This window comes from Scyliorhinus torazame, chromosome 14 (genome assembly GCF_047496885.1).
Source record: "Scyliorhinus torazame isolate Kashiwa2021f chromosome 14, sScyTor2.1, whole genome shotgun sequence".
In the NCBI taxonomy this organism is placed as follows: domain Eukaryota; kingdom Metazoa; phylum Chordata; class Chondrichthyes; order Carcharhiniformes; family Scyliorhinidae; genus Scyliorhinus; species Scyliorhinus torazame.
Genome location: NC_092720.1, coordinates 102620040 through 102692128, shown reverse-complemented (window position 1 = coordinate 102692128; position 72089 = coordinate 102620040). Strand labels below are relative to the sequence as shown.

General features: G+C 50.2%; 1 protein-coding gene across 1 annotated transcript; it reads right to left on the bottom strand.

Annotated features, from left to right (window-relative positions):
- Positions 1–35248: 35248 nt before the first annotated feature.
- On the bottom strand, positions 35249–69991 carry LOC140389042 (protein phosphatase EYA4-like). The gene is made up of 5 exons (XM_072473203.1): positions 69848–69991; positions 65703–65762; positions 65508–65613; positions 44208–44810; positions 35249–35334 (listed from the first exon to the last, which is right to left on the bottom strand). Exons 1-5 carry the CDS (start codon positions 69989–69991, stop codon positions 35249–35251), a joined length of 999 nt encoding a protein of 332 aa, XP_072329304.1.
- Between the last annotated feature and the right edge of the window lie 2098 nt (positions 69992–72089).

The window sequence follows — 72089 nt, the reverse complement described above, 5'->3', positions numbered from 1 at the left end:
TCTGTGGACACCCTACCTTCCCCAAACACCCACCACCCACCCCATGCTACCCACAACGCCAAACCCGCAATCTCTGAAATCAGTGAGAATTTCAACTTTCCCACTCCCACATCACAACTAGAATCCCATAAGAATTCATGGTGGGGATTGTGGGGGAGGAGGCTTGGTAGCAAGGGCCAGGGAAAGGCTGGCTCTTAGCAATGATTCCAAACCAATGATAGGTCTCTTGATCAGGCACTGAGTACCTTTGAACAAGGGAAAGCCCCGACACCCGCTGGTCACCACTGGGTTAATACCAGCCCTTAAGGGGGCATTAATTGCTCAATTAAGGCCCTCAGATGGCAGCGGGGTTGGAAGGCCACCCACTGGCTGGGAGAAGGTGAGAAGGCCTGATTAAATGACCCACCATTCTGTGGTGTTGGGCGTTGTTGACACACAGGTGAGCCAACACAGTTGTATATGGTACAACGCTATTTTATTTAAACTTTCTATGTACAGTTTTGTCTTGATACTCTGCACGTGGGGATTCCCTGTTTGTGATGTTAAAACAGGTCGTGTCCGTGTCCTTGTCCCCAGACCTACTGTCCACCAGGTGTCGTGTTCGTGCTTTTATATGGTTCCTGTCTTTGTGTGTGATTGGTTGTGGTGTTGTGTGTTCTGATTTGTCTGTTGGTGTGTCCATCATGATGTGTGTGTTTGAATATCATGACATCCCCCCTTTTTACAAAGATATGTGCCTACGTGGTAATAAATATAATCGTGCCGTGAGTGCATCTAAGAGTGTGTGTGTATTGTGTACAGCATGTGCATATGACGTAACTATTTACATGGGGCGATGTCGGGTGCATCACATGAACAAGGTTGTACCATAACAGAACATGAATGCGAACGAGAAAAAAAATTTGAACAGTGGTCCAGTCAGACGATATCTGGAACGATAAACAACAACAGGTTATAATACAGAAGTGTGTAACTTTTTGAACATATGAACGGTGTTATAAGTCCAGTCTAATGGGCTTGCGACGAGTTCGGGTTGACCGCCTCAAGGGTGGGTCAAGAACCACCGGCTTATGTGCAAGCGTGGCCATGGGTGGCGATGGAGAGGGCGTGATCTGCGGCAGCTCCACGAAGTCATCCTCGGAAGACTGTTGAGGATCTGGCGTGTGTGTACTGTGTGGCTGCGAGCGTGGAAGTCGGCGAAGGGCGCGCCGATTGCGGCGACGCACTGAACCATCCGGCATGCGAATCAGGAACGAGCGGGGAGCCACACGTCGGAGGACTTCGGCCGGTGCTGACCAGCCACCATACGGTTGATGGACGCGTACTTTGTCTCCGGAGGAAAGGGGGGGCAGGTCCGTCGCTCGTGTGTCGTACTGACCTTTCTGGCGATCACGCTGCATTTGCATGTTATGAAGAACCGTCTCATGGTCCGTTGTTGATGCCAGGATGGATGGTATCGTCATCCTGAGGGAGCGACCCATTAGGAGCTGCGCTGGCGAGAGACCCACGGAAAGCGGGGCCGATCGATAGGCCAGCAAGGCGAGGTTAAAGTCCGATCCGGCAGCAGCCGCCTTGCACAGGAGCCGCTTGGCAATGTGGACACCCTTCTCTGCCTTCCCATTCGACTGTGGATGTAGAGGGCTGGATGTCACATGAGTGAAACCATATGCTGCGGCAAAGGACGACCATTCACGGCTGGCGAAACAGGGTCCATTGTCTGACATGATAGTCCTTGGAATGCCATGGCGAGCAAATGTTTCCTTGCAGGCCCCAATGACTGCAGACAACGTCAGATCATGTGGAGGCATGACTTCCGGGTAGTTTGAGAAGTAATCTATAATAATGATTGTAGCGCACAATGACTTACGAGAGAGACGAGTAGTGATGAAGTCGATGAGGTTTTATTAAGCAAGACTTGCCCCCAGCAGTTCCGCAACAGAATGAAGCGGCGGGGAGAAGCTCGGGGTCTTATACTCCGCCTTCAGGGCGGAGCTAGAGGTCAACAGCCAACCAGGACCCGGGATCTGTCAGCCAATAGCATCACGGCTTCACAGTCCCACATGACCCCTAATACATACCACCACATTCACCCCTTGTTAAAAGGGAACCCGGCGGGGTGGTGGTTCGCATGGTGGTAGGGGTTTACAAGGCTGGTCCTGGGAGGAAAATTTTGGGCATGTTACTACAGTTTTAGCCCTACACTGGGCTATGTACAAAGTTTGTGAAACTATTTACAATATTAGTAAGAAAAAAAAATTTTTTTTTTTTTTTTGTTACAATCCAACAACATTCTTGGTGTCACGCCGATGCCATGAGTCGAGCGGGCAGTCTGGTCTTCCTCGTCGATCGCCTCAGCCCCGGTGGTGGTGCAGGTGCTTGTTTAGGCGTTGTCGTCTCCGGGAGCGTTTCGGTGTTTGTTCCTGTTTCACTCCTGGGCGGGCACGGGAGGAGGACCGATCCTCCCGGGAAGGGGGCGTTCGCGGGGTGCGCCGGTGGTAGGGAGGGGATGATCGGTGTCGGGGGTCTGTGTGTGTTGCCGGCGGGCGCCATGTCCCGCAGGGAGACTGTGTCCTGTCGGCCGTCGGGGTACGCCACGTAGGCGTACTGCGGGTTCGCGTGGAGAAGGTGAACCCTCTCGACCAACGGGTCCGATTTGTGCGCCCGCACATGTTTCCGGAGCAAGATGGGTCCTGGTGCCGCCAGCCAGGTCGGCAGCGACGTTCCGGAGGAGGACTTCCTGGGGAAGACAAGGAGGCGCTCATGAGGCGTTTGGTTAGTGGTGGTACACAGCAGCGACCGGATGGAGTGGAGAGCGTCCGGGAGGACCTCCTGCCACCGGGAAACTGGGAGATCCCTGGACCGTAGGGCCAGTAGGACGGTCTTCCAGACCGTGCCGTTCTCCCTCTCTACTTGCCCGTTCCCCCGGGGGTTGTAGCTGGTCGTCTTGCTCGAGGCTATGCCCTTGCTGAGCAGGAACTGGCGCAGCTCGTCACTCATGAAGGAGGACCCCCTGTCGCTATGGATATATGCGGGGCAACCGAACAGTGTGAATATGGTGCCAAGGGCTTTAATGACTGTGGCCGCTGTCATGTCGGGGCAGGGGATGGCGAAGGGGAAACGGGAGTACTCGTCCACCACGTTCAGGAAGTATGCGTTGCGGTCGGTGGAGGGGAGGGGCCCTTTGAAATCCAGACTGAGGCGTTCAAAGGGGCGGGAAGCCTTGATCAGGTGCGCTCTATCCGGCCTGAAAAAGTGCGGTTTGCACTTCGCGCAGATGTGGCAGTTCCTGGTGACTGTACGGACCTCCTCGACAGAGTAGGGGAGGTTGCGGGACTTTATGAAATGGTAGAACCGAGTGTCCCCCGGGTGGCAGAGGTCCTCGTGGAGGGCTTGGAGACGGTCTATTTGTGCGTTGGCACATGTGCCGCGGGATAGGGCATCGGACGGCTCGTTCAGCTTTCCGGGACGGTACAAGATCTCGTAGTTGAAGGTGGAGAGCTCGATCCTCCACCTTAAGATCTTGTCATTTTTAATTTTGCCCCGCTGTGCATTATCGAACATGAAGGCTACCGACCGTTGGTCGGTGAGGAGAGTGAATCTCCTGCCGGCCAGGTAATGCCTCCAATGTCGCACAGCTTCCACTATGGCTTGGGCTTCCTTTTCCACTGAGGAGTGGTGGATTTCTGAGGCGTGGAGGGTTCGGGAGAAAAAGGCCATGGGTCTGTCCGCTTGGTTAAGGGTGGCCACCAGAGCTACGTCGGATGCGTCGCTCTCGACCTGGAAGGGGAAGGACTCGTCGATGGCGCGCATCGTGGCCTTTGCGATATCCGCTTTGATGCGGCTGAAGGCCTGGCGAGCCTCTGTCGACAGGGGGAAGGTAGTGGTCTGTATTAGCGAGCGGGCCTTGTCTGCATACTGGGGGACCCACTGGGCGTAATATGAAAAGAACCCCAGGCAACGTTTCAGGGCTTTGGAGCAGTGGGGGAGGGGAAATTCCATAAGGGGGCGCATGCGTTCGGGGTCGGGGCCTCTTATCCCATTGCGCACTACGTATCCCAGGATGGCCAACCGGTTTGTGCTAAAAACGCACTTTTCCTCGTTGCATGTGAGGTTCAAGGCGTTAGCGGTCTGGAGGAACTTTTGGAGGTTGGCGTCGTGGTCCTGCTGATCGTGGCCGCAGATGGTTACGTTGTCGAGATACGGGAACGTGGCCTGCAACCCGTGCTGGTTAACCATTCGGTCCATCTCCCGTTGGAAGACCGAGACCCCGTTTGTGACACCAAATGGGACCCTTAGGAAGTGGTATAGACGCCCGTCTGCCTCGAAGGCTGTGTACTTGCGGTCACCTGGACGGATGGGGAGCTGGTGGTAGGCGGACTTGAGGTCCACGGTGGAGAAAACCTTATACCGGGCAATCCGATTTACCATGTCGGATATGCGGGGGAGAGGGTACGCATCTAGCTGTGTGTACCTGTTGATGGTCTGGCTATAGTCTATGACCATCCTTTGCTTCTCCCCGGTCTTTACTACTACCACCTGGGCTCTCCAGGGACTATTGCTGGCCTGGATTATGCCTTCCTTCAGCAACCGCTGGACTTCAGACCGAATAAATATCCGGTCCTGGGCGCTGTACCATCTGCTCCTAGTGGCGACGGGTTTGCAATCCGGGGTGAGGTGTGCAAACAAGGACGGCGGTTCAACCTTGAGAGTTGCGAGGCCGCAGATGGTGAGTGGGGGTATTGGGCCGCCGAATTGAAATGTTAGGCTCTGCAGGTTACACTGGAAATCTAATCCCAGTAATGTGGGCGCACAGAGTTGGGGAAGGACGTAGAGCCTGTAGTTTTTAAACTCCCTCCCTTGCACCATTAGGTTCGCGATGTAGAACCCTTTGATCTCTACGGAGTGGGATCCTGCAGCTAGGGAAATCTTTTGCGTACTTGGATGGATGGTCAGAAAACAGCGTCTTACCGTGTCTGGGTGAATGAAACTTTCGGTGCTCCCAGAGTCGATCAAGCATGGTGTCTCGTGTCCGTTGATCAGCACCGTTGTTGTTGTCGTCGTCTGGAGCGTCCGGGGCCGTGTTTGATCCAGAGTCACCGAAGCCAGTCGTGGTCGTAGTGTCGCGGCATCTTCTTCGGACCCCGTGGAGCCGTTGATGCTGGGGTCCTTTGTTGTCATCCAAGGTGGCGGCGTCCATGAATCGCACGTGGCCGGGGGTGGACAAAATGGCCGCCCCCATGGATCGCACGTGGTCGGGGGTGGACAAAACGGCCGCCCCATGAATCGCACGTGGCTGGGGGGTCACAAGATGGCGGCGCCCATCCTCCCCTCGTGGTGCTCGGGACCCAAAATGGCAGCGCCCGCGGGTCGCACATGGGGCTCTGGGGGGGTTGGGGAGCGTTTGGGCTATGCTGGGCTCGTTCTTCTCCGGGGATTGCGGCGACCCCCCAGGACCGGTACACAGCCGCGTAATGGCCCTTCTTGCCGCAGCTTTTACAAATAGCTGCGCGGGCCGGGCAGCGCTGCCGGGGGTGTTTCGCTTGCCCGCAGAAATAGCAGCGGGCCCCCCCGGGATGGTCTGGCGCTTTAACCGTGCAAGCCTGTGAGGGAGGGGGGGGGTTTGTCGCGACGGGGGTCCACGGAGCCCAAGGGGCTGCCACGCGGTCGGGGCCGTAGGCGCGGGCGTTTTGCGAGGCCACATCTAGGGAAGCTGCAATGGCCCGTGCCTCTGAGAGGCCTAGCGACTCTCTTTCTAAAAGTCTTTGGCGGATTTGGGGAGAGTTCATACCTGCCACAAACGCATCGCGAATTAGCATGTCCGTGTGTTCGATCGCGTTCACCGGCGGGCAGCTGCAGCCCCGTCCCAAAATTAGCAGCGCGGCGTAGAAGTCTTCTAGCGATTCTCCGGGACTGTGCCGTCTCGTTGCGAGTTGGTAGCGCGCGTAGACCTGGTTCACGGGGCGAACGTAGATGCTCTTCAGTAATGCGAGCGCCGTCGGGAAATCCTCTGCGTCTTCTATGAGAGGGTAAATTTCCGGGCTTACCCTCGAATGCAGGACCTGCATTTTCTGGTCTTCTGTGATCCGGCCGGGGGCCGTTCGGAGGTAGCCCTCAAAACATGCTTGCCAGTGTTTAAATACTGCTGCCGAGTTCGCTGCGTGGGGGCTGGTCCGCAGGCATTCCGGGGCGATCCGGAGCTCCATAGTCCTTTAAGCTCGCTTAATAAATTGCCACCCTTCCGCCATGTGGCGCATCACTCGCTGTAGAAGGGGGTCAGTCGCCGTCTCTGCGCGTATGTGGGCCAGACATGGGTCATCAGCTGGCAGATTTGCTGCTGTCAGAGTCACGTGTGCCTCAATTTGACGCACGAACCCCTCCGCATTGGCGGTGTGCTCACTGCTCGGGAGAGCGTGTCCGCCACGATGAGATCCTTCCCTGGAGTGTAGATCAGTTCGAAATCATACCTCCTGAGTTTAAGTAAGATGCGCTGGAGGCGAGGGGTCATGTCGTTCAGGTCTTTGTTAATGGTGTTGACCAGGGGGCGGTGGTCAGTTTCAACCGTAAATCGTGGAAGACCATACACATAGTCGTGGAACTTGTCCAGTCCAGTTAACAAGCCCAGGCATTCTTTTTCTATTTGCGCGTAGCGCTGTTCGGTAGGGGTCATGGCTCGTGAGGCATATGCAACTGGGGCCCATGACGACGTGCTGTCTTTTTGCAGGAGTACCGCTCCAATACCAGATTGGCTGGCATCCGTTGAGATCTTTGTAGGGCGAGCCGTGTCAAAGAACGCCAACACTGGTGCCGTGACCAGTTTGTGCTTGAGCTCCTCCCATTCCAGCTGATGCGATTGTTGCCAGTGGAATTCTGTTGATTTTTTTACGAGATGGCGCATATTCGTTGTATGAGAAGCCAGGTTGGGAATGAACTTCCCAAGGAAGTTGACCATGCCCACGAATCTTAGGACAGCCTTCTTGTCAGCCGGCCGTGGCATGGCTGTGATGGCGCTAACTTTGTCTGCATCGGGACGGACCCCTGATCGTGAGATGTGGTCCCCGAGGAATTTCAGCTCAGTCTGGCCGAAGGCACACTTGGCGCGGTTGAGACGCAGGCCATTTTGTCGTATGCGGGTGAAGACGCGTCGTAGACGATGCATGTGTTCCTGCGGAGTGGTGGACCAAATGATGATATCGTCCACATATACACGTACCCCTTTGATGCCTTCCATCATCTGCTCCATAATGCGGTGGAAAACTTCAGATGCTGAAATGATGCCGAATGGCATCCGGTTGTAGCAGAATCTGCCAAAAGGGGTGTTGAACGTGCATAGCCTTCGGCTGGCCGGGTCCAATTGGATCTGCCAAAATCCTTTGGATGCATCCAATTTGGTAAATATTTTGGCTTGGGCCATCTCGCTGGTGAGTTCCTCTCGTTTCGGGATGGAATAGTGTTCCCGCATGATGTTGTTATTCAGATCTTTAGGATCTATACATATGCGGAGCTCGCCAGAGGGCTTCTTTACACAGACCATGGAGCTGACCCATGGCGTGGGCTCCATGACCCTGGATAGGACCCCTTGGTCCTGAAGATCCTGCAGCTGCAACTTGAGGCGGTCTTTGAGTGGCGCAGGAACCCTGCGAGGTGTGTGAACGACAGGGATGGCGTCCGGTTTGAGTCGAATCTTGTACGTGTATGGCAATGTCCCCATGCCTTCAAAAACCTCCTGGTTGTGAGCAAGGAGGGAATGGAGATTTGCGTGGAACTCAGCATCCGGGAAGTCGGATATCTCATCTGGAGAGAGAGACATAATGCGCTGTACCAGGTGAAGGACCTTACACGCCTGTGCGCCCAGTAACGAGTCTTTTGATGAGCCGACAACTTCGAAGGGGAGTGTGGCCGTGTGCGTCTTGTGAGTTATCTGTAGCTGGCAAGATCCTATGGACGGGATGACGTTCCTGTTATAATCAACCATCTTGAGCCGGGATGGCATGATGGGTGGTTTGACCTTCATGGCCTGGAATTCAGAATATGCAATCAGGTTGGCGGATGCGCCGGTGTCCAGACGGAAGGTGACGCGCGATCGGTTGACCGTCAGGGTGGCACACCACGCATCGGCTGGATTGATGGCATTGACCTTGTTAACATCGATGACGGAAACGCGGAAGGCATCCTGGTCATCTGCATCACTTAACTGGAAGTCTTGATGCGTGGGCTGGACGGTCCTGACTTGTCTGCGAGATTGTCGGGGATGTGCAGGATCCATGGGTTGAGCCGCACGACAGTGGGCAGCATAATGGCCCATCTTGCCACATCTGAGGCACTGTCGGTTTTTAGCAGGAGATTGCCCTTTTAAGTGTACAGCTCCACAATTGCCGCACGTCATGACGTCACGGCGTTCGTTGCGCCACTGCGCATGCGCAGTGCGATCTTGCGGTGGGCGCGCCTGCGCAGTGCGTCCCTCGATGTGGCCGTTATTTTTGGCGCGCACCAGCGTGGGAGACCACGAAAAGCGCGGGAAGCGGCCGCTCTCGTCGGGGCCGCGGGTCGGGAAGTAATCGACGGCCTGGATGCGTTCGGCGTCGTGGGCGGCCTGGCTTGCCGATTCGACGGCAGGGGACCCCCTCCGTGCCAATTCGGACGCCTGAAATCGGGCAAAACGACTGGTTGCATTCTCGTGGAGGACACAGGCTTCCACAGCAGACGCTAAGGTGAGGCCTTTTATTTTAAGAAGCTGCTGGCATAGGCCACTGGAGGCAACGCCAAAAACAATCTGGTCCCTGATCATGGACTCTGTGGTGCTGCCGTAACCGCAGGACTGCGCTAGAATTCGGAGGTGCGTCAAAAAAGGTTGAAAAAGCTCCTCCTTACCTTGCAGGCGTTGCTGAAAGTGGTATCTTTCAAAACTTTCATTCACTTCAACATTAAAGTGCTGGTCCAGTTTGAGGATGACCGTGTCATACTTGGATTTGTTTTCCCCTTCTTCGAACACCAGTGAGTTGAAGACGTCGAGGGCGTGCTGCCTTGCGTAGAAGAGGAGCAGTGCAATCTTCGTTTCATCCGAGGCACTCTGTTTCTCGTTGGCTCGGATGTACAGGTCAAATCGCTGCCTGAAGAGCTTCCAATTGGTACCAAGGTTCCCCGCGACTTGCAACGGCTGCGGTTTGTCGGTGCGGTCCATGTCCAGAATGGCAGGTTAGTTGGCAGGTATCGATCCACTCCTGTACCATGTGGTGTTGGGCGTTCTGACACACAGATGAGCCAACACAGTTGTATATGGTACAACGCTATTTTATTTAAACTTTCTATGTACAGTTTTGTCTTGATACTCTGCACGTGGGGATTCCCTGTTTGTGATGTTAAAACAGGTCGTGTCCGTGTCCTTGTCCCCAGACCTACTGTCCACCAGGTGTCGTGTTCGTGCTTTTATATGGTTCCTGTCTTTGTGTGTGATTGGTTGTGGTGTTGTGTGTTCTGATTTGTCTGTTGGTGTGTCCATCATGATGTGTGTGTTTGAATATCATGACACATTCCATCATAAAACTCACCATGGGGAAGGGCACAAGGTTCCAGCCCATGTGTCTGCCAGATTCAGCAAATATGGAAGGAGCTATTTAACACGGTCATGTTAGACATTCATTTGGGGCTGGTTGTAAAACCTTGTCATTCGTAACCTGTTGACGGATGATGTTCAATCAAATAGTGGAAACCGATATAAAATTGATTTATTTGCTCAATTATTATCTCATACTATAAAACACAGGTTTCTTTTTCATTAAGCCTCCCCTCAAGAACAGAAAGTAACAAATTACAACAGCCGAAAATGACAACTTTAACCACTGCATGATGGCTTTGAGTTAGCTTAAATTGCTCTTGATCCTGCACAAGAAAGGGAGTGTAAAATAGTTCTCTTTCTATCTTGATGCATAGATTTAACACTACTTAGAAGGAAAATGTCATTGGTAATATGACCCAGACATGATAAAGTGAAGCTATAAAAGGACAAGCTGATAAAGGGCACTGAAGTGAAAACAGAAATTAGTCTCACCATACACCATGACAGATCAGCGAGTCGATAATTATTTACAGCGATTTTGGTCAACAAATCAATACTGCATTTTTTAATTGTTGTAATTTCAATGTACATTAGATCCAAATTACTAAAGTGCAATTTGTATAATTCATTTGCAGTGCAGTGCAGTAAATTCATGTAATTATTCAATGGCACTGAATGGAAGAAATAAATAGGGAAATGAACATTTATTTCACTATTATGTTGGGAGAGAGCAAGCAATAATGGCAATGGAAAATAAGATAACTTAAATCAGAGCCAATGATTAAGTGTTTTTTTCTAACAGTAACACAGGGCATGATAATGTGAGGCATATCTGTATAACTGACAACATTGGATGACTAAAAATATGGTATAGACATTATTGTTAGATCAGTGATTAAAAACTTGTTTATGAATTGATAACATTTCCCCAAATCTAAATTGAAATCACCTTGTCCAAATCGAAGCCATCCACTTTATGAATATGTAAATATAGCTCTTGACTTACATTGACACATATCTGTTCATCAATACAGCTCTGTAGCAGAACGTTTATTCGTAATCCCCGTGTGTTGTTATTGTAAACATTACAGGAAGAAATAGCAATCAGAGACTTGGCATCCCACCTGCTGACCAGTTCAATTCCACTGACTTAACGCAGACTGGGAACCAAAGCTAGGAGCCTGTGATTGCATAACTGAGTACTACACCAAATACTATCTTCACCCTAATTGAGGAACACACACATGTTGGTATTTTTCTAACAAAAACAAAGAGCAATTAATCAACGTCACATGTCAACACACCACCGACTGTGCTTTGCCTTTACCACATGCTTCTTTAATTTCTGTGACTGAAGTCCATTTGCCTGGCTTTACCCATAGACTTTAATATCTTTGGTTGAGAAAAATATTTCAATGTCAGATTTAAAACCTCTGTCATCCCTTGCGTGTAGATGTATTTCCTAACTGCATTCCTGAAAGGCCTAGCTCTATTTTTAAGGATGTGTCACTAAGTCCCAGACTCCCCAGCTGGAGGAAATAGTTTCTCTCGAACTATCCCATCAGTTCTGCTTAATGTCCTAAAAACTTTGACTAAGATCCTTTAAAAATCCAGGGAATACAACCCTAATTTGTGTATCTCTTCTTGTAATTTAGCACTTGGGGCCCGATTAAACGAGAAAAAAAAGAATCCACTTTTAGGCATGTTTAGTCGGGTGTTTCTCAATGGCAGCAGCACCCGGAAACACCCCGCTATTCAACTGACAAGCTCATCTCGAGGATCAGGGCGTCATTTTTAAAGGCAGCTCCGATCTATTGAACTCCCCTCAGCCACCCCACCAAGGCTCACCAACAGCGCCCCCCCCCCCCCCAACGCCCCCCCACCCCCTCCACTGCAGACAACGTACATCTTTCATGGTCCTCGAGGCCCCTTCGTCCCACCTCTTAAGGGAAAGGCACCCCCAGCCCAAGCTCTGGCACGGGCAACCAGGCACCCGGGCACCTTTGCACTGCCAACCTGGCAACCTGACACAGTGCCCCTGCCAGCCTGGTAGTTCCACCCATGCCCCCTGGCAATTCCAAGGTGACTAATGACTCATTTAAATATGCTGATCTGAATCACGGTCAGTGAGTATGAGATCCATATCACGATGTTTTGCGATGCCTCTCGCAAGATTCAATGTCCTCGTCATGCTATCAAGTCGGGCGCGACGAGGCCGATAAATCACACCCTGGAGTCTAGGTAATATGCAGCAGGGGCATGGGAACCTGGATTGTAGTTTTAGGGTAAGGGAGAATGAGAGTATAGAGGTCAGGAGCTCAGATTTGACGTCGGAGGAGGGGGCCAGTGTTCAGGTAGGTGGTTTGAAGTGTGTCTACTTCAATGCCAGGAGTATACGAAATAAGGTAGGGGAACTGGCAGCATGGGTTGGTACCTGGGACTTCGATGTTGTGGCCATTTCGGAGACGTGGATAGAGCAGGGACAGGAATGGATGTTGCAGGTTCCGGGGTTTAGGTGTTTTAGTAAGCTCAGGGAAGGAGGCAAAAGAGGGGGAGGTGTGGCGCTGCTAGTCAAGAGCAGTATTACGGTGGCGGAGAGGATGCTAGATGGGGACTCATCTTCCGAGGTAGTATGGGCTGAGGTTAGAAACAGGAAAGGAGAGGTCACCCTGTTGGGAGTTTTCTATAGGCCTCCAAATAGTTCTAGGGATGTAGAGGAAAGGATGGCGAAGATGATCCTGGATATGAGCGAAAGTAACAGGGTAGTTATTATGGGAGACTTTAACTTTCCAAATATTGACTGGAAAAGATATAGTTCGAGTACATTAGATGGGTCGTTTTTTGTTCAGTGTGTGCAGGAGGGTTTCCTGACACAGTTTGTTGACAGGCCAACAAGAGGTGAGGCCACATTGGATTTGGTTTTGGGTAATGAACCAGGCCAGGTGTTGGATTTGGAGGTAGGTGAGCACTTTGGGGACAGTGACCACAATTCGGTGACGTTTACGTTAAGGATGGAAAGGGATAAGTATACACCGCAGGGCAAGAGTTATAGCTGGGGGAAGGGAAATTATGATGCCATTAGACGTGACTTGGGGGGGATAAGGTGGAGAAGTAGGCTGCAAGTTTTGGACACACTGGATAAGTGGAGCTTGTTCAAGGATCAGCTATTGCGTGTTCTTGATAAGTATGTACCGGTCAGGCAGGGAGGAAGGTGCCGAGCGAGGGAACCGTGGTTTACCAAAGAAGTGGAATCTCTTGTTAAGAGGAAGAAGGAGGCCTATGTGAAGATGAGGTGTGAAGTTTCAGTTGGGGCGATGGATAGTTACAAGGTAGCGAGGAAGGATCTAAAGAGAGAGCTAAGACGAGCAAGGAGGGGACATGAGAAGTATTTGGCAGGAAGGATCAAGGAAAACCCAAAAGCTTTCTATAGGTATGTCAGGAATAAGCGAATGACTAGGGACAGAGTAGGACCAGTCAAGGACAGGGATGGGAAGTTGTGTGTAGAGTCTGAAGAGATAGGCGAGATACTAAATGAATATTTTTCGTCAGTATTCACTCAGGAAAAAGATAATGTTGTGGAGGAGAATGCTGAGCTCCAGGTAAATAGATTAGATGGCATTGAGGTAAGTAGGGAAGAGGTGTTGGCAATTCTGGACAGGCTGAAAATAGATAAGTCCCCGGGGCCTGATGGGATTTATCCTAGGATTCTCTGGGAGGCCAGGGAAGAGATTGCTGGACCATTGGCTTTGATTTTTATGTCATCATTGGATACAGGAATAGTGCCAGAGGACTGGAGGATAGCAAATGTGGTCCCTTTGTTCAAAAAGGGGAGCAGAGACAACCCCGGCAACTATAGACCGGTGAGCCTCACGTCTGTAGTGGGTAAAGTCTTGGAGGGCATTATAAGAGACAAGATTTATAATCATCTAGATAGGAATAATATGATCAGGGATAGTCAGCATGGCTTTGTGAAGGGTAGGTCATGCCTCACAAACCTTATCGAGTTCTTTGAGAAGGTGACTGAACAGGTAGACGAGGGTAGAGCAGTTGATGTGGTGTATATGGATTTCAGCAAAGCGTTTGATAAGGTTCCCCACGGTAGGCTATTGCAGAAAATACGGAGGCTGGGGATTGAGGGTGATTTAGAGATGTGGATCAGAAATTGGCTAGCTGAAAGAAGACAGAGGGTGGAGGTTGATGGGAAATGTTCAGAATGGAGTTCTGTCACAAGTGGAGTACCACAAGGATCTGTTCTGGGGCCGTTGCTGTTTGTCATTTTTATCAATGACCTAGAGGAAGGCGCAGAAGGGTGGGTGAGTAAATTTGCAGACGATACTAAAGTCGGTGGTGTTGTCGATAGTGAGGAAGGAAGTAGTAGGTTACAGAGGGATATAGATAAGCTGCAGTGCTGGGCTGAGAGGTGGCAAATGGAGTTTAATGTAGAGAAGTATGAGGTGATTCACTTTGGAAGGAAAAACAGGAATGTGGAATATGTGGCTAATGGAAAAGTTCTTGAAAGTGTGGATGAGCAGAGGGATCTAGGTGTCCATGTACATAGATCCCTGAAAGTTGCCACCCAGGTTGATAGGGTGGTGAAGAAGGCCTATGGAGTGTTGGCCTTTATTGGTAGAGGGATTGAGTTCCGGAGTCAGGAGGTCATGTTGCAGCTGTACAGAACTCTGGTACGGCCGCATTTGGAGTATTGCGTACAGTTCTGGTCACCGCATTATAGGAAGGACGTGGAGGCTTTGGAACGGGTGCAGAGGAGATTTACCAGGATGTTGCCTGGTATGGAGGGAAAATCTTATGAGGAAAGGCTGATGGACTTGAGGTTGTTTTCGTTAGAGAGAAGAAGGTTAAGAGGAGACTTAATAGAGGCATACAAAATGATCAGAGGGTTAGATAGGGTGGACAGTGAGAGCCTTCTCCCGCGGATGGAAATGGCTAGCACAAGGGGACATAGCCTTAAACTGAGGGGTAATAGATATAGGACAGAGGTCAGGGGTAGGTTCTTTACGCAAAGAGTAGTGAGGCCATGGAATGCCCTACCTGCTACAGTAGTGAACTCGCCAACATTAAGGGCATTTAAAAGTTTATTGGATAAACATATGGATGATAATGGTATAGTGTAGGTTAGATGGCTTTTGTTTCGGTGCAACATCGTGGGCCGAAGGGCCTGTACTGCGCTGTATTGTTCTATGTTCTATGTTCTATTCTATGCTGCACTCCCTCCAAAGGCCAATATATCCTTCCCAAGCTTTGTTGCTCAGAATTGCTTACAGTACTCCAGATATGATCTAGCCAGGACTTTGTATAACCCTAGCATGTCCATTTAGTCCTCTATTTATGCACATGACTGGAAATTTTGCATCCTGAATTGGGATGGAACAGAGGTGGGATGACAAAAGAAATGGCACCAGTGGCCTGTGTGCCAGCCTCCATTCCCAACTCTGACTATATTCCTGAGGATGGGTGAGGTGGAAATTGGAGAGGGTGGGAAAGTGAAGTTGCCTGCCTCATTATTTGAGCAGTTTTAGGTCCTTAAGGACCTCGTTACGAGTTTGTGTTCTGACCTAGATTTACTTAGTGGTGGGTGGCCGTTATAAGCTATCTGCAACCTGGCGGGAACACATTGACAGTGCTGAAATGGTTACCTTTAATGTCAAAAATTGAAAGTTTGAACAGAAAGTTGAGCCACAATAATATTTCAGTCACAAACATTTGCTTACCTATCCTGGACTCTGCTGTCCACTTACCCTGGTCCCTTTGAAAATGAAGATCATGTAATTTTTGATGCCACCCACAGATGGCAACACAATGGCTGCCATTTCAGGTCAGACTGTGGTCCACTTCTCTGGTGCCTTTCCCCCTTTCCTGCTTCCCCTTGGGCCACTAATTGGGCAGCAAAACCATCTTTATAGTTATTAAAATCCTGATTCTGTGAAAATTGTGCTTCATAGCATGCTGGCATTGGGACTTTGTCACAACCTGGAATCAAATGGAATTATTTTTTGAACACCTCTCATTGATCTATCCCCTTACCCCAGATTTTCCCAGTTAACTCTGGACAGCTTCTGTCTCAACCCATTGAAGTCAACCTTGTCCAAATATAGAATCTGTTTCATATCTCTCTTTTTCAAACACAAGGTTGAACTTAATCATATTATGATCACTGTTATATAAACGTTCACGCAACTGACCCATGATCATTACTCATTATTAAATCTAATGTAGCCTTCCTTCTTGATGGTTCTTGGGCCCATTGTTTCAAAAAATTGGAGGATAAATGGTTCATGATTATGTTAATGAAACAATGATGTTATTGGCGATGTAAGCATGACATCAGGGTCAGATGGCCCAGAGGCTCCAAGAGAGCAAAACACAGAATAGTCTGTGTTCAGAGAAACATATGCCGACCGTGAAGTCTTTGTAAATAGTGGAAATAAATAGTTTCAAGAAAAACTATGTACCAACCATTTCAAGTCACTCATAGAAAAGCAAAACCTCATCATAAAATGGTGGCAGCAGTGGAGGCCATAGTTTAAGAAACTGAGACCACAGAATGGTAAACCACAAACAGCTTGGAACAGGTCGACTGCATCAAAAAAGAACAAAACTGTAACATACCTTGGGAGGGGACAGTGCCCCACGTATGGTGTCAACAGCCATTGTGTGGCAACTGCTCCTTCCTCAGCTTTTTCAACACATTGAGGGTTCGCAGCAAGAATAACGATGGAAAATCTGGAGGAGATAGTTTGAAGGGTACCGAACAACTTCGGGTTTACAAGAAAAGGCTCTAAAACACCAGGTTTGAACCTTTTTATGTACAACTGAGGCCATAGCTGATGATGTCCCAGTGCAACAAGGAGTCAAGGAGACCTCAACGTCCTACAAAGAGGTTATGAGGTCCTTCGATATTTACTTCAATCCCAAGAAGAAGTAATTGAACAAGCGAGTTTCAACCAAAGGTGTCAAAGGCAAGGTGAATCCATTGATTCATTCTTCAGTTATATCTACTGGCCATAAGACCATAAGACATAGGAGTGGAAGTAAGGCCATTCGGCCCATCGAGTCCACTCCACCATTCAATCATGGCTGATTTCAACTCCATTTACCCGCTCTCTCTCCATAGCCCTTAATTCCTCGAGAAATCAAGAATTTATCAACTTCTGTCTTAAAGACACTCAACGTCCCGGCCTCCACCGCCCTCTGTGGCAACGAATTCCACATACCCACCACTCTCTGGCTGAAGAAATTTCTCCTCATCTCGGTTCTAAAGTGACTCCCTTTTATTCTAAGGCTGTGCCCCCGGGTCCTAGTCTCCCCTGCTAATGGAAACAACTTCCCTACATCCACCCTATCTAAGCCATTCATTATCTTGTAAGTTTCTATTAGATCTCCCCTCAACCTCCTAAACTCCAATGAATATAATCCCAGGATCCTCAGACGTTCATTGTATGTTCGGCCTACCATTCCTGGGATCATCCGTGTGAATCTCCGCTGGACCTGCTCCAGTGCCAGTATATCCTTCCTGAGGTGTGGGGCCCAAAATTGCTCACAGTATTCTAAATGGGGCCTAACTAATGCTTTATAAAGCTTCAGAAGTACAACCCTGCTTTTATATTCCAAGCCTCTTGAGATGAATGACAACATTGCATTTGCTTTCTTAATTACGGACTCAACCTGCAAGTTTACCTTTAGAGAATCCTGGACTAGGACTCCCAAGTCCCTTTGCACTTCAGCATTATGAATTTTGTCACCGTTTAGAAAATAGTCCACGCCTCTATTCTTTTTTCCAAAGAGCAAGACCTCGCACTTGCCCACGTTGAATTTCATCAGCCATTTCTTGGACCACTCTCCTAAACTGTCTAAATCTTTCTGAAGCCTCCCCACCTCCTCCATACTACCTGCCCCTCCACCGATCTTCGTATCATCGGCAAACTTAGCCAGAATGCCCTCAGTCCGTTATCTAGATCGTTAATATATAAAGAGAACAGCTGTGGTCCCAACACTGAACCCTGCGGGACACCACTCGTCACCGGTTGCCATTCCGAAAAAGAACCTTTTATCCCAACTCTCTGCCTTCTGCCTGACAGCCAATCGTCAATCCATGTTAGTACCTTGCCTCGAATACCATGGGCCCTTACTTTACTCAGCAGTCTCCCGTGAGGCACCTTATCAAAGGCCTTTTGGAAGTCAAGATAGATAACATCCATTGGCTCTCCTTGGTCTAACCTATTTGTTATCTCTTCAAAGAACTCTAACAGGTTTGTCAGGCATGACCTCCCCTTACTAAATCCATGCTGACTTGTCCTAATCCGACCCTGCACTTCCAAGAATTTAGAAATCTCATCCTTAACAATGGATTCTAGAATCTTGCCAACAACCGAGGTCAGGCTAATTGGCCTATAATTTTCCATCTTGTTCCTTGTTCCCTTCTTGAACAGTGGGGTTACAACAGCGATTTTCCAATCCTCTGGTACTTTCCCTGACTCCAGTGACTGTTGAAACATCATCACCAACGCCTCCACTATTTCTTCAGCTATCTCCTTTAGAACTCTAGGATGTAGCCCATCTGGGCCCGGAGATTTGTCAATTTTTAGACCTCTTAGTTTCTCTAGCACTTTCTCCTTTGTGATGGCTACCATATTCAACTCTGTCCCCTGACTCTCCGGAATTGTTGGGATATTACTCATGTCTTGTACTGTGAAGACTGACGCAAAGTACTTATTCAGTTCCTCGGCTATTTCCATGTCTCCCATCACAAAATTACCAGCGTCATTTTGGAGCGGCCCAATGTCAACTTTTGCCTCCCGTTTGTTTTAATGTATTGAAAGAAACTTTTACTATCATTCCTAATGTTACTGGCTAGCCTACCTTCAAATTTGATCCTCTCTTTCCTTATCTCTCTCTTTGTTATCCTCTGTTTGTTTTTGTAGCCTTCCCAATCTTCTGACTTCCCACTACTCTTTGCCACATTATAGGCTTTCTCTTTTGCTTTGATGCATTCCCTAACTTCCTTTGTCAGCCATGGCTGCCTAATCCCCCCTCTGATAACCTTTCTTTTCTTTGGGATGAACGTCTGTACTGTGTCCTCAATTACTCCCAGAAACTCCTGTCATTGCTGTTCTACTGTCTTTCCCACTAGGATCTGCTCCCAGTCGATTTTCGTCAGTTCCTCCCTCATGCCCCTGTAGTTACTTTTATTTAACTGTAACACCTTTACACCTGATTCTACCTTCTTTCTTTCAAATTGGAGATTGAATTCGACCATATTATGATCACTGCCTCCTAAGTGCTCCCTTACTTTAAGATCTTTAATCAAGTCTGGCTCATTACATAACATTAAGTCCAGAATGGCCTGTTCCCTCGTGGGCTCCATCACAAGCTGTTCCAAAAAGCCCTCCTGTAAACATTCAATGAATTCCCTTTCCTTGGGTCCACTGGCAGTATTATTTACCCAGTCCACCTGCATATTAAAGTCCCCCATGATCACTGTGACCTTGCCTTTCTGACATGCACTTTCTATTTCGTGGTGCATCTTGTGCCCCTGGTCCTGACCACTGTTAGGAGGCCTGTACATAACTCCCATTATAGTTTTTTTGCCTTTGTGGTTCCTCAACTCTACCCACACAGACTCCACATCATCCAACCCCATGTCGTTTAGTGCTATTGATTTAATTTCATTCCTAATTAACAAGGCAACCCCGCCCCCTCTGCCCACCTCTCTGTCCTTTCGATAGGTTGTGAATCCTTGGATGTTTAAATGCCAGTCATGAACCCCCTGCAACCATGTCTCTGTGATGCCTAGTTGCATAGTTGCAGCTATGGAGTTGTAAATCATGAGTTAATTCGCAACAGCTTTGTATACGGCATGCTCAGTGATGCGCTGTCAGGCCCTTTGCAACTCAAGGAGGATTTAACGTTAGAGAAGGGTAAACAGTTTGCAAAGCAGGTGGAGCTATGACAGCAGAAACACAGCATACATTGGGGAGATTTCGATGCAGCTGGTAGGCCCAAAGCCAGGAGATCTGCCCACTGGAAAGCCCATAAGAAAGGTTGGCAAAGCCATTGAATTGGCAAGAAGAACACATCAACCTGTGTTAAAATAATTCAGATGTGGTGTCAAAAAACAACATTATCATGAAGACTGCCCAGCAGGGGCTGCTGAATGCTTTGTCTGTAGCAAGCCCTGGGCATTTTTTTACAAATTGGGCATATCTAAAGTTCAAATTAGAGGAAGACAGCTGGAACAAGCATCTAATCATAATGAAGTCCAGGAAATTGGAAATACAGCACTTTAAACCAACAATATCCTGGGAATAAAATCACACATCCCTATTTGCAGTTTGGGTCTGTAGAGTTAGAAGTCCAAGGATACAGAACAGAATTTAAACCAGACATCACGGCTGAGATCACAGTCTTATCGGACAAATTGATTGGCTTAAGAACTGACGTAAGGAAGTAAAAATCCAACCATCTGAACTACGCTTGGTGGCACAGACCTCAGGGTGAAGGGTCAGTTTACTACAACCCATCAGCATGAAGATAAATAAATTAATGAAACACTTTGTATCTTATGAAACCAGCAAATGTCTCTCTCCAGCAGGTTAACATGTTTAGGACTCGGTCTTCAACAAATGGTTCATGGGATAACAAGAGAGGACAGAGGAGCAGTACTCAGGGAACAATTTCCATAGTTGTTTTGAGGACTGGGAAAACTCAGAACAGCAGCAGAGATTGAAGTCAACTCAATACGCAGTGACCTGGGCTTCAATGCAGAAACACCATCCACTGGGCCACAGGTCGAGATTGCAGATCCCTCACTTCTCTTTGAAGCCAGGCTAAGGAGGCAGAAGCATGATGCACTAAGCAAGATGGTGGCCATCTGCTAGAGTATCTTATAGACCATTGCTCGCTCTTTCGGCACATTGTTCAAGCAAATGAAACCATTGCAGAAGCAGAGGATCTATTGGAAGAGTTTCCAGACCTACCGCACTCTTTAACTCCACTACCAACAATTGGGAAGTTTTTGTTGCCTTTTTCGAGGAGAATCATCCTTTTGTTGAAGAAGGTAGTAAAGAGGTGAATTTGTCTACTTATTCCGCTCAGCCGATCAGTGACCGCAATTGCTTGCAGCCAGCAGAATGCTGTCCAGGGGGAATGAGATACTTCACTCCAAGTTGGAGAAAACCAATAGGGGACGTACAGAACTTATTAATGTGTTTGAATGTGAGCTGTTGCTCATACTTGGATCTCACCAGCAAGTTATGGATATACTCAAATCTTTCAATAAAGAAGCATAGGCCCAAACTACAGAACTTCTACAGTTGAAGAGCACAATGCAGGAACCTGACCTGGATCCCTGTCTGAAGGTTTACTCTATTGTTGATGATGGTACCATCCTACTTTCTCATGTTGAACTGGCAATCCCATTGTCTACAGGGCAGCCTCACACTAAGTGTGGAAATTATACCACTACATACAGAAAATAAAATTTCTACCCAAAGATTAGTAGTGAAGTATCTGCTTCCTTATATTCAGCAGTGTCTTCAGGATGTACTTAATTCTTTTTTTCTTCATTCTTCTTTTCCATGACAGTATCAGTAGGAGTGGCTCTGGCATAGTCTTTCTGGAAACAAAGTCCCATCTACAGAATGAGGAAACCCTCCATTGTGTTGTATGGCATTTCCACTGTGTTAAAAGGGAAAGACTTCGAACAGGTCTAGCAACTCAAGACGGGCAGACATGAGAGGCAGGATTCTCTGTTATTGCGGCAGAGTCCCCGCGTCGTCGTGAACGCCGTCGAGTTTCACGACGTCGCCAAACAGCCGCGATCACGAGAGATTCAGGGCCTGAAAATGGGCTAGCAGCGGGGCCGCAAGGAACTCGGGAGGCGTGACGCAAAGGCAGCGTCGTCATCGCGCGACGCCCGACTGACACCGCACACCGTCATTTAAAGGGCGCGATCCGCGCACAGGACCCAAGACGACGAGATGGCTGAGCCCCGACGAGCCGCACCGAGGTTCCACGACACGGACCTGGACACCCTGCTTGATGAGGTGGAGCAACGCAGGGCCATCCTCTGCCCAAGACGTGGGCATCGCCAACCGTCAAGCATGGTGAGGCGTGGCTGGCGTGAGGTTGGCACCGTGGTCAGTGCTGTGGGGCACACCCCCCGCTCCGGGGAGCAGTGTAGGAAGAAGCTCCACGACCTCACGACGGCTGCCAGGGTAAGTGCCACGAGGGTGCCCCTGGGTCACACCCAACACCCCCCCCTCACACCCCCACGTCTCTCAGCAAACCCCCTCCCCCTGGACAAGATGGTGAGGGGGAGCTCAGGGGCCACAACGTTGTTCACGACCCACATGAGCAGCGTGACCCCCTTGAGAGATGTGACCCTGTGTGAGAACCTCTCTGGCTACATCGAGGGCATCTTGAAACCCATCGTACAAGGTATGCCCAGCTTCTGTCGCGACACGACGGACTTCCTACAGAAACTCAGCACCCATGGACCAGTTGAACCAGGAACATTCCTCGTCACAATGGACGTCTCGGTGCTCTATACCAGCATCCCCCATGACGACGGCATTGCTGCAACAGCCTCAGTACTCAACACCGACAACTGCCAATCTCCAGACGCAATTCTGCAACTCATCCGCTTCATTCTGGATCACAATGCCTTCACCTTCGACAACAAGTTCTTCATCCAGATGCACGGAACAGCCATGGGGAACAAATTTGTACCCCAATACGCCAACATCTTCATGCACAAGTTTTAACAAGACCTACTCACCGCACAGAACCTTCAACCGACGTTATACACCAGATACATCAATGACTTTTTTCCTTTGGATCCACGGCGAAGAATCACTGAAACGACTACACGATGACATCAATAAGTTCCATCCAACCATCAGACTCACCATGGACTACTCGCCAAAATCAGTTGCATCTTGGACACATTCGTCTCCATCAAGGACGGTCACCTCAGCACTTCGCTTCACCGCATACCCACGGATAACCTCACTTCTCCAGCTTCCACCCTAAACACATTAAAGAAGCCATCCCCTATGGACAAGCTCTCCGTATACACAGGATCTGCTCAGACGAGGAGGAGCGTAACAGACATCTACAGACTTTGAAAGATGCTCTCATACGAACGTGATATGGCGCTCGACTCATCGATCGACAGTTCCAACGCGCCACAGCAAAAAACCGCACCGACCTCCTCAGAAGACAAACATGGGACACAACCGACAGAATACCCTTCATCGTCCAGTACTTTCCCGGAGCGGAGAAACTACGACATCTTCTTCACAGCCTTCAACACGTCATCGATGAAGATGAACATCTTGCCAAGGTCATCCCCACACCCCCACTACTTGCCTTCAAACAACCGCGCAACCTCAAACAAACCATTGTTTGCAGCAAACTACCCAGCCTTCAGAACAGTGACCACGACACCACACAACCCTGCCATGGCAATCTCTGCAAGACGTGCCAGATCATCGACATGGATACCACCATTACACGGGAGAACACCACCCACCAGGTATGCGGTACATACTCGTGGGACTCGGCCAACGTTGTCTACCTCATACGCTGCAGGAAAGGATGTCCCGAAGCATGGTACATTGGCGAGACCATGCAGACGCTGCGACAACGAATGAATGGACATCGCGCGGCAATCGCCAGGCAGGAATGTTCCCTTCCAGTCGGGGAACACTTCAGCAGTCAAGGGCATTTTGCCTCTGATCTCCGGGTAAGCGTTCGCCAAGGCGGCCTTCATGACGCGCGACAACGCAGAATCGCCAAGCAGAAGCTTACAGCCAAGTTCCGCAACCGCCCCCACCATCTGGCCTGCAAAATCCCACCAACTGTCCTGGCTTGACACAATTCACATCTCTTTAACCTGGGGTTACCTATCTCTGGATCTGTAAAGATTTAATCACCTGCTAATGCTCGCATTCCAAGCATTGTCTGGCATCTTCGAATCTGTCTATATATATGTTTCTGAGGAAGGAGCAGCGCTCCGAAAGCAAGTGACATCGAAACAAACCTGTTGGACTTTAACCTGGTGTTGTAAGACTTCTTACTGTGCTCACCCCAGTCCAATGCCGGCATCTCCACACCCTTGAGAGATGCCATGGCATGGCTCCAACTGTCCCCCCACCCAGCATTAATGTAGCTTATATCTGCACGCCCTGATGATAACCGCCTAATTGTGATGCTTTATCCAACCCCACCCCCCTCTCCCCCTCAGGATAAGACAGCTCACAACCATTGTGAGCGTATGAGAACCGGAGGGGGATCAACTATGCTGCACCCCGTAACCATTCATGAGCAGAGGGCCCTGGACCTCACTGGGCGATCCGCCACCTGGGAGGTAGCGCCATGCCAGGTCGGAGGAGCAAGTGAGATACCCGTGCATGGCTACCCCCCTGTCAGCCCGTCATCCCCCCCTCACACCGTCATCCCCCCCCTCACACTCTGTCCACTGTACCCCCTCCCCCTCACACCTCACACTCTGCCCACTCCACCCCCTCCCCCTCACACTCTGCCCACTCCACCCCCTCACACTCTGCCCACTCCACCCCTCCCCCCTCCCCGCTCACAGTGCCCCCACCACCACTGTACACCCGGCCCAGCGTGTCTAACGAACCCCGTATCATTGTGTTCCCCAGGGCCAGGGGCCGAACGTCCAGGGTCGTCTCGGGCAAGAACTAGCCGTCCATCCGGAAGGACAGCTGCACCCAGGGATGCATGCCAGAGGGTGGAAGGAAGTCGTACAGAAGGGCCATACTCTCAGTCCGGGACACTGGAGGGGGATGCACAGAGGACGGACAGATACAACACTGAGGGACACAGGACGGACAGTCATGACAGTGATGGCCGTGAATTGTCCAAAGATAGTGCCATGAGCCAGGACAGTGACGGGGACAGGACGGGGACTGTGGACAGTGACGCACAGAGGATAGCCAGACAGACCACGGACACACCGGGCACGGAACATGACATGGGCCACGGGCGTCTTGCTTCGGGCCAAGAGTTGGCCCAGGACACACCAGACTTCTGGATGGATGATGACCTCGAGTTTGCGGCACTGCTGTCACCCACACCATCCACCATCGCAGATACATTCACCTCGATTGGGCAAATAAGTGATGAGGCTCCCGGGTCACAGACTGGTGCGCACCCCACAGCCGAGCCGGTACAGCAGGTGGAGTTTGGAGCAGCCGAGGAGCTGGACGGTCGGAGGGCAGCTCAGGCCCAGCACCCAGCTGCTGCCCAGACGGTTCCCGGGTTCCTGGAATTACTGGACCCATCCAGAGACCCGATGCATATGGAGACCCAGGGACTGAACAACAGGATGAGCGCCATCTACCAGCACCTGCACACGCAGTTGGAGGAGTCCATCCGCGTCCAGGAGCAGGGAGTGGTGCCGCTCATCGCAGCCACCCAGGCCGACACCGCACGGGTGGCGTCCGCGGTGGAGGCAATGGGGGAAACGGTTTAGGCCATCGGTCAGGTTCTGCAAGGCGTTGGGCTTAATGTGCATGAGTCATCCGTGGCCCAGGAGAGGGCAGCCCTCTCACAGGCAGCCATCTCACAGAGCCAACACGACATTGCCTCCGCGCTCCGGGCACTGGCCCAGTATCAGCAGGCCATGGCCCAGTCCCAGCAGTCCATCGCTGAGAGCATCGGCCGCCTGGCGCACGTGCTGGATGGCGTAGCGCACTCACAGGTATAGGTTGCACTGTCCATGACAGGGATGTCGCACTCCCTGGGCTCCGTCGCTGCGAACGCTCGGACCCTGGTCGATACCACTGCAGGCCTCCAGGACTGGCAGCGCCAGGTGTCGGTGGTGCGATGGCGCATGTCTCCAATCGCACCTCCGTCCCACAGTGAGGCCCGGGGTCCACCGGGCTCCCCGAGGGAGGAGGGGGTTCTGGAGCCCGTCCCGGTAACTCCAGCAGGGGACATCCCGGATCATTCGGCCTCCCCCGTTCCGTCCCTGGCGCATCTGGTGGGCAGTGGGCAGGACAGGGTGGTACCACGTCATCCAGCACGCCCGCAGAGCAGCCTGGCCCAACGAAGCCGGGCCGCCCCAGGAAACGTGTGCCGACGGGGAGCCACATCGCAGGGCGTGATTCACAGCAGTCCGCCTCCACTCCTGCTGTACCATCTGGGGATACACCTAGGCGTAGTGGTAGGGCCCGTAAGACAAAGAAGCTAGACACATAGTTAGTTGGCACGGGTGCAGGGCACAGTTTAGTTGTAGGGGCGAGGGCATCTGTCTTTGAATGTCACGATTAAAGTCACTGTTACACTGAATTTTGAAGACACTGTGCTCTGTCCGGTGCCAGGGGGCTCAGGAGGGTGACCGAGTGGCGCTGGGCTTTACGTTCGGTGCAACGGTGATGCCGGGTGTGCGTTCCCCCCCCCCCCCCCCCCCCCCCAAACCAGACACTGCCGTCCTCGGCACTCCGACGCCATCTACCCCACATGGGCACGTGATGAAGTGTCCGTGACGAACGCAGTGACCACCGAGGTGGATGGTTCAGCTATTGTCATGAGTCAGACTTTGTCTAACGAATCTGAGCTCACAGCTCATCGCAGAGCGGGCTGTCATCATTCAACATGGCACTGATCACACCCGCTTACACAATCATCAATGTAGTGCAATCCCGTAGTGCTGCAGTGGTAAGGTGATGTGGAATTGGTGCCCTGTACGCGGTGCGGAGGTGCGGTGGTGCGGGGGGGTGGGTGGGCGCTGGGTGGTGCCCGTTTGCGTGTCTGGCGATGCAAGTGGCAGTGTTCAGTGAATCCCTCCCTCGCGGCGTGTGAACCGTGTGTCCACCAACGCGTCGCGTGCCCGCTGTCCTCGACGGTGCCGTTGTGCAGCCTCCTGGCCATAACCAGCACCTGGGCCGTGTCTGTGCCCCCCACCCCCAATCCTGATGCACGTCATCCTCCTCCTCCTCCTCCTCCTCCTCGTTTGCATTTTCTCCGCTGCCATCGGGTTCTCCCTGTGACTCCTCCACCAGGGGATCACCCCTCTGCATGGCAATGTTGTGCAGCGCACAGCAGACCACAACTATGCGACCGACCCTGTCGGGGCAGTATTGCAGGGCCCCTCCGGAGCGGTCCAGTCACCTGAAACGCATCTTCAGAGATCAGCTGCACGGGAGTCATGAGCCGCCTTGTGCTGTGCCCGAGACAGCTGCATTCGTTGAAGGACCGGAACGTGGTCGAGGTCTGGGACGTGAATGGGCGGCACCGTCGTCCTCAGAGTGCGACCCATGAGCAGCTGGGCTGGCGACAGGCCAGTGGACAGTGGGGCCGAGCGATAGGCCAGCAGGGCAAGGTAGAAATCGGACCCAGCATTGGCAGCCTTGCAGAGGAGCCGTTTGATTATGTGGACGCCCTTCTCCGCTTTGCCATTGGATTGGGGGTACAGGGGACTGGATGTCACGTGCACAAAGTTGCACCTCCTGGCAAAGTTGGACCATTCCTGGCTTGCGAAGCAGGGGCCATTGTCCGACATCACAGTGAGTGGGATGCCGTGTCGAGCAAAGGTGTCCTTACAGGCACGGATGACTGAAGACAATGTGATGTCATGTAGACGTACCACCTCCGGGTAGTTTGAAAAGTAATCTACAATCAGGACATAGTCCCTGCACAGCGCGTGGAACAGGTCGATGCCCACCTTGGTCCAAGGGGACGGGACCAACTCATGGGGCTGTAGCGTCTCACGTGGTTGGGCTGGCTGGAAGCGTTGACAAGTGGGGCAGTTGAGCAGTGTGTTGGCGATGTCGTCATTGATGCCGGGCCAGTACACTGCCTCTTGGGCCCGTCGGCGGCACTTTTCCATGCCAAGATGGGCCTCGTGTAGCTGTTCCAAGACGAGCTGGCGCATGCTATGCGGGATGACAATGCGGTCCAGCTTCAGGAGGACACCATCGACTACCGCCAGATCATCTCTGACGTTATAGAACTGCGGGCATTGGCCCTTGAGCCACCCGTCTGTTAGGTGGCGCATGACACGTTGTAGCAAGGGGTCAGCCGCCGTCTCGCAGCGAATTTGGACGAGGCGTTCATCCGAGGCAGGTAGATTGGAGGCCACGAAGGCCACATGGAAGTCAACTTGTCAGACGAATCCCGCTGGGTCACACGGAGTATTGACTGCCCTGGAGAGAGCGTCAGCAATGATGAGGTCTTTGCCTGGGGTGTACACCAGCTAGAAGTCGTATCGCCAGAGCTTGAGCAGAATACGCTGGAGGCGAGGCGTCATGTCGTTCAAGTCTTTCTGTATTAAATTGACCAGCGGGTGATGGTCGGTCTCGACGGTGAATTGAGGAAGGCCGTACACATAATCATGAAACTTGACGACACCGGAAAAAAGGCCCAGGCACTCCTTTTCTATCTGCGCGTAGCGCTGTTCCGTGGGGGTCATGGCACGTGACGCATATGCAACGGGGGCCCATGATGAGGCCACATCGCGTTGCAGGAGCACTGCCCCAATGCCGGATTGGCTGGCAATGGTCGAAATTTTTGTCTCTTTCGCTGGATCAAAGAAAGCTAAGACCGGGGCCGTGGTGAGTTTGGTTTTGAGTTCTCGCCATTCGCGCTCGTGGGCAGGAAGGCATTGGAAGTCTGTCGTCTTCCTGACCAGGTTCCTGAGAGCCGTGGTATGAGAGGCGAGGTTAGGGATGAACTTCCCTAAAAAGTTGACCATGCCCAGAAATTGGAGGACCGCCTTTTTGTCCTCTGGCGTTTTCATGGCTGTGATAGCAGCCACCTTGTCCGCATCCGGCCGCACACCCAACTGGGAGATGTGGTCCCCTAGGAACTTGAGTTCCGTCTGACCAAACGAGCATTTGGCTCCGTTGAGGCGTAGGCCCTGCTCACGTATGCGTTTGAACATGCGCTGGAGGCGACTGACATGCTCCTGCGGGGTGGTGGACCAAATGATTATGTCGTCAACATAGACACGAACACCTTCAATGCCTTCCATCATTTGTTCCATGATCCTGTGGAACACTTCTGAAGCCGATATGATCCCAAACGGCATCCTGTTGTAACAATAACTGCCAAAGGGGGTATTAAAGGTCCAGTTTCCTGCTGGATTTGTCGAGCTGGATTTGCCAGAATCCTTTTGTGGCGTCGGGTTTGGTGAAGAGCTTGGCGCGAGCCATCATGCATGTGATCTCTTCGCGCTTGGGAATTGGATAAAGCTCCCTCATGATATTGCGATTCAGATCCTTGGGATCAATGCAAATTCTCAGCTCGCCGGAAGGCTTTTTTATCATGGAACTGACCCAGTCGGTTGGTTCTGTAACTCTGGAGATCACTCCTTGGTCCTGGAGGTCCTGCAGCTGCAGCTTGAGGCAGTCCTTAAGGGGTGCTGGGACTCTGCGAGGTGGATGCACCACAGGCATGGCGTTCTGATTGAGTAGGATCTTATAAGTATATGGGAGCGTGCCCATGCCTTCGAAGACGTTGTGGTGCTGGTCGATGATGGCGTCGAGTTGTGCCCTGAAGTCAGCATCCTGGAAGGCAGACGTGTCATCAGGAGAGAGAGTGAACTCTCTGAACGAGGTTCAACAGCTTGCACGCCTGTACGCCAAGCAGGGAGTCCTTCGAGGAGCCCACGATCTCGAAAGGAAGGATGGCTTTGCGTGACCAGTGCGTCACTTCAAGTTGGCAAGAGCAGCTAGCAGGAATGACGTTGCCATTATAATCCAATAGCTGGCAGGCTGATGGAAGGATGGCAGGTTTGACACAAATGCTTTGGAAAGCAGACCACGCCATGAGATTGGTGGAGGCACCAGTGTCCAGGCGGAATTGTATTTGGGACCGGTTGACCATCAGGGTGGCACACCACTCATCGTCTGGATCGATACTGTATACCGACAGCGGCTGGTGTCTTTGCTTCGGGGAGAGCCTGTTTTTCGTTACGGCACCGACTCGAAAAGGCGCCTTCGGGTCCTCGGTGTCACTGCTGTGTGGGAGGTCCGCATTGGACTCAGTGATCATGGGTTGAATTGCCCGAACATTCCTGCGAGGCTGGCTGAAGCGATATGAATTGGCAGGCTGAGCTGCTCGACAGAAGGCAGCATAGTGGCCAAGTCTGCCACATCGCAGGCATTGTCGAGATTTTGCGGGGCATTGCCGCTTTAAATGGGCGGAGCCAAAGTTGCCGCACATCATGATGTCAGTATGTTCGCTGCACCACCGCGCATGTGCGGTGCGGTCGTGCGTGGTGCGCGCCTGCGCATTACGTTCCTCAATGTCGTTGTCCCCTCGTTTGGTGCGTACAAGCGCAGGAGTCCATGAAAAGCGCGCAAAATGGCCGCCCTCATCCATGCTGAGGCCCTGGAGGTGCTCAATCACTTGGACCCGTTCCGCCTCGTGGGGACCTTGCCGCGCCGTTTCAGCCGCTTGTATATGGGAATACCAACTCGTGGCGTTTTCATGTAAGACACAGGTCTCGATGGCGGTCGCTAGGGTGAGTTGCTTTACTTTGAGGAGCTGCTGACTTAGGTGGTCCGACTGAACACCGAAAACGATCTGGGCGTGTATCATGGAGTCGGAGGTGGGCCTGTAGCTGCAAGACTGCGCAAGGATGCAGAGGTGCGTGAGAAAGGATTGGAAAGGTTCGTCCTTACCCTGCAAACGCTGCTGGCACACGTAGCGTTAAAAACTTTCATTCACCTCTACGCTGCAGTGAGTGTCAAACTTGAGGAGGACCGTCTTGAACTTTGTTTTATCTTCATCATCCGCAAAGGTGAGAGAATTGAAAATGTGGATGGCATGGTCCCCAGCTGTGGAGAGGAGAAGAGCAATCTTTATGGTATCCGAGGCGCCCTTCCTGTCTGTGGCTTTGAGGAAGAGCTGGAAGCGCTGCTTGAAAATCTTCCAGTTGGCCCCGAGGTTGCCGGTGATGCGGAGTGGCGGCGGCGGGCTAATGTTGTCCATTTTGCAGGATGACGGAATGCTGGCGGAAGGCAGATCACTTGCAGGTAGGTCTAAGAAGTGCTAATATCCCACCACTCCTGGTATCATGATGTGTTGGGTGTTCTGGATCACATATAGATCACCAATACTTGAAATAGTGCAACACTATTTTATTGAATCATTAACTGTTTAAACATACTCAGACTGTGGGTTAATATGATACTCGCATTAATTAAAAACCTTTGCCTTGTCCTAACCAGTCGATGCACTCAGCACATGGTGAATGTCTGTGTTACAGGCTGTGAGCTCTGTCCTCCTAGCTAGCTGCAACTCGAATGAGCGGGAACTCTGATGCCCCCTGTCTTTATAGTGCGTGTGCTCTCACTGGTGATTGGCTGCGGTGTTGTGTGTGTTGATTGGTCCCACTGTGTGTCCATCAGTGTGTGTCTGCACCATGATATACTGGTGTATATTATGACACTCCCCTTACCCCCTCCCCCCTCCCCTCACCCCCACCCCCCCTCTCCCCCCTAACCCTCCCCCCTCCTCCCCATCCCCCCCTCCCCCGGGCATGTCTGAAGCCTTCCACGAAGGCATCCTCCACTCCCTCCGCCTCCTCCTCCCCCCCCCCGCGATTGGCGGCAGCGTTCTCGGGGAAGCCTTCCCCAGTCTGCAGAAACTCCGGGACAGGGGCCGCTCACCTCCTCGCTCCTCATCGTCAGCCAGCACGACTGGCGGACGATTTTATTTAGCAGGTGTGAACGGCGACGGCGTGACCTAGGGTCATGCCATCGGGACTTCGGCCCATCCAGGCCGGTGAATAGCGGGGGTACCGGAGAATCACCGTTGTGAGTGTCTCGGGCCATTCTCCGGCTGGCACGGCGCAGAACTCGACGGGGCCGTTCTCGGCGGTTGGGAGAATGGCGGGACGGCGTCGCGCGATATAATGGCGCGGCCAGCGATTCTCCCAACCGACTCAGCCTCGGAGAATCGAGCCTGAGGTTCTGTAGGCCATCAGCAGCAGCAGAACTGTACGCAACCACAATTTGAGACCTCATTAGCCGGTATATCCCTCACTCTACCATAATCACCAGGCCAGAGATATGCCAGCAGCTACACCATGCATATCTAAAAATGAAGAGTCAACCTGGTGAAGTTACAATACAGGAACAACTACATGTGTGCCAAACAGTATAAGCAACAAATAATAGTCAGAGCTAACTAATTCCACAACCACCGGATCAGATCTAAGCTTTACAGTCTTGCCACATCCAGTTGTGAATGCTGGTGGACAATTAAACAACTAACTGGAGGAGGAGGCTCCACAAATATCCCCCTCCTCAATTATGGAGGAGCCCAGCACATGAGTGTAAAGGTTAAGGCTGAAGCTTTCACAAGAATCTTCAGGCATGTTCCAAGTGGATGATGCATCTCAACCTCCTTCAGAGGTTCCCAGCATCACAGATGTCAGTCTTCAGCCAATTTGATTCACTCCATGTGATATGAAGAAACGGGTGAAGGCTCTGGGTACTTCAAAGGCCCTACCTCTATTCTGGCAATAGTACTGAAGACTTGTGCTCCAGAACTTGCCATGCCTCTAGCCTAGCTGTTCTAGGTCAACTGCAATACCGGTATCTATCCTGCTATGTGGGAATTTTTGCCAAGGTATGTCCTGTACACAAAAAAGAGGATCTAACCCAACCAATTAGACTATTCTTCCCCATGAGTGAAGTGATGGAAGGATTCATCGACACCACTATGAAATGGCACTTGCTTCGCAATAACCTGCTCACTGATGTTCGGTTTGGGTTCAACTGGCGTCAGTCAGCAATAGACGTTATTTCAGCCTTGGTTCAAAAATGAACTAAAGAGATGAATGCTAGAGATGAAGGGAGAGTGATTGCTCTTATAATCAAGGCAGCACTTGGCCGAGTGTAGTCTCAAGGAACCCTAGCAAAACTGGAGTCAATGGAAATTGGAGAAAGCGCCTCTGCTGATTGGAGTGATACTTGGCACCTGGAGAAAGAGACAACCATGGCTGACAAGGGACGTCAGGGAAAGCATAAACGCAAGATTAAAAAACATATAATGTGGTGAGGATTAGTGGGAAGCCAGAGGATTGGGAAGCCTTTAAAATCAAGCAGAGGACAACAATAAAAAAGCAATAAGGGGGGGAAAAGACAAAATATGAGTGTAATCTAGCTTGTAATATAAAACAAGATAGTAAGAGTGTTTTTTTTTCAAATGTAAGAGAGAGGCAATAATGACATTGGACCACTGGGAAGTGAGGCTGGAGAAGCAGTAATAGAGAACAAAGAAATAGCAGAGGAACTGAATGGGTACTTTGCATCAGTCTTCCCAGTGGAACACAGCAATGGCATACCAGAACTTTATGATAGTCAGGGGGCAGAGGTGAGTGTAATGGCCATCACTAAGAAGAAGATGCTGGTGAAACTGAAAGGTTTGAAGGTGGATAAATAGGGTTCTCTTTCAATGGGTTGTGTTGACTCAATGGGCCGAATGGCCACCTTCTGCACTGTAAATTCTATGAAATCACCTGGACCGGATGGGTTACACCAGTGTTCTGAAGAGATAGCTGAGGAGATTGTGGAGGCATTTGTGGTGATCTTTCAGGAAATATTGGAATCAGAGAGGGTCCCAGAAGTTTGGAAAATCGCTAATATAACACCCCTGTTGAAGGGAGGCGGAAGATGGTAAATTATAGGCCGGTTGGCCTGACTTTGGTCGTTCGTAAGATTTTGGAGTCCATTATTAAGGATGAGATTGCAAAGTACTTGGCAGTGCATGGTAAAATAGGGCTGAGTCAGCATGGCTTCGTCAAGGGGAGGTCATGCCTGACAAATCAGTTAGAATTCTTTGAGGATATAATGAGGAAGTTAGACAAAGGAGAGCCAGTCAATATGATCTATTTGGGTTTCCAGAAGGCCTTTGACAAGGTGCCATACCAGAGGCTGCTAAATAAGATAAGAGACCATGGTGTTAGGGGGAAGGTACTGGTGTGGATAGAGGATTGGCTGACTGGCAGAAGGCAGAGAGTGGAGATAAAGGGGTCTTTTTCAGGAAGGCAGTCGATGAGTGGTGGTATTATGCATGTGTCTGTGTTGGGTGCAAAACGATTCACAATATACATTAACGATCTGGAAGAAGGAACTGAGGGCACTGTTGCCTAGTGTGCAGAAGATACAAAGATCTGTAGAGGGGCAAGTAGTGTTGAGGAAGCAGGGAGGCTGCAGAAGGGCTTGGATAGGCTAGGAGAGTGGGCAAAGAAGTGGCAGATGGAATACAATGTAGAAAAGTGTGAGGTTATGCACTTTGGTCGGAAGAATAGAGGCATAAACTATTTTCTAAATGGGGAAAGGCTTCAGAAATCTGAAGCACCAAGGGACTTAGGAGTACTAGTTCTCTTCAGGTTAACCTGCAGATTCAGTTGGCAGTTAGGAAGACAAATGCAAATGTTAGCATTCATTCCAATACAAGACCAGGGACGTACTGCGGAGACTGTATTTAGAACATTGTGAACAGTTTTAGGCCCTGTATCTAAGGAAGATGCCTTGGAGAGGGTGCAGAGGCGGTTCACAAGAATAATTCCAGGAATGAAGGGCTTGTTAATTGAGGAGCGGTTGAGAACTCTACATCTGTACACGATGGAGTTGAGAAGAATGAGGGGGATCTCATTGAAACATACAGAATACTGATAGACCTAGAGTGGACATAGAGAAGATGTTTCCGCGAGTAGGAGAGACTTGAACCCAAGGGCACAGCCTCAGACTGAAGTGACAATCCTTTAAAACTGAGATGAGGAGGAATTTCTTCAGCTCGAGAGCAGTGAATCTGAATAAAGTTATTTCTTTTGATTCGACAAACTCATGCTGGATTCTTCGTGGCCCTCACAAAATGATGAGAAACATATCAGCCATGATCGAATGGTGAAGCAGACTCGATAGACCGAATGGCCTTATCCTGCACCTGTATCTTATGGTCTTATGGCACAAAGGGAGGTGGTTGTGGTGGTTGGAGCCCAATCATCTCAGTTTCAGGACATCATTGGGTGGCAAGGTAGCGCAGTGGTTAGCACAGTTGCTTCACAGCTCCAGGATCTCAGGTTTGATTCCCGGCTTGGGCCACTATCTGAGTCTACATATTCTCCCCGTGTCTGCGTGGGTTTCCTCTGGGGGCTCCGGTTTCCTCCCACAGTCCAAAGGTGTGCAGGTCAGGTGGATTGGCCATGATAAATTGCCCTTAGTGTCCAAAAAGGTTGGGTGGGTTACGGTGATAGGGTGGAGGTGTGTGTGCTTGGGGAGTCTGCTCTTTCCAAGGGCCCGTGCAGACCCAATGGGCCGAATGCCCTCCTTCTGCACTGTAGATTCTATGATTCTATGATAATTCCACGAGTTCCTCAGGGTAGTGTCTTAAATCAGTCATTTTCAAATTCAGGGTCGCGACCCGCGGGTGGGTCATAGGCGAGTGTAAGGAGGGACACGGGGCTATCGGTTGTGGCATCCACGATCACCGGAGGAACTTCCCAATGTCCTCGACAGGCTTTTAAAAATGCTGGCTGTGACTAGCTTTCAGAATGCCGGTCGTTGCGTACATGTGTGCCACCTCAGCAGTGTGCAGGCCCAGAACCCAACGAGGCAGACCGCCTCCTCCTAGTGTCAGCGTGCAGATTCTCTTTAAAAATTGATGGAGTCTTCTCTCTAGACGCAGCGGCTAAGAGTAGCTCACATGCTCTATTTTGTAGCTGCGAGCAATGCTGGCATGAGCTCCAGGGCCTCTGGTGAGCAACCCATGAAGAGCTGAAATCAGGAACAAAGCAGCATAAAGATGATATCTTGAGGTATGGGTTTATTAATTGTGCCAATGCAAATCAGGATGCAAAGCTCATTGGCGGACTTCTCCAATCTTGAGACTAAGTGTTGATGCAGGGGCAGGATTCGTGGATTTCTAACCACAGCAAAACTGGCACTGCACCTGGATCGATTCAGTGACTGTTCAGGGGCTAGCACCGGCTCCACGTGAAACAGATTTGTTTCCAATGAGAGACATTGAGGGATTCGCCATATTCGCAACTGACTTTCAGGAGGCTGACAAGCTGGAGCCGCATAGAAACACTTCTCTCCGCGCACACACACCATCCCAGCCAACAAGATGGCAGCAAGGGGAGCGGCCCCACACTTCACCGAGGCCGAGCTTGAGACCTTCCCGGACGCCGTAGATGAGACGCAGACCACCCTGTACCTCGGCCCGGAAAGGAGGCTGCTAGCTGCTGCTGTTTGCCATGCCTGGGTGCCGGACGAGCGGCTCCTCACCGCGGCAGAGTAGCTGGCCCTGGATGTGGTCGGCGGGCCCAAGGAAAGGGTAATCGTCCCCGGGGTGGAGGTCGGCCTCAGGCAAGGGAATGAGACCCCGTTTAGTTGCCGTTCACCGCGCCACATGTGTCTACCCTCACCCCCACATCACCCTCACCCCACACCACTCCCACACCACCCCCACGCCACCCCCATGCCACCCTCACACCACCCCCACCCCACACCACACCACTCCATCCTCACACTGCCCCACCCACACCCCGACCACCCTCACACCACCCTCACACCACCCTCACCAGAACACCACCCTGACCCCCACACCACCCTCACTCCACCCTCACCAGATCACCACCCCAAACCCCCACCACCCCCACACCACCCCAACAGCACCCTGACACCACGCTCACCAGAACTCCACCCCCAAATACCCACCACCCCCACACCACACCACGACTACAGCCCCACCACCCCCACTATCTCCCCGGCCGCAGTCTAATCATGCATCTGGTCTTGTTTCTTGCAGGACCCGCTGGTGATGAGGTTGGCCCTTCTGGTGTCCCCCAGCCACAGCCAGAATCAGAACCCCAGGAGCCGAGCAGCGACAACGTTACTGACACGGAGGTGACCCTTACGCTCGAAACCCAGGACACCCCAGAGCTCGAATCCGATGTTGACACTGATTTCCCATCGCAGCTATCTCCAGCACCTTCCCCCATCCCAGAGACAGCTCAGTTGGGCACTTTACTGAAGAGGCTCTTGGGACACCCTCTGGGGCGCACCACACACATGTTCCAGTACATCAGATGGAGGTAGGAACGCCCGAGGGGGCAGACGGTTGGAGGGTGGGCCAACCCCAAGGACTAACTGCCATCCAGACTGGTTTTGGGCTTCTGGAATGGACATTCCCATCGATCGCGGAAATGCAGTCCCAGAGCCAGGGACTACATGAGGGGTCGTCGGTGAGTATCTAGCACCCGCAGGTGCAGATGGAGGAGTCCAACTGCGTGAAGGAGCAGGAGATGGTGCCGGCCATGCGTTCCACCGAGACCAACATCGCACGGGTGACGTGTGCAGTGGAGGCCTTGGGGGCAAGGGTTGCGTCTATGGATCAGCATGTCCAAGACCTGGAACATTTTGTGCAGGTGATGACCGAGGCCCAGGACAGGGCTGCCCTCTCACAGGCAGCCATGTGCCAGCGCCACCTGGACATTTGCAGCGCCGCTCCTTAGCAGCAGGCCATGGCTGAGAGTGTCAGCGGCATTGCCCATGCGCTGGGCTAAGTGGCACAGACACAGAGGGAGGTGGCCTTGCCCCACAAGGTGATGTTGCGGTCACTGGCTGATGTGGCACAGACCGAGAAGGTGTTGGCACAGTCAATGCGTGAGGTGGCACAGTCCCAGATTGAGGTGATCCACTCCCTGTGCTCCATGGCCGTGAGCATGCAGACCCTGGCTGGGACAGCAGGGGGCCTCTAGGACTGGCAGCGGCAGGTGGCGGGGGAGCCTCAGGGTATAGCTCAGCTCGCACCCTGTCCCATGGAGTAGCCCGGGGGCTATCGGGCTGCCCAAGGGGGGAGGAAGAGGTGATGGTGCCCATGCTGGTGACTCCCGCAGGGGAGGTGCCAGAACACCGCAGCACCTCGGACTACCCTCCAGTCCCTGGCGCATCTGGTGGGCAGTGGGCAGAGCAGGGCGGCACCACGGCACCTGTGACACCCAAGCAGCTGCCGGTCCCGTCAAGGCCCAGTCACTCCAGAAGATGGCTGCCAACAGGGACCCAGGTCGCAGAGCGGGAATCACAGCAGGCTGCCTCCACTCCTGCTGTACTGTACGGGATCTATCTAGATGGAGCGCTAGGGCCCGTAAGGATAGAAAGTTAGGCACCAGGTAGGTTGGCACGGATGCAGGGCACAGTTTTGCGATAGGGGCTAAGGCACGAATCTGTATATATATTGTCACATTAAACACCTGTTCACAGTGTTACAACCTGTCTCTGTGCTTTGTCAGATGGGTGGGAGTGGTGGGCTGGTCTGGGCTGGTGGCAGAGGGATCGGTGGAGGGAGAATAGGCGGACGCTGAGGGTGGGCTTGGCTCGGTTCAGCCAGCGCTCACTGCTATGATGGCCCACGCCCCACCCTCCCCTCCCTGCCCTCCTGCCATCTCCATCTCTGTCATTCCAGGGATTCAATGGGACCGTGTGATGGAATGGCCAGCTCGCATGCAGAGATCAGCGAGGTGGACGGTGGAAAGTGCTACTGTGGGCAGGAGTAGACGTTGGCATATGCTGCGGAGCACCAGAGTTCAACTGTCACCATCCTCCACCCCAGGGGCAGACCCGCTATTGCTGCCAACCTCGGGCCCGCACCCCTTTGTGGGGCAGATGTACCATGGAGGAGGTTGCAGGCAGGGGGTGAGGGTTTGTGGCAGTCACCACTAACTGTATTAGATGTATATTAGATGTAGTACGGTAAGACTCCTGTACCAGAGGTACATGGGTAAAATCCTGCCTGCTGGCTCCGCCCAGTAGGTGGCGTATAAATGTGTGTGCTCGCCGGTGCTGCAGCCATTCTGGTAGCAGCTGCAGGAGGCCACACTCCTTTGCTTAATAAAGCCTCGATTATTCACTACTCTCGACTTTGTAGTAATTGATAGTGCACCAATTTATTGAGCAAAGATTTTTAAAACGATGGAACTTTGCATCCAGCCTGATCGCCTGCAGCTGAGCCCACGAGCAGCCAATGCTACGTCCGCTTTTTACCACTGGCTAGCCTGCTTCGAAAGCTACCTCCGAAAATCCGCTGAAGAACCCTTGGATGCACAGAAGCTCCAGGCCCTTTATTCACGGGTGAGCCCTGACATTTTTCCTCTCATCCGGGATGCGCCCACTTACGCTGAAGCAATGGAGCTCCTGAAAGGACATTACGTTCGGCCGGTCAACAAACTATACTTCAGGCACCTCCTGTCCAAGAGACAGCAACTCCCCGGTGAGTCCCTAGATGATTTCTGGCGTGCCCTGCACATCCTGGCGAGGAACTGTGACTGCCAGGCAGTTTCGGCAGTCCAGCATACGGAACTTTTAATCAGAGATGCTTTTGTTACAGGCATGGGGTCGGCGTACATCCACCAGCGCCTATTGGAGGGGGGTACGCTTGATCTTGCGGGAACCAGGCAGCTCGCAAACTCGTTAACAGTGGCCTCCCGTAACATCCAGTCGTACGCCCCCATCCGCACGGCACCCTCGTGGACATTGTGTGCCCCACCAGCTACCGACCCCAGCCCACCGCAAGCCTGCACCGTGCGGCAGCCAGCCAACCCCGGGGGGCCCAAATGCTACTTCTGCGGGCAGAACAAACACCGTCGGCAGCGCTGCCCGGCGCGGAGCGCAACCTGCAACGGCTGCGGAAAGAAGGGACATTTTGCTGCTGTGTGCCAGGCCCGGTCGGTCACCGCAGTTTCTAGGCTCAGCGTTCCTACATCCCCGCACGTGCAGCCCGTGGGTGCCACCATTTTCTTCTCCGCAGGCCATGTGCAGTCCATGGGCGCCGCCATCTTTAATGCCACCCGCCATGTGCGCCCCGAGGGCGCTGCCAACTTCGGCGCCATTTAGGATGGCGCCTCAGGACTCCTGCTCGTTGTGATGCTCGCCTGGCCGCTCATCGCCTACCACCACCGCTGACCAGCCCGGGGCCTCCCAGCATCAGCCGCAGCTCGCCTCGATCACCCTCGACCAGTCCCAGCCCCACAACCTCGCGACCGCAACGACAATGGGGAAACTCGATGGGCACAAGACTGCCTGCCTTTTTGACTCCGGGAGCACGGAAAGCTTCATCCTCGCACTACGGTAATGCGCTGCTCCCTCGCGGTACACCCCATTGGCCAGAAAATCTCCCTGGCCTCCAGATCCCATTCCGTGGAAATTCAGGGTTACTGCATCGCGACCCTCACAGTTCAGGGTGTAGAGTTTAGCAACTTCGGCTCTACGTCCTCCCCCACCTCTGCGCTGCCCTGTTACTCGGCCTGGTCTTCCAGTGCCACCTCCAAAGCTTAACTTTAAAATTCGGCGGACCTCACCGTATGCGGCCTCACGACCCTTAAGGTCGATCCACCTTCCTTGTTTGCAAACCTCACCCCGGATTGCAAACCGATCGCCACCGGGAGCAGACGGTACAGCGCCCAGGACAGGACCTTCATCAGGTCGGAGGACCAGCGGTTTCTGCGGGAAGGCATCATTGAGGCCAGCAACAGCCCCTGGAGAGCCCAAGTGCTAATAGTAAAGACTGGGGAGAAACACAGGATGGTCATTGACTACAGTCAGACCATCAATCGATACACGCAGCTCGATGCGTACCCCCTCCCATGCATATCTGATATGGTCAATCAGATTGCACAGTACCAGGTCTTTTCCACAGTGGACCTGAAGTCCGCCTACCACCAGCTCCCCATCCGCAAGGAGGACCGCCAATACACTGCGTTCGAAGCAAATGGCCGCCTCTGTCACTTCCTTCGGGTTCCATTCGGATTCACTAATGGGTTATTGGTCTTCCAACGTGAGATGGACCGAATGGTTGACCGGTACGGACTGAGGGCCACCTTCCCGTACCTAGACAATGTCACCATCTGCAGCCACGATCAGCAGGACCAGGACTCTAACCTTCTCAAATTTCTCCACACCGCCAAACTCCTTAAACTCACTTACAATAAGGGGAAGTGCGTGTTCCGCACCAACCGCTTAGCTATCCTTGTCCATGTTGTGGAAAATGGAGTTCTAGGGCCTGACCCCGACCGCATGCACCCCCTCATGGAACTCCACCTCCCCCACGGCCCCAAGGCCCTGAAACGATGCCTGGGGTTCTTCTCCTATTATGCCCAGTGGATCCCTAACTATGCAGACAAGGCCCGCCCACTTATTCAGTCCACAGTCTTTCCCCTGACGGCTGAGGCCTGCCAGGCCTTTAACCGCATCAAGGCAGACATCGCCAAGGCCACGATGCACGCGGTCGACGAGTCGCTCCTCTTTCAGGTCGAGAGCGATGCATCGGACGTAGCTCTGGCCGCCACCCTCAACCAGGCAGGCATTCTTTTCCCGCATCCTCCATGCCTCCGAAATTCGGCACTCCCCTGTCGAAAAGGAGGCCCAGGCCATTGTGGAAGCTGTGCGGCATTGGAGGCATTACCTGGCCGGCTGGAGATTCACTCTCCTCACTGACCAACGGTCGGTTGCCTTCATGTTCAATAATACACAGCGGACAAGATCAAAAACGTTAAGATCGTGAGGTGGAGGATTGAGCTCTCCACTTATAATTACGCGATTTTATATCGCCCCGGGAAGCTCAACGAGCCCTCCGATGCCCTATCCCGAGGTACATGTGGCAGCGCACAAGTGGCGCGACTCCGGGCACCACACGATGGTCTCTGTCACCCGGGGGTCACCTGGTTCTTCTACTTCATCAAGGCCTGCAACCTGTCCTACGCCATTAAGGAGGTCAGGACTGTCACCAGAGGCTGCCAGGTCTGCACGGAGTGCAAACCACACTTCTACCGGCCAGATCGAGCGCACCTAGTGAAGGCCTTCTGCCCCTTTGAGCGCCTCAGCATGGACTTCAAAGGGTGTGGTAAACCACTGTTGCACCTCTGTTAGGTGATGTATGGAAGGACCTGTACTACAGGTTTGTTAGTAGTCCCTGCCTGCTGGCTCCGCCCAGTAGGTGGAGTATAAATATGTGTGTCCTCCATGCCAGCTGCTGTGGGAGGCCACACATCTTAGAGCAATAACTCAAGTCTTTGTGCAATTGATCGTGCATCAATTTATTGCTCTAAGATTTTCAAGAGATGGATCTCCGCATCAAACCAGATCGCCTGCTGCTGGATCCGCATTCAAGCGACGCCAAAAAGGACTTTCAACACTGGCTAGCTTGCTTCGAGGCGTACATCAACTCGGCGTCCACCCCTGTCTCGGAGGCTCAGAAGATACAGATCCTGTAGTCAAGGTTGAGCTCCAGCGTCTTTCCGCTAATCCAGGACGTGCCAAACTACGCCGACGCCATGATGCTTCTCAAGGAGAATTACGCTCAGAAGACGAACATGCTCTTCGCCAGGCACGTACTTGCCATTCGCTTTCAACTCTCTGGTGAGTCCATAGAAGACATCTGGCGGGCCCTAATTCCACTCGTCCGGGACTGTGACTGTCAGGCCATTACGGCCACTGAACATTCAAACTTCCTTATGCGGGACTCGTTCGTAACGGGGATTGGGTCGGACCTCATACGCCAGCGACTGTTAGAGGGGGCCACGCTCGACCGAGCAGAGACAAAGAAACTACGCTCTCCATGACGGTCACCTCGCGCAACGTTCAGGCCTACACCCCCCAGCCGCGCGGCCCACCCCTCCTACGCATCGTGGACCCCACAGATGGCTGCCCCAGCGGGGGCCTTACCCAGCCAATACGCCTACGCCATGCGCCAGCCAGCGAACCCCCGGGGTCCCCGATATTATTTCTGCGGCCAGCAGAAACACTCCCACCAATGCTGCCCGGCCCGCGCTGCCCTTTGTAAGGCTTGCGGCAAGAAGGGGCACTTCACCGCGGTGTGCCAGGCCTGTGCAGTCACCGCTATTGTCCCCACCCCCCTCGTTTATGGACAATGGGCGCCACCATCTTCTCTTCCTCAGACCAAGCACGGCCAGTGGACGCCGCCATCTTCCCCCCCCGAGCAACATGTGCGGCCCATGGGCACCGACATTTTGTCCTCCTCGAGATCTTCAGGCACCGCCATCTTGTCACGCCCACAGCACATGGGCACCGCCAGCGTTCCAGGACCAGGGCCCCCCGTCATCCTACACCTCGACGACCGACGACGACTCGCCTCAGTGACCATCGACTAGTCTCGTCCGCACAACCTGGCCACCGCTTCGACCAGCGTGAAAGTCAATGGACACGTGACCTCTTGCCTGCTGGACTCTGGGAGCACCGAGAGCTTCATCCACCCGGATACGGTAAGGTGCTGCTCCCTCGCTGTACACCCCGCCAATCAAACAATCTCCCTGGCCTCCGGATCCCATTCCGTGGTGATCCGGGGGTAATGTACGGTCACACTCACGGTACAGGGCGTAGAATTCAACGGCTTCTGCCTTTACGTCCTCCCTAAACTCTGCGCTGCCCTACTGCTAGGCCTGGATTTCCAGTGCAACCTCCTGAGCCTAACCCTGAAATTCGGCGGGTCCCTACCGCCCCTCACTGTGTGCGGTCTCGCGACCCTAAAGGTCGCTCCGCCTTCCCTCTTCGCAAATCTAACCTCAGATTGCAAACCCGTCGCCACCAGGAGCAGACGGTACAGCACCCAGAACAGGACCTTCATCAGATCCGAGGTCAAGCGGCTGCTTCGGGAAGGCATTATTGAGGCCAGCAACAGCCCCTGGAGAGCCCAAGTGGTAGTAGTTAAAACAGGGGAGAAACACAGAATGGTTGTTGTGGACTACAGCCAGACCATCAACCGGTACACGCAACTCGATGTACCCTCTCCCACGCATAGCTGATGTCTTGTTATGCTCTAGGCGTAGCATAAGCGGCTTCCTTGTGGTGCACTTGACAAAGGAAGGTTCAGACATGGAGATGACTTCAACACATTTATTAAACTACTTACACTTCTCCTACTTGGGTTCGCCACTACTGTTAATCCTTCTATAGCTACTCAGACTGACTAACCAGTCTGCTGCAATCCACGTGGTGGGTGTAATATTGAATCAACCCTGTGTCTCTACTCACTGACTGTCTCCACTGGAAAGAGGAAGATCATGTGTGTTGTGTCCTTTATATATGGGTTGGTGTAATGCCCTCCTGTGGTGGTGTCACCTCTGTGTGTATCGTGAATGCCCATTGATCGTGTCCTATCTAACTGTTCTATTGGTTGAGTGTCTGTGTGTCATGTCTCTGGTGCTCCCTCTAGTGTCTAGTTAGTCTACATGTTTTTACATTAACCCCTTGTGTCTTTACAGTGATGCATATCACCACATCCCCCCTTTTTTACATGTTACATATTTCTGTACACTTAAAGAAAATTGAACAAAAAACAGGTAGATATGTTATGGTATGTACAAGTCATGAGAGCAGTGATTAAACAATAAGTCCAGATCAAATGTGCGAGTCCAAAACCCTTCAATCATCATGGTCAAATGTCTCTCTTGGTGGGGTGGTGAGTTTGATGGTGGCATGTCCTTGTGAATGCTATCGGTGTCCCTGTGTATCAGGAACCAAGATGTGGTCAAATCACTTCGCTGTCTGATTTGGAGTCTTTTTTTTTCGATGTTTGTGATGGTGATGTTGGACGGCATCTTGTAGTTGATAAGTCGTTGACGTTGAAGAGGTACCATCAACAGTATCATTCGAGGTCATGGATGTGCCATATGTGGTAGTTGGATAATACTGTGTATACTGGTTTTGACCAAATGCTGTGTAGGAAGGGTAATCCTCATGAGAACTGTTGAAGCTTGTCGAATTGGAAACAGAATTGCTGCTCGCATAAATACCGGGTGATGGTGTGAAACTAGAACCTTGCATCTGATAGGAATATGCCATTTGGCCAGGCTGGGCTCTGGCAAATCCTGGGCTGTTACTAAGGCATCCAGTCTGCAGTGCAGATTGCGCTTGCGGTAGTCCTCCTTCGATCTTGATTCCATAAGTGGGCGATCCGTAGTGCTGGCCTGTTTGAGAATATGCTACATAGACTGCTGGCTGCTGCATGCCTGAATACTGGGTTTGTCCCACATAAGCTGTCATTGACTGCACTGCTGGTGTGGAAAGAATGTGTGGGTATGGCTTGGAATAATATAGCTGTGGTGGATATTGGCGTATTCCTCTTGGACTGTAGCCACTACTTGTTATTACAGACCCAGTGTAATTGTCAAGTGATCTATCTCCTGTTGTCGTCGTCACCCTGAGTGTGCCGTCACTGAGTTTGCAGCACTCCCTGTCTGGAGTAAAGTCCGGCTTACGTGAATCTGAGTTGGCGTTTGGTTGCTCTCTACCTGGAGTCTGGTCTGTTTCACCTGCGTCAGTGTTGGTTTGTTAGTGCTCCCCGTTCGGAGTCTTAGCAGGTTCACTGGAGTCAGCTGAGATTTCTTGAAGCTCCACGTCTGGAGTCGGAACATGCAGGAATGCATTGACTTGTGGAGAGGTTCGAGCGAATGAGTTTGGAAGTAATGTGGTGTCACCGGAGTCACCAGTGGTCTCACAGTGATCGTCGAGTGCCTCTGTTTGAGGTCTGTCACATTGCACATCTTGCATGGGAAGTGGGATGCTGTTGTCACTCATCTCATGTTCAGTGGATAGAGCCTCTGTAGCTTCTTGTTGTTCACTTGGGCTGGGTATACTGTCAGAGACTTCTCCTTGTGGCTCAGACAATGTGGGTGGACCGTCATAGTCGCTGTGTTGTTCATTTGGGCTTGGACTGTCATCGTCGCTTTGTTCTTCACTGGAGCATGATAGACCGTCATGGTTGTCCTGCTGTGCACTAGAGCGTGTTAGACTGTTATAGTCTTCTTGCTGTTTACTTGAGCGTGGCAGACTTGCATCGTCTGCTGCTAGTTGGTCAGAGGATGTTGCTGGACCCTCATGGTATTGTTCCTGCAAGGACTGCGCTTTGGAGTCTTGCGTTTCTTCAGTCATGGAGTCTGTCCACGAGCTCGCTGTGGAGGCTTGTGTCACTGGAGTCACTTCTTGATCGTGCAAGGACTGCGCTCTGGAATCTTGCGTTTCTTCAATCATGGAGTCTGTCCACGAGCTCACTGTGGAGGCTTGTGGCACTGGAGTCACTTCTTGTTCATGCAAGGACTACGGTGTGGAGTCTTGCATGTCTTCTATCGTGGAGTCGGGAACCCTTAGCGGTGCGTGGACCACGCTCTGTGTGGAGGCTGGGACCCTTTGCGGCGCGTGGACCAGTCTCTGTGTGGCAGCAGGCCGCTCTCTGTGGGCTTCTACCGCTCTTTGTCTCTTGTTGTCAGGCCGCAGCATAATACGGCACTCACGAGTCAGGATGTCGTATATGCTGGGCTGAAGATCCTCAAATCCGAAGAACGAATCCGCGTCTGCATCGGATTCAGTCTGGGGGTCACCATTTCTAATGAAAAATCCTTTGTCCGAGTCGTAGTCCTCTAGGACCATATCATCACTGTTTGTGTCAGAGCTGGCATGGGGCTCGCGATGTCCAGAGAAAAAAAATAAAGGTCGGTGTCGTAGTATTCAAGGTCTGTGTGATCGCTTTGGGTGGTGCTAACTGTTTGTTGCAGGGTTTTGCGGAGGTTACTTTCAGTTCCTGGTTGAATTTGAGACATTGTGCTGTCATTCCAGGTGAAAGAAACTTGTTTTACGGCTTTAAGAGATTTTTTTCGTGATTTGGGACATTTCCCCTTTAAATGGGTGTGGTCGGGGGCCTCTGACATCATGGCGCATGTGACGTCAGACGTAGGAAGCGTTTGCGCACGCGCATATCGCTGATCCTGTACTGGGGCCGTTTTTGCAATTGCGCATGCGCGGTTTCTCGCGCATGCGCACACGGATTTCCACGTCTGTGCGCTTCTCGCGCAACTGCGAGCGGCCATCATTTACAAAGATGGCTGCCGATCAAAATTGTTATCTGCACCGGGATTTCAGCCTCGTGGTGAGTACTGGCACTTCTCTTACCCTTTTCAGCTGGTTGGAGTGTGTTTTCCTCACAGTATTTACTGAATTTGTCCAGGACTGCCTGGAAGTCGCTTCTGTTTTGCCCTTTGGAGAACTTGAATTTTTTTCAAGATTTCTTCTGCTCTGGCACCGGCGATGGTGAGCAGAAGCTCTGTCTTTTCAGAATCGGCCACGTCTTGTAGGTCGGCTGCTATCAGGAAGATTTCAAACCTTTGCTGGAATGCCCGCCAGTTTTCGCGGAGATCGCCGTGGCACTGGAGCCACTGCGGAACCGGGATCTCAAACATCTTGCCTGGGTATTGTTGCTGGTTGTCACTGTACGCTGAGTTTTAGCTATGTGAATTGAAACAGTTCACTCTAGCAACATGTCTTGTTATGCTCTAGGCGTAGCATAAGCGGCTTCCTTGTGGTGCACTTGACAAAGGAAGGTTCAGACGTGGAGATAACTTCAACACGTTTATTAAACTATTTACACTTCTCCTACTCAGGTTCGCCACTACTGTTAATCCTTCTATAGCTACCCAGACTGACTAACTAGCTGCTGCAATCCACGTGGTGGGTGTAATATTGAATCAACCCTGTGTCTGTACTCACTGACTGTCTCCATTGGAAAGAGGAAGATCATGTGTGTTGTGTCCTTTATATATGGGTTGGTGTAATGCCCTCCTGTGGTGGTGTCACCTCTGTGAATGCCCATTGGCCGTGTCCTATTTAACTGTTCTATTGATTGAGTGTCTGTGTGTCATGTCTCAGGTGCTCCCTCTAGTGTCTAGCTAGTCTACATGTATTTACATTAACCCCTTGTGTCTTCGCAGTGCTGCATATCACCACAGCAGATATGGTCAATCAGATTGCACAGTACCGGGTCTTCTCAACTGTAGACCTCAAATCCGCCTACCACCAGCTCCCCATTCGTAAATTGGACCATCCATACACTGCCTTCGAGGCAGACGGCCGCCTCTATCACTTCCTCAGGGTTCCCTTCAGCGTCACCAACAGGGTCTCGGTCTTCCAAAGGGAGATGGACCGAATGGTCGACCGGTACTGTTTGCGGGCCACCTTTCCGTACCTAGACACCGTCACCATATGCGGCCATGATCAGCAGGACCACGATGCCAACCTTGCCAAATTTCTCCACACCGCCACTCTCCTAAACCTCACCTACAACAAGGAGAAGTGCGTGTTTAGCACAAACCGCTTAGCCATCCTCGGCTATGTGGTCCAGAACGGAGTTCCCATTGAGCCCCCTCTTGGAGCTCCCCCTCCCCCACTGCCCCAAGGCACTCAAACAGTGCCTGGGGTTCTTTTCGTACTACGCTCAATAGGTCCCAAACTATGCGGGCAAGGCCCGCCCACTCATACAGTCAACCCATTTTCCCCTGACGGCCGAGGCACAACAGGCCTTCGCCCGTATCAGAGCCGATATCGCCAAGGCTGGGATACACGCAGTAGACGAGACGCTGCCATTTCAAGTAGAGAGCGACGCATCAGACGTCGCCCTAGCCGCCACCCTCAATCAGGCAGGCAGACCCGTGGCATTCTTCTCCCGCACCCTTCATGCCTCAGAAATTCGGCACTGAGCCGTCGAGAAAGAGGCCCAAGCTATCGTTGAAGCTGTGCGGCATTGGAGGCATTACCTGGCCGGCAGGAGATTCACTCTCCTCACTGACCAATGGTCGGTAGTCTTCATGTTCAATAACACACAGCGGGGCAAGATCAAGAATGATAAAATCTTGCAGTGGAGAATCGAGCTCTCCACCTACAATTACGAGATTTTGTATCGCCCCGGTAAGCTCAACGAGCCCCCAGACGCACTATCCCGAGGTACATGTGCCAGCGCACAAGTAGACCGCCTCCGGACCCTGCACGACAGCCTTTGTCACCCGGGTGTCACACGGTTGTACCATTTCATAAAGGCCCGCAATCTGCCCTACTCAGTCGATGAAGTACGGACAATCACCAGGGACTGCCAGGTCTGTGCGGAGTGTAAGCTGCACTTCTACCGGCCGGACTGTGCGCGCCTGGTGAAGGCCCCCTGCCCCTTTGAACGCCTCAGCGTGGATATCAAAGGGCACCTCCCCTCCACCGACCGTAACACGTATTTTCTCAGTGTGGTCGATGAGTACTCTAGATTCCCCTTCGCCATCCCATGCTCCAATATGGCATCTGCCACCGTCATCAAAGCCCTCAGCACAATCTTTGCTCTGTTCAGTTTCCCCGCCTACATCCACAGTGACAAGGGATCCTCCTTTATGAGTGATGAGCTGCGTCAGTTCCTGTTCAGCAGGGGTATAGCCTCCAGCAGAACGACAAGCTACAACCCCCGGGGAAACGGACAGGTAGAGAGGGAGAACGGGACGGTATGGAGGGCCGTCCAACTGGCCCTATTGTCCAGGACCCGTCCTGCTCTGTAGGCATGTCCGACTCCACAAGGCGTACCCGTTGGTGGAAAGAGTGCAATTGCTCCATGCAAACCCCCAGTATGCCTACCCCGACGGCCGCCAGGATACTGTCTCCCTCAGGGACCTGGCACCAGCAGGTTCCACACACACACACACCCCCGGCCCGTCGCCAATCTATCCTCCCCCGGCGCTCCCAGCAGCAACCTCCCCGGGACCATCCGTCCTTCCCCTGTCCACGCCCGAGGATGAAGAGGATTTTGGCACACTCCCGGAGGCACCGGACATCGGACCAGCATCGGCATCTCCGCCACCTCCCAGCGGCACATCAAGGTCCCGGACCGATTAAACCTCTAACTGGTCCACTGGACTTCACAAAAGACATTTTTTTTCTCGCTCTGTCAAGGATTGTAAATGTAAATGTAAAAAGAAAACCATTTGTTGTACATAGTTCTCCACCAACCCCGCCGGACTCAATTTTAAAAGGGGGTGAATGTGGTAAACCACTGTTGCACCTCTATTAGGTGATGTATGGTAGGACCTGTACTACAGGTTCGTTAATAGCCCCTGCCTGCTGGCTCCGCCCAGTAGGTGGAGTATAAATATGTGTGTCCACCATGCTGCAGCCATTTCGCCAGCTGCTGTGGGAGGCCATACATCTTAGAGCAATAAAGCCTCAGTTGTACCCAACTCTTTGTGCAATTGAGCATGCATCAAAGGGCCCCTCCCCTCCACCGACCGAAACACATACTTTCTGAATGTGGTCGACGAGTACTCCTGGTTTCCCTTCGCCATCCCATGCCCCGATATGACTTCTGCCAGGGTCATTAAAGCACTCCACAGCATCTTCGCCCTGTTCGGTTTCCCTGCTTACGTCCACAGCGATTGGGGATCCTCCTTTATGAGCGTTGAGCTGCGTCAGTTCCTGCTCAGCAAGGGCATTGCCTCGAGCAGGACGACCAGCTACAACCCCCGGGGAAACGGACAGGTGGAGAGGGAGAACAGGACGGTCTGGAAGGCCGTCCTGCTGGCCCTACAGTCTAAGAATCTCCCGGTCACCCACTGGCAGGATGTCCTCCCCGACGCGCTCCACTCCATCTGATCGCTCCTCTGCACTGCAACTAACGAAACCCCCATGAACGTCTCTTTGCATTCCCCAGGACGCCCATCTCCGAGGTCTCGCTCCCAAGATGGCTGACCCATCCTCCTTCGCAAACACGTGTGAACCCATAAGTCGGACCCTTTGGTCGAAGGAGCCCAACTACTGCATGCGAACCCGCAGTACGCCTCCGTGGTGCACCCCGATGGGCGCCAGGACACAGTCTCCCTCCGGGACCTGGCACCCGATGGATCCCCATCCACGGCCCACCACACGACACCCCCCCCCCTCCGGTTGCCCCTGCGCCACTCACCCTCCCCCCAGCGCACCTCACCGCAGCCCCCGCCCCAGGAGGATCCATCCTCCCACTGGTTCCACTCGGGGGCGATGAAGACGAGGACAACAGGCTCCCGGAGTCACCCGTGACCAAGTCGGTGCCCGCATCAACACCAGGACCGAGGCAATCACAGCGGAGGATTAAGGCCCCCGACAGACTGAACTTGTCAATTTTTCCACCACCCCCGCTGGACTCTTTTTTTAACAGGGGGTGAATGTGGTAGTCACCGCTAACTGTATTAGATGTATATTAGATGTAGTATGGTAAGACTCCTGTACCAGAGGTACATGGGTAAATCCCTGCCTGCTGGCTCCGCCCAGTAGGCGGCGTATAAATGTGTGCGCTCATCGGTGCTGCTCCCATTCTGGGAGCAGCTACAGGAGGCACAACATCTTTGCTCAATAAAGCCTCGATTATTCACTACTCTCGTCTTTGTAGTAATTGATAGTGCATCAGGGGTCGAGCAGTAGGGGGTGGGTGGGGGTGGGATGCGGTGTCGATGCCACTAGCCAGTCCCACCCCCCTAGTTGGTGAACCTGGAGGCGATCAGAACGGCCCTTGTGTGTTGGCCCTGGTGCACACATTGTGCGGCCTCCTGCGCCTGTCCGGGCCCCTTATCTTGCCCATCCTCGCCCTCCCCCGCATCCTCCTCGTCGGAAGATTGACGTTCATCTTCCTCCTCCAGCACTTCGCCCTTCTGCTGCGTGATGTTGGGGAGAACGCAGCAGGCCACCACAATGTGGGCAGCCCTCTCAGGATCATACTGGAGGGCCCCTCCAGAGCAATCCAGGCACCTGAACTGCATCTTCAGGATACCAAAGCCCCGCTCAATCACGCCCCTGGTCGCTGGGTGGGCATCGTCGTTAAAGATTTCCGTGACGGTCTGTGGCCTCTGGATAGGTGTCATCAGCCTCAACTGCATTGGATAACCCAGGAGACAACCCCTCAGTCGGGGGGGCTGCCTCAAAGAGGCCGGGAATCATTGAATGTGCCAGGATGAAGCATCGTGCACATTGCCCGGGTATCGGGCACAGACGTGCATGATGCGCATGTAATGGTCACATATCAGCTGCACGTTCATCGAGTGGAACCCTTCTGATTTGTGTAGAGTGGCCTGCCGTCTGCAGGTGATTGGAGGGTGACATGCATCCCATTGATCACCCCGTGGATCCAGGGCATGTCGACAATGGCGGCGAACCCTGCTGCCCGGGCATCCAGGTGGGAGTCCCTGCCAGGGCCGGCGGCGGGTTGGGTGGGGGGGGGGGGGGGCCAGGGGAACGGGCCTTGGGGCCGTGGTCCAGCCCACGGGACTGGGGCAGTGCCCAGGCACGGGCCCCAATTGCTGCTGCCTGCGAGGCAGCCATTTTGCTGCGCACCCCACTGACCACCTGCCTTGGCCCCTAGTTCAACAGAGTGCCATCGGCCATATGACCATCTGGTCCACAATGAGATAGATGTGTTGTGCTGTATGGGCATATAGGGCTTCTGTGACAGCGCAGATATACCTGTGCACCGAGCTCTGTGAGGTCCCGGACAGGTCCCCACTCGGTGCCAGGAAGGACCCCATGGTGTAAATGTTCAGGATTACCGCCATCTTGATGGCCACTGGGGGCGGGTGTCCTCCCCCAATCCTCAAGCTGTGCCAAGTGTGCGATGGCCTGGCAGATATGCTGCACTGTCTTCCTGCTCAGCCGGAGTCTTCAACAGCGTGCCCAGTCCGGCAGGTCCACGAATGACAGGCACTGCCGGTACACACAAGGCATCCTTTGCATCTCCACCTCGGTCTGTTGGGCGGCCGGCTCTCCATCCTCACCTGCTGCCTCCTGTTCTGCTGCTGCACACTCTGCTGCTGCAGCCTCCTTCTCCTCAAGCAGCTCCAGCTCGTAGAGCCACAGGGCATTCCCCAGGCTGCGGCGACTAGGAGGAAGGCCAGCTAATTGTATTCCTATATCCATTGTCTGCAGGGGGTGAAAGGCTGACATGTTAGCATGGTACGTACGCCCCCCATGCCCAACCAGGTCCAAAGGGCTACACAGTGGCCCTGGTTGGCACTGTGGACTCTGCCTCCGCATGTCCCGATCCCCCCCTCCTCTCCGCACGCGGTGCCTGCCACCATGGGGGCCTCTGGCCCTGGCGCCCATCTCTGGTGCCAGGGGTACCGACAGTGCTGCCCTTGCCAGCGGCACACTCCGTGGCCCCTGTCCGGCTCCCCCCCGTAGGGGCTATTGTTGGCATTCCCTGGATGGGCTGTGATGCCTCGCCAGTGGGTGCTGGCCGGTTGTGGGGGTGGGTGGTATGGCGGCGTGTGGGGTGCTGGGATAGAGATTGGGTGCTGGGGTACAGTGGTGCAGGGGTGCTGGGGTGGGCCACCCATATGGCCGGTGGCACTCTGCTGAACTAGGGGCCAAGGTGGGTAGTCTGTGGGGTGCGCAGCAGGTTGGCTGCCTCGCAGGCCGCAGCAATGGTAGTCCGTGCCTGGGCACGGCCCCAAGGCCTGTACTCCATCTCCCCCATCCCCCCGCCACCAGCTCTGGCAGAGACTCCCACCCCAGCCAGCCCTGCCAGTGTCAGGACCGGCAGCACACGGTCACGTCTCTACGTGTCCTACTCCTCACTCTCCCTCATCAGCCACGGCACCAGTTTCATGATTTTTAAAAACACAAGTGAACCACGCCATCGGGAATTCGCCCCAGTGGAGGCGGAGGGTCGTGGAGAATATCGGGTCAGGCCCGCTAATAATATGCCAAGGGTGTTTACTGTACCTGCGGAGTGCAGCGCATTGATGTCACATGTCGCGGCACCGGATAATTGTGATTTGGCGTGAAACAGACGCCCACCAAGATTTCTCCGCCCAATCGCGTTTCCCAATTCAGGCTTCAGCCGACGGAGAATCCCACCCGTGTGTTTTATATGCAGGGAAGCACTGGAAAGGAAAGATTAAAACCCTCAAACTTTAAAAGCGAGTTCGAGGACAAACCTCTTGATTATTTTTCAACAGATGCAGTGAGAATTTAAATCATCAGCTGAAGTTCTTAGCAGAAATGTAACATTGATGACAAAGCAAGTGAGATCGTAAGGACCAAGCACGCTCACCTGTCACATTAAAGGTAAGAAAAAATGGTGGGTCCCGATGTTCTGCTGGCATGGGTCACAAAGGTCAGCCACCATGGGTCGCAAAGGTCGGCCACAATGGGTCGCAAAGGTAGGCCACAATGGGTCGCAAAGGATGGCCCGTTCGTAAAGATGGATTCCGAGCAAAAAAGTTTGAAAAACTCTATCCTAAACCCAACCATTTTTAGTTGTTTCATCAATAACCTTCCTCCCTTCATAAGGTCAGAAGAGAGAATGTTCACTGATGATTGCACAAAGTTCAGCACCAAGACCTGCACAATACCCAGGCTTGGGCTGACAAGTGACAAGTAACATTCCCACCACAAAAGTGTCAGGCATTGACCATTTCCGACAAGGCAGAAGCTAACCATCACACCCTTGACATTTAATGGCATTACGATCTCTGTCAACATCCTGGGGGTTACCATTGACCAGAATCAGAACTAGACTAGCCATATAAATACTGTGGCTACAATAGTAGGTCAAAGGCTTGGAAACCTGTACCGAGTAACTCAGCTCCTGACTTCCCAAAGCCTGTCCACAACTTATAAGCTACAATGTGGAGATGTCGGCGTTGGACTGGGGTGAGCACAGTAAGAAGTCTTACAACCACCAGGTCAAAGTCCAACTGGTTTGTTTCAATTCACTAGCTTTCAGAGCGAAGCTTTCACCTGATGAATGAGCTGTGCTCCGAAAGCTAGTGATTCGAAACAAACCTGTTGGACTTTAACCTGGTGTTATAAGACTTCTTACTATAAGCTACATATCAGGAGGGTGATGGAATATTCTCCGCTTGCCTGGATGAATGCAGTCTAACAACACTCAAGAAGCTCAACACATTGAAGAAATGTTAGACCACTTGATTGGCATCACATCCATAAACGTTCACTCCCTTGACCACCGATGAACAGAGGAAGCCGTGTTTACCATCCACAAGATATACTGCAGAAACTCACTAAGCTCCTTAGGCAGCACCTTCCAAACACATGACCACTGCCATCTAGAAGGACAATGGCAACAGATATCTGGGAATCCCACCACCTGGAGCTTCCTCTCTAATTAATCACTGTCCTGAGTTGGAAATATATTGCTGTTCCTTAACTGTCGATGAAACAATATCCTGGAATGCCCTACCTAACAGCACTGTCAGTGTACAAATACAGCAGGGACTGCAATGGTTCAAGAAATCACCTTCTGAAGGGCAATTAGCGGTGGGCAATAAATGCTCGATTAGCCAGCAACGTGTACATTCCATAAATTAATAAATAAAACTTCATTTTCACTCTCACATTGATTTACTCACACATTTCCTGTTTATCTATCCCAATTTAATTACCTTATATATTTTCGTGTTCAGAACCACAGAATCACAGAAATAAATACAGTGCAGAAAAGACCCTTTGGCCCAGTGAGTCTGCACTGCCGCATGAAAGGCACCTGATCTGCCAATCCTAATCCCATTTGCCAGCACTTGGCCCATAGCCTCGAATGTTAAGACGTGCCAAGTGCTCATCCAGGTACCTTTTTAAAGGATGTGAGGTAACCCGCCCCCACAAATTAGTTTAAACTCCTCCCAATAGCACAAACAAACCCGCCAGCAAGGATGTTAGTCCCGCTCTGGTTCAGATGTAGACCGTCCCGCTTGTACAGACCCCACCTATCATGTTCTTGTGCACTGGCCGATAGGAATGATGCACTACACAACATCTAGTTCTTGACTAGTTAAAATAATTTATTATAAAACAAATGCATGGTAACGATAACTGGAATAAATATATTATAAACTATTAACACTAACTAATGATTCTTGAGCTACTGCAAAATACATCTATCCACCAAAACTACTTACTCCCAACTCCCCGAGGCATAGAGTCACATAGTAGGTTTACACTGCCACCTGCTGCTCAGAGGTTGTGTACATTATTATATACAAGATTGCTTGTGCATATCATCACACCATCTTCCCCAGAAATGGTCCCGGTGATCCAGGAATCTAAAACCCTCCCTCCTGAACCAACGATTAAGCCACTCATTCATCTGTGCTATTCTCCTATTTCTATAATTGCTAGCGTGTGGTACTGGGAGTAATCCAAAGATAGCAATCCGAAAGGTCCTGCTTCTTAGTCTACAGCCTAGCTCCCTGAATTCCTGATGCAAGACATCACCCCTCTTTCTACCTATGTCATTGGCACCATTATGTACCATGACCTTCGCCTTATCACCCTCCTCCTTCAGGATGTGGACCCTGGCACCAGGGAGGCAACACACCATCCTGGAATCTTTTTCACGACCACAGAAGCACCTATCTGTGCCACTGACTATGGAGTCCCCTATGACTGTTGCTCTTCTGCACCTTGACCCTCCCTGCTGAAAAGTAGAGGCAGCCCGTGGTGCCACTGCTCTGGCCGCTGCTGTTGTTTTCCCCCGATAGGTCATCCCCCAACAGTATCCAAAATGGTATACCTGTTAGAGAGGGGGACAGCCATGGGGGATTCCTGCACTGGTTGCCTGCCGTTTCTAGTGGTCACCCATGTGTCTGCCTGCACCTTGGGTGTGGCCAAGTCTCTATAATTCCTATCTATGATCCTTTCCGCCATCTGCATGCTCTTAAATGCACCTAACTGCTGCTCTAATCAAACCATGTTCCCTTTACATGCAGTGTCTGAAGCACATTTCTGACTGTCACTCTACTGTCAACCATTTTGTTTGGTTTCGAAAGGATCCTGTCCCAGCCTGTTTCAGTTGGAGTTTGTCCCAACAATGCACTTCATAGAACATAGAACGATACAGCGCAGTACAGGCCCCTCGGCCCACGACACTTCCTTCCTATCCCATTAATGGAGCTGATGTTCCATGAAATTGATCCTTTCTTTCCACACCATTCCTTCAGCTATGTTCTCCTTAATCTTTTTATTGCTATGTTATTTGCAAATGGCTCAGGTAATAATCCAGAGAATATCACCCTGACAGTTCTGTTATTTCATTTAGCTCCTGGTATTCTCTGAACAGGACCTCTTGCCTCCTCTTTCCTGTGATGTTGGTCCCAACGTGGAACCCAACCACTGGATCCATCCCCAATATCACTTCAAGTTGGTTCAAGATGTCCTTCATCCTAGCACTAAGAAGACAACATACTAGGAAGTCTCTTACTTCTGCTTTCAAATATGCTACCTAAATTATTGAATCATCTAAAGCTACCACATTGCCATTCCAGTTATTCTTACTTTGAACAGCCTCCTGTCTAAAGATGCAAATATCAAGGTGTTGATGGTCCTTTCAGCAGTCTTAGCAAGTACATTGTACCTGCTAGATAAGATCAATTCCTCTGGATGCTCATTTTCCATCATACTGTGTTCCCCATACTCTGGACCTTATCAGTTATGTCAACATTGCATTGATCCTGTACCTCTCTAGAAGATATGAACGAGGTTTGTAGCAAACTATTCACATAATCCTCCCTCTCTTATGTGTGGTGGAACATCTTCCACTTGCACTCCTACTCGATGACTCTGAGATGGAGAAATTCGAGATGGGAGATACCGACTGCAGGCATGTTTGCTTGATGCAGTCTCACTGTCCACAAAAGCCATATACTGCAGCCTATAGGAATAACCCTGCCCAACATATCTCACTCCATATTTAGCTATAGATAATTACTTTTTACTCTGATTTAATTTCATTTTTTACACACAAACTTGCTTTAATGGGGACATGGGAGTGTCAAGTTTCCCTCAGGCACCCCGATTGCTGCCTGAACCTAGCCACATGCAAGGCCCTACAAGCACTTCCACCCCCAGAGGTACCTCAGTACCACACACCTATTCTACTACAGGCACAATTTTCATCCTTTTCTGCGACTGACTGGCTTTCCAGGAGGAACAGCTCAACCTGCCGGCAAGATTCAAATTCGGTAAAATCTACCAAGCCTCTAATGCACATCTGTTAGTTTCCAAACAGGAGATCAAATTGGTCCTATCATAAATGTACCTTATTCCACGATTAAATTCAATAGGACTTTGCAGTAGACTGTGCAGAAAATTTAAATGGACTGGGCCGTTCAAAAGTCAAAGGTGTTTGAATTTCGCCTATATAGCCAGACAAGGCATTAGAGCCAAAGGAACATAGGAACAGGAGTAGGCCATTCAGCCCCTTGAGCCTACGCTGTCATTCAGCTAGATCATGGCTGATCATCGACCCAATGCCACTTTCCTGCACTGTCCCTATAACCCTTGACACCACTAGTATCTGGAAATCTAGCGATTTCCGTCTTGAACATACTCAATCACTGAGCTTGCAGAGCCCTCTGGGGTAGAAAATTACAGAGTTCACCACCCTCTGAGTGAAGAACCCTCTGTTAGTGCAGCTTCAGTTTTGTTGAACAATTATATGGTGGTCTCGAAAGACCCACGGATGGAAGTTAAGGATTGGAAGGTGTGTGAATTTAAAAATTATGATTCTTCTCTGAAATTATTTTATGCACTCAACCCTTTGTTTCAAAGAATATATAAACATTCCTGCTTGTCTTCAAAGGAACTTTGATTAAATGCTATCATTTAAAGAATGCACATAAAGAAAACCCTCATTATAACACTGCAGGATACAGAGCCATCTCCATCATGGTGCCATTGCTTGTTGCTTTATCATTGTCTCTTTGAAGTTCCTGTACGGAGAACTGCACTGGAAGATGGAAATTAACCTGAACAAGTATTGGAACTCATTCCCGGGAGCTGTTTCATAACAGATCACATGCCATAATCTTCAATTAAATTTTGTGCTTTGATGAGCTAAGTGCTGCATAATTATCAGTGCACTGACAATGGGTTATGGATAACTTTGCATTTGCACAGAATGTTCTGAGCCACAGCAGCCACTTCTTGCCTTTAGGTTTAATCAATTCTAAATTAATATGAATGAATGAAAACCCCGGCAGAAAGATCAAGCATAGAGAGCATTTAGTTCTCTTGTGCTTCATAGCAGCAGGTGCAGATGCAAATGGATCAAGGGAAGAAACCAGTGGTGGGGGAAGAAAATCGTGCCTGTCAAATTTAAAGTGATAAGACCAGTTGCAGGGAAAACCACAAAGGCCGGCAGGGGTTGGGCAGAATTCTGAATGGTATGTTCACCCATTAAAATGCCAGGGACTTGTGCCTGTTATGACTTAGACCAGGCCTTTGAGATTGGCCAATTAGAATACGAGTTCCCTGATTAGTGGCCCAATCAGGGAACCCCTTTCTCTGTATGTAACAGGGAGTGTCAGATCGTCTGCACTCCCGGTGTAGACAGCAGACTGCATGCATCGGGTTGTTCTGCTTTCGGTTTTGTAAATAAAAGGAATTCTGGTGAAGGGACCTCTGCCTCCGTGGACGTATTACAGTGCCGCATCCTGTTTTACATTTTGTAATGAAATTCTACTTGCTTCCGACTAGAGTTGCCACAAACTGGCCGGACTGGAAACTTGAAGAGAGCAAAAATAGATAGAAAAAAGGAGGAACCAATTTCTGCCAAATTTAGCAATCTATTATACCTGGACTGTGCCTACTTTGTAATGGAGATAAAAATAAGGCTAAACAGTAATTTCCTCAGAGTGGCAATTTCCAGCAGATTTCCACTCTCGACGGACTAAACCATATTGGAATTCCAAAGGCATTGTGAGAAAGGAGCAGCGAAGTGTGCCATTGCTGCACCCGCATGGAGTAACTGGGGCGTGTCATGATATTCAGGTAAACATCATAGCACATACATACATACATACTGATGGACAGATCAACGGACCAATCAACACACACAACATGACGCCAATCACAGGCAAGAGCATACACAGTATAAAACAGGGAACACGACACTGCCTGGGCACTCGAGCAGGAGATGGCTCAGGGCACAGAGCTCATTACAAGCCACTCAGACATCCACCATGTGCTGAGTGCCACTACAAGATAGAATTAGGAATAGGTCAACAGAATCAAGGGTCATGATCGAACTTCAGTAAACAGTTTACCAGTGTAAATAGATGTTTGAAATAAAACTGCGTTGTACCATTCGCAACCGTGTTGGTCGTCTGTGTAGCAGAGTACCCAACACTTCAGGGCGCAGAGAGGAAAGTGGGGGGATCTGCCTGGAGGGGGCGGGGGTCTGCCTGGAGGGGGAGATTTGGGTCAGAGGGGAGGTGTCAGGGCAATGTGGGCCGGCAGGGTTCGTCCAGGAGGAGGTGAGTTGGACCAGGCCAGTCAGAGAGGATGGGGAGCGATATTTGGGGTGGTGTGGGGGGTTGCTCAGGTCAGAGGAGGGCGTCAGTGCTGGAGGGGTGAGGACATTCTGTGTTGGGGGGGGGTTAGTCCAGGAGAGGGAGGGGGCGGTCGGACTGGGGCACACTGGGAGGGTGGGTCAGGTCGATCCGGGGAGGGGTCTCAGATCAGAGGGGAGGGCGGGTCAGACTGCGGGGGGGGGGGGGGGTAGGAAGGGCGGGGGGGTTGCAGTTTGGGAAAGGGGGGAATCGCACCAGAGTAGGGAGGTCAGACCGGAGTTGGGAGGGGGGGCTCGGAGCGGGGGAGGGGAGGGACAGATCGGGAGGGGAGGGTCAGTCCAGCTAGGGAGGGGGAGTGAAGGGTTGGACAGGGGGAGGGGTGTCAGGCAGGAGGAAGGGAGGGTGGGACTGGAGGGGAGGGATTGAACTGGAGAGGGCGCGGTTAGTCCGGGGATAGTGGGTCAGTCTAGGAGGTTGTGGGGGGTTGGACCAAGATGCACTGGGAGGGAGAATGGTCCGGGTTGCACTGGGAGGGGACATTGGACCATGTTGGGAAGGGTGGGGGCTGCGGATTCAGCTTGGGAGAAGGGGGTTCGGGCTAGGGAGCATGTTGGGATAGGAGGTGCGGAGGGGTTGGGTGTCACATCAGGAGGGGCTATCTGGCTGGGTTCCCTGGTAATTATGTGTGTGTGTGGAGGGGGGAGGGGGGTGTCCCGTGCGAGGCTGGATTTGTGATTTTTAAACAGTTACTCATGACTTAGAAGTGATTTATTTCCTTTAATTCTGTCAGAGTAACTATCAGAGTAAAACAGGCAGATACATCCGAAGTTAGAGGTTTAAATCGCTTCTGTTGGATGGTTTCCAGCCCAATGCAATTGTGCAGAGGAAGTAAACATTACTGGGCAATTGCCGGGTAAACCATTACGTGGGAACCTCCTCGAGAGATTCCCCAGTGCATCATTGGCGTACTCCCTAAATATAATCTGGGAACCAGGTTAGTCGATGTTTCATCACAAAACTATAACCAGAAATTTATTGACTACTTATTGGAGTAAATGACATACACTAAGTAATTTTGTAATTAACATTGAATTACAGATCCAGGCTATTCAGTCCAATGGTACATGCTGGCATTTATGCACCACAAGAACCTCCTTCCAAGTGATTTTTTCTAACCCTACTTGTATATCCTTATATTTATTTTCCCCTCATGTATTTACCTAGTTTAACCTTAAATGCATTCATTCTTTCATCTCATCTATTCCAATGTAGCACGTTCGAACCAGTCACCAAATAAATAATGTTTTCCAGAATTCTTTAGTGGACTTGTTAGTGACTATCCTTTATCTATGACGTCTAGTTTGAACCCGCCAGCAAGTGAAATAGCTACTCGATGTCAACCCTATCAAACTCCTTCATAATTTTGAAGGCCAATAAGTTCACGTCTCAGCCTTCTCTATTCTCAGAAAAGAACCCCAGTCTGTTCAGACTTTCCTGAACGTTACAGCATTTCAGCCCAGATTTCATCCTTGTAAATCTTTATTGCACCTTCTCCAGTGCTGCTCTCTTTTTATTGTCACGTTAAGCCAAAACTGTGCACATTACTCAAAGTGTGCCATTTCGCACCATTAACTTAATTCACTTGGTTATAGTTTTTGAGATGCTGCAGGTGATAAAATGCCAATATGATGTTTTGTATTTTCTAAGTCTTTATAGCTCGGAGATATTTATAGGAAAGCTAACAATACCCTCAATCTTGAAGAGTAATTTCACGCTTGTTTTATGCCAATATCAATAAATTGTCATAGTTTACATAATAGGCATTATCCTTGAATAATCACCATCCCAGCTTCCCCTTGTAAATTTGGAGCATAAAGTTCACTACGCTCCTATTATCAATCATCACATTCTCCCGATGATAGACCAGAACAAACTACAGAGGTACTCGTGTCATCATTCTACACTAATGTTGTTTGCTTTTGTCTGCCTTGGTCAGGATTTAATGAAACCTTGACAGAAAATGTAACTTCGCTGATACCCATATATATTCTGCCCCATGAGCTTAGCAGCAAGATAACGCTTCCATATTTTACTACGAAAGTAGGGGAATGTAGTGAATAATTAAAAGAATACAGTTGCAGAATCATAAATTGATGCAATCTCCTACAGTCCTACAGTTGCCAAATACATAAGTTAAATAAACCTTTAAATCATTTGGTTAATACTTTATCTAGCACCAATAATGAAGTCAGAGAAGTAATAATCAGTGTCAGATTTTACATCTGGTACCGCCAGCAGAAGTGAATTCATTCTGATATAAACCACTTCCATTCACCAGCCCAGATTGGGAAATTCAGGTTATGCAGACAATCTAGGTGAGGAATTTACATGGAGTGATTCATAACTCACAAGGAAGCTACAGGATATTTTTTCTCTCAGAGGGTGGTTAGTGTGTGGAATTCTTTTTTGGAGAAGGCAGTGGAGGCGAGCTCATTGAATTTATTCAAGGCTAAGTTAGACAGATTCTTGAGGGGCAAGGGAGTCAAAGGTTCTGGAGAGTAGACGACAAAGACCACAACCAGATCAGCCATAATCTTACTGAATGGCAGAACAGGCTTGAAGGACGGAATGGCATACTCCTGCTCCTAACTCTTATGTTCCTATCTACTTACTGTAGCTTCAGCAGAATTAGAGACAGGCGGCTTAGTTCCCCGCTCTACCCACTGTGGTGTTCTTGGTTGGCATAGTCTGGAGTTTGGAGCTGCTAAGGCCTCATCAAAAGCTGTTCCACCTTCACTTTGGCAGTGAAGATGGGGCAGCATCGGGGGATTGACTGCGTGTATGGCAATTGGTGAGAAGTGGAAATGTGTTTGAGTGAGTCCCCACTTCCATTCCCCCCTTCATCATCATTCCCCTCATGGCTCACCTCCACTTTCCTACGAGCAATGTGCTAGACATCCCTATGCTACAGATCAGGGGGTTGATGAACAGCCAAGGCTTAGGTTTCATTGATGCTATTTAAGGTAGTATCCATTGTGTGCAAAATACCAGTGAGAGGCAGAATGTACTTGTTGGATTGTCCTGTTTGATGCTCACTGCAGGTGGGCACTCTTTCCATGGACAAGGACATCATCACAAGTGCCTCGACATAATGCACTCATGCTTGAGATAAATTCTCCAGTCTATTTACAGTTGTTAAGACTGTAGCTGCCTTTACATCACACAGACTTTGCTGCTGCTCAAGAAGCATGCTCAAGCAGGGGAACAGTCACGCTTAATAAATTGTAGCGCACAAAGACTCCGAGAGACGAATAGAGTGAAGTCGATGAGGCTTTATTAAGCGTGACTGTTCCCCCGCAGCTTAGTAGTAGACTGCCTGCGGGGGAGGACTCCAGGTACTTATACTCCGCCTTCAGGGCGCAGCTAGAGGTCAACGTCCAACCAGGACCCAGGATCTGTCAGCCAATGACATCACGGCTTCACAGTCCCACATGACCCCTAATGCATACTACCACAGCCATTGAGATTTGATATCTACATCCAGTTAAGCAGAGTGTCCTGTGTCCTTGGAGAAAGGCTCTTCACTACTTTTCCTGTCTCCATTATCTATTCTTGATCACTTATGATACATGAAACACCAGGTGAAAACCCAACTGCCTGTTTAACTGGGCCCATCAAAGAGTGAGTATCTATCAGGCTGGTACATGGTAAGCACCCTCAAACCATGCATCCTCAGAAAGAATCAAATCCTTTGAAATTCATCATTGACAAAGTCCGCAAACTGCCATTGTGTACTTGAAGGCCCTGGCAAAGAGAAAAGATATGACTTTGTATAATCATGGTCGGAATATTTCAACTTATCCTCAAATTCATCCACAGATGATGTGTGTCTGATGCCTTGCTCCTCCTATAACGTCAATCCTTGCTGCTTTGTAATGTTGTTCAGAATGCAGCACACCAGGACCCTTCTGGATATCCTGGCTGCTGATCACTCGAAGGGTACCTCCAGATCTCTTCATATCTGGAATATGCTGGTCTCTTGCTCAGTGACACATCTGGTTGTCATATTGTTTTTCTTGTATTGCTGTTGGACTTTATATATCCCAAGTATCATCAGCCAAGATTGAAGTGGGTATTCCTGGCCTCCTAGTAGTCAAGCGTTAAGTCTGCAGGTCCAAAGAGATCAAGGAGCTTGGACTGCCGAAGGATAAAAGCATCCTGTCAGCTCCAGGGAATCTTGCACACACACACACACTTGCGTAACACTTTTCCTGTGATTGCACACCAACTTCACATCGATGGGTTGGAGTCGCAAGTAGTTTGTCAATACTCCTGGTTGATCTGGGGGTGTACTCTTGCCAACTCTGTGCAGGTGAAGACAGAGTGCAACTGCAAGAAGTCAGCGAGAAATGGCTGTCCAACCACCCACTCATTCTGGCTGACATCATCACTGACACATCAATCGCCATGTCTAATAAACATCTCATTGGTGATCTATGTGGAGATAACAGAGAGATCCCGGATATGTCACTGGCAACACCTTGTAAACACCTAGAGACAAAATGCTCACTTTCAGAGTCACTTTCAGAGTCTGCAGGTTAAAGTGGATGAAAATATCTTCAGATCTGGAAGTCAGCTCCACTTTTGCATTTAATGAGGACACTTTTGGTAAGTTGTGCATAACCATCTGTAGAAGTTGGGCATGACCACTCCACCGCCCCTCACCCCTCCCCCTCCCCCCCGGCCCCACCCCCATGACAGTCCAACTGCCTCCTTGAACTTGTAAACAGACTTAGCGCATGACCCATCCTGATCGTGTCTCAAAACCATAACTGCGGAAATTAAAATCTCAATACAAAGATTTTACCTGCCCCTCGGAGGCAGGTCTGGAGGATGGTTGAGGAATGGGGAGAAATGAGAAAAAAATGACATTGACAGTTGCATTATGGGCGGATCAGAGAACCATAAAAGTAATTGTTTGGTAGTAAAGAATTTGAGAATTGCTAAAAAAAAGCGACATTTTGTCAAAGCTTTTCGTCTAATACATCAGGAGAATTGCAAGAATAAAATGTAAGGGAATTCGACAAATTTATATTGTATGAGAAAAGAGTGCTGATTGGTTTCATTCATGGGACGTGGGCATCGCTGTCTGGGCCAGCATTTATGACCCAACTCATTTTGGAGGGCATTTTGGAGTCAACCACATTGCTGAGTGGATCTGGAGTCACGTGTTGGCCAGACCAGGTAAGGATGGCAGATTTCCTTCCCTAAAGGACATAAGTGAAGCAGATGGGTTTTTACAACAATTAACAAGAGTTACATGGTCAGCATTTGACTTTTATTCCAGATTTTTATTGAATTCAAATTTGACCATCTGCTGTGGGATCTGAACTCGGGGCCCCCAGAGCATTAGCCAGGGTCACTGGATTACGAGTCGAGTGACAATATCACCATGCCACTGCCTCCTGTTGATTGGTAGAGGTGTTGCCCTGAAGAATGTCCCAGCAATGTTGACTGACAGTTCAGTGTCAAGCATTATTTGAATTTCAATGCAATTGTTAAAGGTACAAATTGGCAACCCTGAGGTCAAGCAGGGAGGCCTACAATTGTATAATTATCTCCTGGAGACTGATGTCACAGTGCTGGTGATGACTTTAATTTCCTCCAGCCATTTTATGTCTCCATTTTGTCCCACCTCTACCATTCACATCAGCAGACCACAGTGCAGACACAGTGAAGGCTGCCGATCGATCACCCTTGCAGTTGTGCACTCTGAATCACCCTCCTGCCTCCTTAACTTGCCTGCCATCCCTAATTCTACCAACATTCCAGAGGCACTCTCTTCATTGGACACCACCCAGAAGATTATAATGGCAGTCCTGCTGCTGGAGCCATTGGAATTTGAGACCTGGAAAAATATCCCAACAAAAGGTCCAAGGTAAATTCAATTCAAGTACTTGGAACAAAACACCAATACAAAATCAAAGGTTAACTGACCTGAACTAGTAACTCTGTTGCAGCCTTGCCTTGTACTTTCCTGAGGGAATGACTAAATATCTGCAACAGGATTGGTGAATGTTTTGACACTTATAATGGTTAAGTGACTTAGTACATATTTGAGAAACATTAAAAAATGATTTTACTGGAACTACTCATTTTATCACAAACCTTGATTCTTACAGTAAATTCAACGATTGTTCAGTGTGAGGGGAAATGAATTAGGCAGCAGGCAATTAAGCACCCTGCCGCCACTATCTCAAAGATGCATGAAGTACATCTGGATGAAAAAGAGCTGTTATCATTTTAACAATTTCTTTCCATGGTGTAGCATTGATGCTAACATGAATGTCACTGACTGATTATTGACCTGACAAATTCTGATGAGTGAAAGCGCCTAAAGACAAAGAAATAATATAAATTTTAAACAGGCCATTCACGTGTATTGAAAACTGGATGTGTGCAGTGGATATTCTTTTCAATTTCAGCAATCACTATGCTCTCTTTTAAATCACACACACACACACATATATATATATATATATGCCTTTATCCAAACTGTGACAGTAAAATTTGTTCTGGCACTTAAAGAAGCAGAAAGAATGATAACGGCTGCTAACTGTGAAAGAAATTGGTCCCAATTTTCACATTCCGTTCGAAATCACAACTTAGGTTTCTCTTGTTTGGAATATTCAGAATAATAGAAATAAAATTCCAGTTTGGATGCATTGCATATGAAGCTGCCATTTTCTTCATTGCACCAAGGAGATGCAGCTGCAAAGAAACCATAATATAGTAAGTAAATGGACAGCCCTTCTAAATTTTCTGAACTATTTTTATTTCTAACACATTTTGTGCTGCTGTGCAGCTGTCCTATTGGGAACAGGAAACTGATGTGCAAATTTCTTTTGTATACATTTGTTTTGTATGCAAATAAGAACATTAACTAAAAATGTGCATGATCTTTGTTTATTTTTGCTTTAACCCCCGAGGAGAGTGCTGATTGTTGGCACATTATAACTTTATTTTTTTTCAGCATATTCTCTTCTTCCTTTCTCTTTCAATCCTCCTGATCGTAACTCAACATTGAAAACTGCAGGCCACATGTTCCGAGACTTCCATTAATTCCACTCTGGGATTGTAACGATGCACTTTCATAGACTTCATTTGTGAACACATAAACGATTCATTAATAAGAAAACAGCAGCCTCGTGGCTGCACCTAATTCCTGCCTAAGAGGGCTCCACCCCTTGGGGTGATTCAGTCTCGATTAGTCCCCCAAGCAAGGTGACCCTTACTCTGCTGTGTTGCCCTTAAAGCGACAATCACCTCATCCTCCCCTTTTAACTCCTTTGTACAATCTTCAATAATTAAATGACTCAGTCCTAAATATTAACTAAACATTATGCACATGAGTTGGACAATTATAAATTGAGTCCTTTAGGGGTTTTTCTGTTTCTTGTAAAGCGGCGTAATTCTGTTGTCTGAGATGCTACCGCAGGATCGACATTAACTGGAACTGCAGTTCATTACTACTTGCTTCCATGAAGACAGATATCAGGTACTTTGGTGCTTACGGGTTCAAAAACATTTCTTGTTGGAAACACTGACTGGTAGAGCGTTTCTCTACTCCTCAAGTGGTCCATGTGTTTATGAATGATCTATCCCTCCATATCCAGTTGATATGACAGGTGTCCGGTCTCAGAGACAATAATTCTGGGGATCTAACTTGATCCATTACCAAAGTTTCATATTATGTGTTTTTGTTGTGGTGATGGCTCATTGATGAGACTTTGAGACTTAGGCGTTTGACATAAACATTTTTATTGGTAGGCTTTTACTGTGTACAGTTCCAAATATGGACTTGCATTGAGCCATGCAGGCTTGCTGTTTACCGAGTTCAGTTCGAGACTGTTCTCTGACCATGTGACTACGTACATCATTCTGTGGGCTGTGCCACTCTCCAGTCCCACATTGACCGTGGCTCTGCTCATTATAATCTCACCCGTACCAGCCTCCCCAAACAGGCGCTGGAATGTGGCGACTAGGGGCTTTTCACAGTAACTTCATCAGAAGCCTACTTGTGACAATAAGCGATTATCATTTCATTTCATTTTTATCATGCAGGCACATATCCATCACACCACAACAAAGTCTTATGTCTTGACAGTTATTTCACAATCACGGTCTGTCACGTGTGAAGGAATTGTCGTGGTATTCTGTTTCGGGTACTTGAGATCGTGTGATAGAATTTCTTCTCTTTCCAGCAGTTCGACTCAGCATCTTTTTCATCGACCATTTTAGCATTTTGTTTTTTGTGCTTTTCGATTCACGTGACCATTTCAGCAACCTTGTTCTGGCACGTAATCTCAGTTTCTTTCTCTGTCTGAATTGCTGATTCTGCATCAATTTCAATGTTTTTACCTCTTCAGTTAATTTCTCATTGCAAACTTCCCTTATTCAAGCCTGTTTCAATTCTTCACTGCAATTCTTATTTTCTCGTTGCTTTTTCATGGAGCTCCATTTTTTTTTCCATTGCTTCACTAAGTTCTCCTTCATTTTTGTAATTTCCTTTTTACAACATCCTTATCCTCCATTTTGCTGTCAGTCATTTCATCTGTTGTTTTAATGTCTTCTCTCGGGCTTTGGTTCTTTATGCCTGATTTCTCTTTATGTTTAATTGTTCCTAGTTTATTTTAAATCTTTAATTTCTGTGTTTCTTCTGAGGGGTATCCATCATGTTCTTATTGGACATTTCACAAATGGAATCTTCATTTCTTTTTGTCTGAACTTCAGCCAAACAATTTTAGCTTCACTTTTGGTCAGGTCTGTCTCCGAAGAAGTGCTTCCATTCCGCAAATCTCTCGTTGCCCTTCATATGGGGTCTTTCGGCATCCTCCATCTGGGGTCTTTCATTGTCCTCCTCTTGTGGTCTTTCATTTCCCTCCTTGTGGGGTCTTTCATTGTCTTCCTCTTGGGGTCTTTGATTACCTCCTTTCTGAGATTTCCTATTGCCCTCTTTCTGGGTTCTTCAATTGCCCGCTTTCTGAGTTCTTCCAGTGCCTCTTCCATGAGGTCTTCATTTTTTTTGGAGTTACCCTCTATCTGGGGTCCTCTCCAATTTTCCTGTCAATAGCTGTTTATTTCTTCTTGTAGTTGCTGCTTTAAATGCATTGCCACTTTAAATATATTGCTGCTTTAAAACTGTCTTCTTTTTTTCACTGAGCTGCCAGCAGCTGTCGTTTTTCTCTCTGTGTTTTTCCAGCTTTTTGGAATTTTGGCTCGAACCTGGCTGCTCATTTTTAAACTTTTATAACTTCCTCTTTTATTGAAATCAGTGATTTCTACAGTTTTCTTTTCCTCTGGCACATTTTTTTCTTCTTATTCTTTTTATCTGATGTGCCGATTATTTGCTACTTCACTTGGAGATCCAATGTGCTCAAGATCAAAGGGGCCATTATTTTTAAAACTTGTTAACTTCTTTTTTTCAACCTCTGAACTTTTGTGTTTGATTGAAGTTTGATTGCACTAATCACTAGTGCAACAAATGCTCCCAGGGAATCCCCTGCAGACTTTTCCCCACCTCTGCACATCAGGAAATTGTCAATTTCAGCCCCGTGATTTTTCCCCATTTCAGAACACCTCGCTACAGCTTACTTGGAGCACTGCTTTCTAATAATTGCTTATTGTCACAAGTAGGCTTCAATGAAGAGTTACTGGGAAAAGCCCCTAGTCGCCATATTCCGGCGCCTGTTCGGGGAGGCTGGTATGGGAATTGAACCCACGCTGCTGGCATTGTTCTGCATTACAAGCCAGCTGTTTAGCCCACTGTGCTAAACCAGCCCCAGTGTGATCTTTTAAAAAAAAGTTTTAAAAACACTTTGCAGCAACTCATTGACTTTTTTTAACTTAAGTTCTGTTTTTCAAACTTAAAACCACAGCTCTTGCTTCACAGGGTTATTTTCTCTTGTTTTACTCTCTACGTTTCTTTCTAAAATGTTGACTCTGCTGGACAATTCATGATTGTTCTGCTACTCACAGGTTTTGCATCTGTCCCTCAGCCTCTCCAATGCACTGAGTCTCCTGGACTGCCTCGCCTCCTAGTCTACAATATAAGTGGAGGTACGTTTCCACACCTCACTCACCCTTTTTGTCAATTCTGACTTAGAGGTCTTGCCGTGTTCTCTCCATTGCCCATACATCTTGTCCATCCTTTCTGATTCTACATTACTCAGGGTCTGGCAATATCTCAATATCTCCAATGGGTTTATTCGTCCAAAGAAAAGCATTCTGGTGAGTATTTTGTTCCAGGATTTCATTAAAACAGGATATTCACAGGTATCACACCAGAGGCAGTGTCATGATAATTTTATCCTCATAGCCAGATGTAATGATGCACTTCCACAACCTTCATTTGTGAACATAAAAAATACATATTAAAAGAAAACAGCAGCCTTGTGATAATACCATGTTCTCTGTATATCTCCCACTTAAGAGGGCTCCACCCCCTGGCGTGGTTGCCCACTCAAAGTCCCAAATGGTCACCCAAGACAGGTGACTCTTACTCTGCTGTGTTGCCCTTAAAGGAACAATCAATACAAACCACGCACAGTAGCACAGTGGTTAGCACTGTCATTTCACAGTGCCAGGGTCCCAGGTTCGATTCACGGCTTGGGTCACTGTCTGTGCAGAGTCTGTTCTCCCTGCATCTGTGTGGGTTTCCCCCGGGTGCTCCGGTTTCCTCCCACAAGTCCCGAAAGATGTGCTTATTAGGTGAATTGGACATTCTGAATTCTCCCTCAGTGTAACCGAACAGGCGCCATAGTGTGGCGACTAGAGGTTTTTCACAGTAACTTCATTGCAGTGATAATGTAAGCCTACTTGTGACACCAATAAAGGTTATTATTATTATTTGATGCAACGACGCACTGGGTGACTGGTTTTCTTTAAGAAACATCTCAGCATCTTCCATTAAACTATCATGAGGCTGGAAATGCAAAACAGAAAAGCTCAGCAGGTCTGGCAGAAGCTGTGGAGAAACTCATGTTTTGAGTCCAATATGTCTCATCTTCGAAACACTTCAGAACTGTTCTGTCGAAGAGTCATATCAGACATGAAATGTTATATCTGTTTCTCTCTCCACAGATGCTGCCAGACCTGTTGGGTTTTTCCAGCACTTTCTGTTTTTATTTCAGATCCCGAGCATCTGCAGTATTTTGCTTTTATTTTACTGGAAATTCTTTTGTTCTGTTAATTGTTCCACTTTCACCCCCTTTTAACTTTGCACTGTCAGCACTTTCGTCATTTAATTAATCACAACTAAGTACCCTATCACAGACATTCTCCTTTGTTCTTTCCATCCCTCTCCCTTCCCACCATCACTTCCAGACACTATACTGGCTTAAAACTGTTAATTTTTAACATCTTCTTGTTCTGAGTACAAGACCTCACTCTAAAACGTTACCTCTGCTTTTCTCTCCCAAAATATTGCCTGAATTACTAAGCGTCTCCAGCATTTTCTGTTTTTATTTCATATTTTCAGCAACAGGAGACTAACGAACTGCTTCTGGCGTTAATTGCATCAACTGCCCTGCAAAATCCTGCCGTGATCTAATTGGATAGCAGAGCAAGTTCGAGGGGCTCTGTAGCTTAGTCCTGATTGATTTTATATTCTAACATTCTTAGATATCAACTTAGGGTCAAGCTGATGAATTCTTTGCTTTGGTGAAGTGAAACATTTGTGGAAATTTGACACAGGCTAGTTCCATTTGTCCCTCTTTGTCAGACAGAAGAGTAGGGAGAAATTCTGGAGTAAGCCTCCGCATCGGGGATAGAAGGCCGAATCGTCTCACTTTAAATCCTTGCGAGGACATTTTCAAGTCTGGAACCCAACTCTCTGGCTAGCTTTTTGTCAGAGAAACCAATCATTATCCGGCTTTCCAACCAATTAGGGAGAGTGGGCTGGTTATGTCACCATTCTGCCAAAAGAAGTGTTTCTCACACTCTGTTTTTCTCTCTCTACATCTACTACCAGGCCTGCTCCAAAATTTCCAGCAATTTTTGTTTTGATTTCTAATTAAAGAGACCATGGCATGGCTTTCAGCAACCACAGGAATGAGGAGAAGACTTGGGAATGCTATTCCCTTGGACTATCACAATTACCTGGCTGCCTTGCTGAGGGATAACAGTAGGGGGAGCTCTCCCCAGGATGGTGTGTATAGAAATTACTGGGGAAGCCAGAAGCTGGAGTGTGGTGCCTCCAAACCGCAAAGGATCTAGGACTTCAGGAGGGTGTGAAAGATGAGTAGCCTCCAGATGCCGAGCCCCACACTCTGACTTGGCCAGCATTCTCCTCTGCAGCATAACTCAGGCCAATGCATCACTTGT

Coding starts and splice junctions, on each gene's coding strand:
- LOC140389042 (XM_072473203.1), bottom strand. CDS start 69,991: ATGCTTTTCTTTGGACGAATAAACCCATTGGAGATATTGAGATATTGC. Junction 65,614..65,702: donor CAACAGAGTTACTAGTTCAG/GTCAGTTAACCT, acceptor ATATTTTTCCAG/GTCTCAAATTCCAATGGCTC. Junction 44,811..65,507: donor GGTAGAATTAGGGATGGCAG/GCAAGTTAAGGA, acceptor ACTTTACTCCAG/ACAGGGAGTGCTGCAAACTC.